This window comes from Pongo abelii, chromosome 2 (genome assembly GCF_028885655.2).
Source record: "Pongo abelii isolate AG06213 chromosome 2, NHGRI_mPonAbe1-v2.0_pri, whole genome shotgun sequence".
Taxonomy (NCBI): Eukaryota; Metazoa; Chordata; class Mammalia; order Primates; family Hominidae; genus Pongo; species Pongo abelii.
This window is the reverse complement of record NC_085928.1, coordinates 63,603,991-63,676,079: the sequence shown is the minus strand read 5'-3', so window position 1 is coordinate 63,676,079 and position 72,089 is coordinate 63,603,991. Positions and strand designations below refer to the sequence as shown.

General features: G+C 35.1%; 1 pseudogene; it reads left to right on the top strand.

Annotated features, from left to right (window-relative positions):
* Nucleotides 1-59,855: 59,855 nt before the first annotated feature.
* Nucleotides 59,856-61,158, top strand: LOC100437247 (26S proteasome regulatory subunit 4-like; annotated as a pseudogene).
* Nucleotides 61,159-72,089: the final 10,931 nt, after the last annotated feature.

Genomic DNA, 72,089 nt, shown 5'->3' with positions numbered 1-72,089 from the left:
AATTGCCCTGTTGACACTGTGTAGGCTGCCGGCACCCCAGAGAAAGAGAGAGAAAGCCAGAGATGTCCATCTTTGCAGACAGACAATGGAGAGCCAGGACAAGCTCGGCTTGCTCGTGCTCAGAGAGAAAAAGAGTTAAGCTGCTGACCCTGAAGGCAAGGGAGAGCCGACTGCACAGCTGTGTGTGGGGGCCACTAGACTAAGCAGCCGAGACAGGGCAGACAGTGTGAGAGAAAGCTGTTGATGAGAGCTGCTGCTGAATAAAATCATCTTTCACCTGTCTACATCCCTCGAGTGTTCTTTCTGCTCATTCACTCACTCCCTCTGGACCTCAGCTTGACCTTTGGTGTGGTCGTGAACCTGACAGTAGTTATTGTAGTTGCCCAACAGTGTGTAAGTTTCTAGGGAAAAAAAATACTATCAAATTCATTATAGTTTCCAAAATAGTATAATGGCTAGTATATTCAGAGTCAGTGGCTTTCAAGAGTAGTGCCTGGGGTAGTATCATTAGCACAGTCTGCATACTTGTTAGAAATTCACAGAATCAGAAGCTCTGGGATGGGGGGCCTAACAATTTGTGGTTGAACAAGCCCTCCTGGTACTTCTGATGCCAGCTAGAATTTGGCAACAACTCTGTAAACATTCAGCAAATTCTCATTAAATGGTTGAGTGAATAAACAAATGATAAATTTAATTGATTTTTAAATAAAACATGACAGTTACTGTAATTATTTTTGCTAAGAAAACAATATGGTTGTGATTTGGACACTAAATTATGAAATATCTTTGAATTTGGTTAGGACAAATCTGATATCTTTTACTTCCTAGCAATGCTTTCCGGAATGCTGCTTTTCTCAAACCCTCCTTCTTAGTTTGCATATTACTGAAAGTGTGTATGATATGTTTGTATATGTTTGCAAGTAGGTCACTAATTTTAATTCACTGGCAGGATACAGAAGCTCCATAAGGGTCATTTAAATTGCTTTCAATGAAATAGTGTTGTGCAGTACTTCTTTTTTTTGAGACAGGGTCTCACTCTGTCACCCAGACTGGAGTGCAGTCTGGTGACACCACAACCTCTGCCCCCCAGGCTCAAGCAATTCTCCTGCCTCAGCCTCCTGAGTAGCTGGGATTACAGGTACATGCCACTACCACCTGCCTAATTTTTGTATTTTTAGTAGAGACATGGTTTCACCACACTGGCCAGGCTGGTCTTGAACTCCTGACCTCAAATGATCCACCCACCTTGGCCTTCCAAAGTGCTGGGATTACAGGCACGAGCCACCACTCCAGCCTGCAGCACTTCTTTAGTGGCATGAGCATATGGCTCATGTGAGGATCTTGTTAAAGTGCAGATTTCGTCCATTTTACCTCTGGTGATACCTGAGTTTCTGCATTTCTAAAAGTTCTCAAATGATGCCATTGCTGCTGTTCTGAGGGAGCATCTTATGAGGAGGGGTTTACAGCATAATGTGGTTTCGAATCGACCAGGCCAATTCAAATCACTGTGTAGCTGGAAAGGTGGGCAGACTATTTATTTCTTGTGAGCTTCAGTTTCTTTATTTGTGAATCATAAATAATATATAAAAATCTGGGAAGATGCCTGACATATAATAAGTACTCAATTAAAGATAGCTATTATAATTCAAATAAAAATTAACGTCAAATATTAAAAGGAGTGTCAAAAAATTATGGCTCTCTATAAAGCAGCAGTGTCTACTACAGTCTGGGATGCAATTGGTTAACCCTATTCCTGATGTACTCGCTTGGAATGTGAGGACAATAAAATGGAGTTCTGCTGTCAACAGTGTTATAGCTTCTGTAATTTCAGCTTGAGTGTCTGCCATTGACCTGCAGCAGCTGAAATCACAGGTGCAACTTCTTGAAAATTGAACCCTTCTTCTGGCACTATCCTGATTATCAGTTATTCTTGACAGAAACAAGCTGCAAACCATTGAAATAACACATTTTGATTTCTTTATTGAATACTTAAGGGTATTTTTTCATACTGGTCTCTATCTTGTCAGCATGAATGTTAGTAACTGATATTTAAATAAGAAATTTATTGTTAAGTGATTTCTCATTAACATCACATATTAGCTGAAAGTTTTGTGCATCTATTACATACTATTAGCATTATGCAAATAACTGGCATTTGGAAAACTAGTTATTTAAATTGTATAGCTTATAGGACAGAGTTTGTTTTCAATTTACAAAATCAAACACAATAAATTCTGTAGGCTATTTTATTGTTAACTGAAGGAGAGTTACCACTCACAGAGATTAATTTCTGAGTGAATGTCAAATTAGATCATTTCCTAAGGAGCTCTTTGGAACTTATTTTGGGAATTATGGACATTTAACTGTAATAGCTAGATGCACAATTTAAACTATAATGATTCATCTGAAAAATATATGCTTAAAATGCAAAGGAGAATAGATTTACCCCCCAAAATTATTATATTATAATAAATTTTAGGAAAGATATACAGATAGTTATTACATTTTATTCCTTTATGAAAATTGAAGAAGAACAGAAAAACAAATGCAATTTTCTGGATTTGGGGTGGCAGTGGCGTTTGGAACAGAAAGGATAAATAAAAATTTAAAAATAATTTTAAGTGTAATACCCATAGTCAAAGATCTAATTATTATAGAATGCCTTGATTGCCTTGAATATTCCATAGGCTTTTATTATGATATTTTGAATTTATTTATTAAAATCTATTGGTAATTAATTACTAGTGCTAGGTTTAATTAACACAGTTCTGATAAGTATTTGGTTGAAGTTATGTAATAATTCTGTAAGTAGTCAGAACCCACCATATCTAGACTGAGTAATAAGGGCTAACTTATCACCTGGTGATAAATTGATTGATTATCACCTTCAGATATTAAGTGAGCAGATAATGGTTTTCTGATAAGAGGACATTTGATGTTGTTTTAAAAAAAAAGGCAGATTTTAATCTTTGCTTTAAGTTACTGAAATGAAAAAAGGTAAATCAAACAAGATGAGTTTTTTTTTTTTCATTTTTGATGGCCACACACAACTTTAAGAACATTAGACTTGAGTATTAAAATGGAAATTCAAAATTTTTCTTTTGTCATTGCCTTAAATTCTTTGGTCATCTCCTTAATTTTATGTCATTCATATGTAGGATTTTTCATCTTAGTCTTCACATATTTCTAATACGTTTTAAAATTAATTATTTAAGCTTTTCAGAAAGGGAATATCTTTTAAAAGACATTGGCAATCACATTTTAAAAGCCCATTGTGATTTCCCTAAGATGAACTTTATTTTCATACATCGATTGATTTCTCCCTATAAAAAGTCTTATTCAAAATTATTTTCTTAGGCTGGACACATTGGATCACACCTGTAATCTCAGCACTTTGGAAGGCAAAGGTGGGTGGATTGCCTGAGGCCAGCCTGGAAAACACAGGGAGACTGTCTCTAAAAAAAAAAACACAAAAATTTAGCTGGGTGTGGTGGTGCATGCCTGTGGTCCCAGTTACTCAGGAGGCTGAGGTGCGAGGATCACCTGACCCCAGGGAGATGAAGCCTGCAGTGCGCCCTAGTCATGCCACTGCACTCCAGCCTGGGTGACAAAGTGAGATCCTCTCTCTCTCAAGAAAAAAAAAATTATTTTCTAGTCTACTTTTATTCTCTCCTCTCCTGTCCCCCAATCCATTGTCTCCATCACTTTGATTTTTCTGACTTAACGCTTCCTGTATAGCAGGAGTCAAGATGGCAATATCAATGGCTAAATAACTGAGGAAAAGAGTACATGGTCTAGTATGAGATAACTGTCAATGGTGACATAGAAAGCACATTATCAGTTTCTGGGGCCATGCTGAAGTGGCCTTGTTGTCTGGGGTGACACCCAAGTTTCGTTGTCTCATGGCCACGGAGATCAAGGACATGGACACACACAGAGTGAAGTTAAGAGCAGAAATTTAATAGGTGAGAGAAAGAGAATAGCTCTTTGCTACAGAGAGGGGCCATGGAAAAATGTGTTGCCATTCTGTTGTGAAATGCAGGGGGTTTTATAGATGAGCTACTGGGGAGGCGGTGTCTGATCTACATATGGTGTGAAAAACAAGTTAGGACCAGGTGTGCCATCTGCATACGGCACGAATTTCTGGCAGCCCCCACCCCAATCTTTTATTTTGCAGGTGGTTTCTCTGCCTGAGTTTCTCCATGTTGCCCATTTCTTTCTTACTGTATATGTGCTAACAAAGAAAGGGAGCATGGAACTTCCATGGTGGACATGCCTGACCCCAGGTAGCCGTTTTCTATCAGTGCAGCTGCAGGCATCCCCCATTGCAAGCTTCTGGCTTCCTTATTTATGCTTTCAGCTCGATCTTTCAGGCTGCTTTTTGTTAGGAAAAAAAAAATGATTTATTGGGCTGCCTTTTATTAGAAGAGAAGTTCTGCTGAGGACTCTTTTGTCCTCACTATCTACCTAAATAATTACTTTCTATCTCCTGTATCAGTTCTTGAAAAATTGGCACTTCTAGCCTCTTTACCCATGAGTGAGCCCATCAGCTGTTAAATGGGGCCATAATTTAGCTAAGCCCAAGTTAGGTCCTGCACCTTCATTCTCCTGAAGATATAGGCAGAGAGCATCAAGTTCTCACATTTCTGAATGTTGCTGTTAGAGAGATGAGTGGATTCAGAAATTTGTTGAATTTCGAGCATCTTCTTTAAGAAAAAAGAATACATTTTTTCCCCAAAAGTATTACAAAAACCATTTCACCATGGGAACATATTGCTAGGGCCTCTCCTAAGGGGCTAATGCAAAAAAGGAGCACTGAATCACATGCCTTGTTAACTTCATTTAAATGGCTTTTTTTTTTTTTTTTCAGAAAGAGAGTAAAAAAGGATCAGAATTTCTGGTTCTGTCTCAGAGAAAAAACCCAAATATATTCTGATGGTCCATGATTGGCCAGCCTGAAACCATAAATATGTTATTTGATTTGATTTGATTTGATTTTTTGAGATGGGGTCTCACTCGGTCACCCAGGGTGGAGTGCAGTAGCACTACAACCTCCACCTCCTGGGCTCAAGCAATCCTCTCACCTCAGCTTCCCAAGTAGTTGGCACTACAGGCACGTGCCACCATGCCCAGTTAATTTTTTGGTGTGTATTTTTGGTAGAGATGGGGTTTCGCCATGTTGCCCAAGCTGGTCTTGAACTTCTGGGCTCAGGAGTTTCACCCGCCTCAGCCTCCCAAAGTGCTGGGATTATAGGAGTAAGCCACCGTGTCTGGCGTGATTCCACAAATATGTTTTATAGATAGATATTTATTTAGTCATCTGTTATTCACCTGTTAGTTCAATGTTCAGTCAATTAGTAGGCAAATACCTTTTCTAAGAGTAGGTTGAGTTATTGCATAAATTCCCCACAACCAGTTACAATTATTCTCTTTGAAAACGCTCATCAAAATCCTGTAGAAAGGCAATGTGCCTGTGAAATTTGCTTTTCCTTTTCTCTTGTTCCAGAATACACACTTACTAATTAGATCTCAAGAGTGTTTTCGGTGGCATTAAGGCAAGATGGGAGGTTGAAAGTGGGACAAAGGAATACCTAAATCCCAAATCTCTTAGTTTTATAGTTTCAAAGTTGTGACTCTACCATATTGTATTTATAAACTAACATTATAATCTATAGGAAGAGAAACTAGTCATCAGGAATTAATAGTCCCTGTTTTGAACCATTGAGAAACTTCATGCATAACTTCAAACTTCCATGGCATTCTCCCCGTGTCTTTTTCTGTGCCCAAATTTCTCCTGTTTATAAAGATGCCAGTCATACTAGATTAGAGGTCTACCCTACACCAATATGACCTCATCTTAGTTTAACTAATAACATCTGAAATTATCCTATTTTCAAATAAGATTACCTTCTCAGGTACTGAAGATTAAGACTTCTACAAATGAATTCTGGTGAGGAAGCAGTACGATTCAACCCATAACTGTGAAGCTAAGATGCTTTTCAGGAGCTTCACTTATTTAATATCTTTTATTTGAGCACCTTGACTAATTTGATATAGATCTGTTGGAAAGGTAACTTAGATGGCATATTAGTTTGCTGGGCCTGCCATAACAAAGTACCAGGGACTGGCTGGCTTCAACAATAGAAATTGTCTTCTCACATTTCTGGAAGCTAGAAATCCAAGATTAAAGTGCCAACAAGTTTGGTTTTCTCTGAGGCCTCTTTCCTTAGCTTGCAGACAGCTGCCCTCTTGCCTTCATGTGGTCCTGTCTTTGTATGCACACATCCCTGGGGTTTCTTTCTGTTCTTATGAGAATGCCAGCCATATTGGATTTAGGACCCACACATATGACCTCATTTAGCTTTAATTACCCCTATAAAGACACTTTATACAAATATGATTACATTCTGAGGTACTAGTGATTGAGATTTCAACATACAAAATTGGGACAATAGATAGCCCATGATAGATGACTTGACATATTTTATTCTTATTAAAACCTGCCCCTACCAGTGAAAACTTACTCCTGCTATTGTCATTTCCAGTTACTACTTCTCATGTTAATTGTGTTAATTCTACTAAGCATGTAACAGTCTTACTGAGCACTCTTAGTGTACAGGTTTTCTCCACTCATTAAGGTGGTATGAAGGTGGTATTCATATCTTGGCTATTGTGAATAATACTGCAATGAAACATGGGAGTGGAGATAGGTCTTTGAGGTCCCGATTACAATATCTTTGGATATATACAGAGAAATGGAATTGCTAGATTGTGTATTCCATACTGGCAGTATCAATTCACATTCCACAAATGGCGTACAAGGGTTACATTTTCTGTACATTCTTGCCAACACTTGCTATCTTTTGACTTTTTAATCATGGCCATTCTAACAGGTGTGAAGTGATATCTTATTGTGGTTTTGATTTACATTTCCATGATGACTAGTGATGTTCAGCTTTTTTTAATATACAAGTAGGCCATTTGTTTATCTTCTTTTGAGAAATATCTATTCAGGTCCTTTGCCCATTTTTGAATTAGATTTTTTTTTTTTTGCTACTCTGTTATCTGAGATTATTGTACATTTTGGATATTAGCCACTTGTTAGATCTATGGTTTATGAATATTTTCTCCCATTTCATAGGCTTCTTTTTCATTTTATTAATCATTTCCTTGCTATGCAGAAGCTTTTTAGTTTTATGGAATTTAATTTGTTTATATTTGCTTTTGTTGCCTGTACTTTTGGTGTCATATTCAAATAATATCTAATCATTGCCAAGTCAAGATGCTTTACCCCTATGTTTTCTTCTTGGAGTTTTACAATTTCAGGTTTCATGTTTGTCTTTAATTAATTTTTCGTTAATTTTTGAATATGGAATAAAAAAGAGTTTAGTATAGATACAGTTTTTCAGTACCATTAATTACCAGTACCATCATTACTTTCCATTCATTTAAGTGACTGTCCTTTCGCCATTGTGTTTTCTTGGAGCCTTGTAGAAAGTTGGTTGACCATACACACATGAATTCATATGTCAGCTCTTTATTCTGTCCAATTGCTCTATGTGTCTGTTTTTATATAAATACCATACTCTCTTGATTTGTAATATAAGTTGAAATCAAGAGGTGTGTTGCTCCAGCTTTGTTCTTTCTCAAGATTGCTTTGGCTATTTGAGATCATTTGTGGTTCCATATGAATTTTAGAATTGATTTTTCTGTATCTGTGAAAAAAGCCATTAAAGTTTTGCTGGTGATTGCATGTGGGTATTATGCACATTTTAATAATATTAATTATTCCAAAACATGAACATGAGATATATTTCCATTTATTTGTCTTCAATGTTTTTTCATCAATGTTTTATAGTTTTCAGTGCACAAATCTTTCATCTCCTTGGTTAAACTTATGCCTGAGTAATTTACTTTTTTGATGCTATTATAATGAGATTGTTTTCTTAATTTTTTTCAGACAGTTCATTTTTAGTGTATAGACAATGCAACTGATTTTAGTATATTGATTTTGTATTCTGCAACTTTACTGAATTTGTTAGCTCTTACATATTTTTGGTGGAATGTTTAGAATTTTCTCTATATAAGATAATGTTATCAGTAAACAGAGACAATTTTACTTCTTCCTTTTAGATTTGGATGCCTTTTTTTTAAATTGCTCTAAATAGGATGTCCAGTACTATGTTGAATGGAAATGGCAAGAATAAGCATCCTTACTGTGTTCCTGATCTTAGAGGCAGAGCTTTTAACTTTTCACCAGTGGGTATGATATCTGTAGGCTTGTTATAGATTATTAGGTTGAGGTACATTTCTTCTCCAGCTGTTTTTTATAATGAGAGGATGTTGAATTCTGTCCTATGCTTTTTCTGCTATTGAGATAATCATATACTTTTTATCCTTCACTCTGTTAAGGTAGTATATAATATTAACTGATTTGCTTATGTTAAGCTACCTATGCATCCTAGGGATAAATCCCATTGAACATGGTGTATAATGTGCCGTTAAATTCAGTTTGCTAGTATTGTGTTGAGGATTTTTCTTTTTATGGTCATCGGGAATATTGGCCTGTAATTTTCTTTCCTTGCCATTTCTTTGTCTGGCTTTGGTATCAGGGTAATGCTGGCCTATAAAATGAGTTTGGAAGTATTTCCTCTTTTTCAGTTTTCTAGAAGAATTTGAGAAGAATTGCTATTAGTTCTTCTTTAAATGTTTGGCAGAATTCTGCCATGAAGCTATCCGGACCTAGGCTTTTTCTGTTTTTGTTGAGAGAATTTTGATTACTGATTCATTCTCCTTACTCATTATTAAGTTGTTCAGATTTTATATTTTTTTGATGATTCAGTCTTGGTAGGTTGTATTTGTCTAGGAAGTTGTTCATTTCTTCTAGGTGATCCAATCTGTTAGTGTATGATTGTTCATAGTTGTCTTTTGTGATCTTTTGTATTTCTGTGGTACCAGTTGTAATGCTTTCTTTCATTTGTAATTTTATTTATTTGAGACTTCTTTTTTTCTTAGTCTAGCTAATGGTTTGTGTAGAGACTGTCTCCTAGATCATTATTCTGAAGCCCAAGCCAAGTTTGATCTATAAGAGTAGAAACTTACTAATCACGAGGTCAGGAGATCGAGACCACCCTGGCAAACACGGTGAAACCCCATCTCTACTAAAAATACAAAAAATTAGCCAGGCGTGGTGGTGGGCTCCTGTAGTCCCAGTTACTCCAGAGGCTGAGGCAGGAGAATGGCATGAACCCAAGAGGCAGAGCTTGCAGTGAGTCGAGATCACGCCACTGCACTCCAGCCTGGGTGACAGAGCGAGACTCCGTCTCAAACAAACAAACAAAAAAACACTTACTAAGCTTCATATTATAAATAAATATCAAAGTAAAGTGGATTTTCTAGTATCAAGTAGGTACATAAACAGATACCTTTGTCCTTGGTACAGTTCTAGAAAGGGGCAGACGACTTGGATACAAATTCTTGTCTTCAAGCAAGTTTTCTATTTGGGGAAGGAGATGGCCAGAGTTTCAGACAGCTTCAGGTTACAGTGTGTTGCTGTATTTCCTTTGAGATGCTCTAACCTTCCCTATAATAGCATGGGGGAATGTGTGCAGCCGAACTTTCTGCGCATTTATTGATAAGAACAGGGATGTGAAATATATTAGTGTACATCATTTTAGACATTTCAACCTATTTCAGGTTTTAACTCCAAAGGCATATGATGATATCACAGAGATGATTATAAAAAATGAACATCAAACACAATCAGTGAAAACATTCTGCTGTCATCCTGCAGTTATTCAAGGGAAGATTTATAAAGACTTTAATGAAATGATCTTATATTTAAGTGACTATAGCCAGTGTCTTCTCTTCACTTTGATTATTTCTAGTAAAGTATCCTATGATTAGATTCATGCAGAATGTGAAACAAAAGTAGTAGCAAAACTTACAGTGCTGGCACAAGAACCAACTATTAAATCCCATAAGAGAAAAATACCGCTCATTCCAGCAATCTAAAATACAACTTAAGGGCAAGTTGTTGGCATACTTCTGTCACTGCTGTCAGCTCACTAGTACTCAAGGTCCATGGAAATACTTCTATTAAAAATAATCATCTGTTCATGGGAAAGCAACATCCAGATTAGAGCCCCCTTTATGTCACGAGTGAACAAATTTTAGAATTACTTATTACCTTGACCCACTTATAGCCTCAAACAGTGGTGAGCTACTTGCATTATGACTGAGGTCATGTCTGGATATTTAGGACAAGACTGTTCTAAATTCATAAATACTAGGCATTTTTGAAACTCTTTTTGGTAATTACCTAAATCTATGAACAATCTTCTGAAAATGTTACAGCTAAATCCAAAAATTGTATCCTGTTTGAAGAGTTAATCCAAACATAAAGTGATTTTTTTGATGTAGAAAAGATAGATTATTTGATTGATATTCAATATTCCTAAGAGTGTTATTTTATTTATTTATGGCATTTCTTAAACATAATGTAAACGGCTTGTCATTATATTTTTTAATGTGTATGTATATAGCTTATATTTTCTGAGTTTACATGTTGTTATATGATGTCTGGACCTCTTTAAGTGTGACAGATAGGATGTCAATAGAAAATAAGTTATGTCACTGCAAGATAGTGTCTTGGTTCAAGCCATCAAATATTCAGTAGGCTTCATAACTGTAGAAAAACAAAAGACATAAAATACATGTTTTAGTCTTTTTCTTGAGGCCTATAGACAGGCATATGACTAACCACTAACCACCTAATATTACATTCAATCTGAGACTTTAATTTTACTGCAGACATTCACACTTGAGGCTTAACATCTCAGTTTTCTCAATCACACCCCACTGATCACCAAAACAATAAAAATAACTGAATACACATTACAACTTTTGGTGTCAACTAACAAGATAAAACAAACCTAGGGAAAATTGTGGGCACAGTGTCAGGAAGCAACAGAAATTTGCAGGATAAATTTCAAACTGCTTTTACCTTCTGCTGGAAATTGACAGCATTCCTTTTATACATGGTTCTTATCACTAGGAAGTAAGATCCTGTATTTATAAAAAAATTTTTTGTGCCATTTCAGTATATTTCTTGCCAATGTCATAAAAATGGTTATGTCTTATATCTAGGACAATTGATCTTTAAGTGCAGAGAAAGGATAGATTGTAGATTAATTTCAGGTACATAATTAAGATTTTTTTAATTCATAGAACAAAAAATGTAAATAATTTTTTTTTGGTCAAGCTATTTGAAATTTAGGTTAAAATTCTCCCAGTGCTAAGATTTGGTTGTTCTTTATCATTTGGTGGTAAAACAACCTTTGTTTTTTTGTTTTTTTTCAGATGGAGTTTCGCTCTTGTTGCCCAAGCTGGAGTGCAATGGCATGATCTCAGCTCACTGCAACCTCTGCCTCCCGGGTTTGAGCGACTCTCCTGCCACAGCCTCTGGAGTAGCTGGGATTACAGTCATGTGTCACCACGTCTGGCTAATTTTGTATGTTTAGTAGAGACGGGGTTTCTCCATGTTGGTCAGGCTGGTCTGGAACTTCTGACCTCAGGTGATCTGCTGGCCTCGGCCTCCCAAAGTGCTGGGATTACAGGGGTGAGCCACAGCGGGCCAGCCTAAAACGACCTTTTTAAAGCAATTGAAAGTATTCACTCAGTGAGACAAAGTAGTGAACATAGTAAGTCACGTTGTTTCTTTATTTTTCTTTGTCATTATAATTTTATAAGCCTCTGGCTCTGTGATGGCTGACACACAGCTCTCTGGAGAGACATTTTGAAGACAAAACAGAATAGAGCACATAGTGCACCCACCCCCTGTTAAATATTTTCCAAGTTCACATGACTTAAATAAATCTTTAATAAATAAGCAAGTTTTTAAAATTATTGATGAAATAAAAATAAACGTTTCTTCAAAATTCTCAACATATATTTTTGCCTGCACTTACTGGTCAGACAAATTTATATTTGTATCTGATATATAATTTACAGTGTCCAGGTTTGAAACAAAGATTATAAAACTATAAACCAAGCCAAAACCAAAATAATCTTTATAAAATTTTAAAATTAATGATTAATTTAATATTATTGGTTTAATAAAAACAGCTATATCTTTGGAGTTATCAACAAAATATTGATATATTTAACTTTAAGATTAAATGGTTAGCAGGAAAATGGTTAACAGGAAAATAACTTAAAATGATGACTAGCTTTGACTAATATCTCAGTGCCCATAAATAATCTAGATAAACTATTAAAGTTAGATAACAATGAATGAGATAAACACATAAGTAAACTTTTAATATAATTTTTAAAAAGTTATGTTAAATTAAATAATAAATACTCATTAAATGTCTAGGTCATTTCTAATTTTAAAAATTATTAAAAAAAACTATTTCTAAGACTCATAAGATAGTTTTTATGTGTAAAATACTATGTGATGGACAATTCAAAATTTCCTGCTTTCTAGGGTTTCACTAAAATTTAAGTTAACAAACTATTTAAAATGTTTAACATGTAACTCTATATATGCAATATACAAAATTCATAAATATATACAAATATCTCTTTAATAAAAATAATTTGGTCTGATTCAGAGGTTATTTAAAGGTTATTTATAAGAAAAAAACAGTAAATAAGAGATGAAAATATAAAAATTTGTGTATCTATAAATATATTTTAATTCAAAGTTTAAAATTTATATATAAAAAAGTTATATAATAATTTTTTTCCTAAAATAAAATGACTGTTTTTTTTAAAGACAAAGCAGAAAGCTCAAACATGTCATAAATGGACATAATAAAGTTTGTAAAAAAATTTATAAAATAAATTTTATATATAATTGTTAGCTATAATTTAAAAAACTATGTCTTTATAATTTTTAAAGGTTAACATTTAATATTAAAAATATACTAATACAAAACTAAAAATTTTTGTTTCCTATGTTAGAACAAGGTCTTCTTAAAATATTAATTTACTCCTAATGAAATCACAACAGATTTTAATTTTTAATTTTAAAACCAGTTTCTTTTAAAAGCTTCTTATATTTATATCTCAAAAGTTTAATTTCTGGTATACCTCACTACACATAATTTAGAGGACAAAAATCATTACCTTCTGTTCCTTTTCCTCTAGAAAAAGTGTACGTTTTTACTTCGCTGAGATAACAACTTTCTCCTTGAAACTTTTTTCTACTCCTATAAGTTTTTTTTTTTTCTCTATTTCTCACTACTGTTGTGGTCTGATGCTATAATGTTCATTTTGAAAGTCTAAAATATATATTTTTTCCATTATAAATTAATTCTGTACTTTTGGCTCCTTATGTCTAAATTGAAGAATATAACCAAAAACCTTTTCATGCTGTTACTAAGAACAATATATTCCCCTACTCAAGGTTTCCTCAATACTTATTTAATAAATTATATAAATATATTATCAAATAATAATACCATATATTCTTTCAGTTACATTTATAAATATGCAATTAATATAGTCTAAAAATTACATAAATTAATAAAATTCTAACATCATAGTTTTGATTGACATTAAATATTTCTAGTTATATGACTAGATCATTAATATAAATATTCTAAAAATTATATAAAGTTTATAAAAGTCTGATCCTCCTTATATGATACTGTCAGTCATAATTCTAATTATCTTAAAATACTGCATATAATAAAAATAACTAAATTTCCCTGTCAACTAAAAACTTCTGTTAAATTTTAACCGTAACTATTGTAAATTTTTGTCACCCATAGTTTCTAAAAGCATTTACTATCAACTCTATCCTAAAATTGCTTTTCATAAAAAAGACTTTAATACTATAGATACAAAAATATAATTAATAAAATTGATACAAATATATGTTCAAATTTTGTTAAATATTTATCATGTATTTTTCCAAACTATAACTCACTTTGATACTATTAAAGACATACTGCTATATATAATCTACAGTATTCTTATAATAGTTTGGTTAAGGTGTTAAATTAGGTAGAAAAATAAGAAGTCTAAAAAAACAGATTAATTAAAAAATAGATATAATCAAAAACATATTTTTCAATAAATAGAAGAATATACATGTTGGGCCTAGTACTCATTCCTTACAACTACAGTTAATGATTACTGACCTTGCTAAAAAAGAGTCTTCTTAGCTACCTGAGACAAATGTTGGTCTTATAAATACAACCAGAAGGTTAATTTATGACCAAAAAGAAAAACTTGTGAGACAAAGTAGTAAACATAAGAAGCCATGTTTGCTTCTTTCTGCTTGCCAGCATAATTTCACAAATCCCTGCCTCTGTGACTAGGTACAGCTCACCAGAAAGATACTTTAAAGACAAAACAGAATAGAGCACAAGGCCCCTGACCTCTCTTGCTTGAGTTACTATACTCCTTAAAAGATACATCACCCATGTTTTTGTTTCTTCCTACACATAAGATAACGTCTGTCTGATGGTGTTAGTGATTACAGTTCTGTAACCTAATGCCAAGTACACTTTTACATCCCAATTCCGATATAATTCAACTTTAATATAACTTCTAAACAAGTTTGATATGACTTTACGCTTTCTAAACTCCCACTATCTATACATAAACAGTGGGCTAAAATACTGTGTCAGAACAGTCTGACAAAACCTCTCTAAAAGACTCCTTCTCGGCTGTAGGCCTCAGTCTATAGTTCTAAATAAGACTTCTAAATAAAACTAATTTTAATTATTTAAAAGCTTATTTTTTTTCTTTAGCCAACAACTAAACCAATCATTTAACAACTGTTATTCTTAGTACTTACCCCATATAAATTATCTCCAAGATAAAAGACAAAAGAAATACAACAATGACACCATCAGCTTTGATTTATTATTTCATAGAGCTTATAATTCAAAGTCAGAAACATGATCCAATAATCCATCATGCACATGTATACACATACCACATTGTGCTAAATGCTATGAAGGAAAAGTAGTTTGTGCTATCAGAACATGTAACAGAGGCAGCCTGTCTAATCTGGAGAGGAATGGGGTGATGTCTAGGTAGAGATGATAATTGAGCTCAATAAAGAAGTGGTATCTAAACTGAACCCTGGAGAATGTGTAAGAGTTAACTAGGCAAAAAGAGAAAAGAATACCTTTATGTGTAGGGCTCTGTGTGTGCACAGATCAGACTTCCAGATAACAAGGTGCGATACGGATTGAGATGGCCTGGGTGGTCAGCTAGGGACCAGATCCTACAAGGCCTATGAAACCATGTTAAAAGAAGGGTCTTAAATAGGAGGGTTAAATGACACATTTACATTCTTCAAAAGAAAATATCTTACTTGGGAAAATAAAAAGTTGACAAAATCTATGCCTACTCTCCACATTTTCTCCTTCCAGCAATCTCATTTCCAGTCTGTGCAATCCAAACATCTTAACTCTATTCTAGTACCGTAAGTAATTTTCAGAAACTAAGAACCAGTCATCAAGGGTGACCCATATGATCAAGGATTCATTCACTATAGAAAAGTCCCTATAGGGGCCTGCTGCTCTCAGCAGATCACTTAGATCAGAAAGAGACAATGATAGCATAACATTCTCTAAAGTCAATTTTATAAACTGGGGGTGGTAGCAGAGATGGTGGAGTGGTTTCCAGTGTCACAATACTTGGGGTTACAAAAAATAAAAGACAGAGAGGGTCAGTTTGGCCCTTGTGCTTGACAACTCATCATCAGTGGATAGCAGATGAACAAGTTTGACAAAACTGGCAGCTGGGAATAAAGGAGTCTCAAGAAAGTTGTTAGAGTTGGGAACTGAAAGAATAGGGATGATGCTGGGTTCTGTGACAGGGAAATTAGATTTCTTTGATGGACCAGGGCAAGGAAATCACTAGCTCCTCTTGTATCTATAAACCTGCCCTGATTTGAGCACACGGGGACATTCTGTTATTTTCTGGCAGTAGTGTTCATTTTTCTCTTTTAGAATATGTTTCCTCCCCTGCCAAAGAACCTCTATTTCTATCTCTTTTCCCTTCCATTCTTCTGATTATTTCCCTTCTCTCATTTTCTTTACTCTCTTTTGCTTTTAATCACCAATACTTCGTTTTTTAATTTAATCTCCTCTTTCTCATTACCCCTTTCCTTTAATTTTTCTAACTGATTATAATATACAACAGAGGTATGTGCTTTAAAATATTTCCTATATTTTTCAAAATAAGTTGTATAATTTTCTACATCATTTATAATTTTTCTAAATATACAACCACCACGTAATTGGCATCAGTTATCCCTTGCTGTATTTTGGTAAAATGCACTTTTGTTATAAGTCAAAGTACTTGATAGAAAAGAATAGAAGATCCTTCTTTGCATCAAGTGATATTCTGTCAAAATCTAAGGAACAGGAGATGTACTGTTTTGCCATATCGCAATAACCAAAAACTCAGATTGACACTGTCTCCTATTTAGAGTGGATAATTTCAGCAGTTATCCAAGTAGTAGGTGGATAATAATACTGGTTGATGAATCTTTAGAAAAAAAATGGCAGAGAGTTATTGGGGAAATTACACTGATGATATTAATAGGAGCTCTTACCCAAAAAAGTGCTGGGGTTAGGGTTTTGCATGGTTTATCTTACTAAATCTTCACAACAATCTTACAAGGGAGGCACTGGTATGTTACAGTTTCATAAACTGTGAGGCCAAACTGTGAGGCTATTAAATAAATAGCCTAAGGTTTGGAGCAGGCAGGTGGAAAGTGGTCTTATTCCAGAGCTAGAGCCAAACCTGTATGCAACTCTGGTGCAGCTGCCTCTTATCACTGCTATCTGTGTAATGTTGAATCAGCTCTGTAAAATAATGAGTGTTAGTAATTTGCAGGTTCAAAAATATTCCTAATCTATCAATTATATTGCCTTTTTTGGGTAACTATAATATTTATTCCTAAATAATCTTTCTTTACTTCACTTAATTTTTAGCAATAACATAATGTATTTGTACATTGGGATGAAAATTACAAAACATAAAAGCAGCCCAAAACATCTTTTTTTAGTAAAAAATTAATTTGATAATAAATGATGAAAGCAAAGAAACATTCAAATTTGATTTCTCATTGTCATGTCTTTGGAACTTCCTAAAAGATACAAAGTGGTTCTAAATGTTTTTTGTACATATTTGTAGTAAGCATAACACATATTTGCTGTAAGCAGAACCTGTTCTGAGTAATGTATTTGCTCATTTATTATATATTGTCCTGCTGTTAGCATAAGATTGTGCTATAAGTTTACATGATTGATAAATCATCAGGCATGAGCCTGTTCTCATTGCCCAATCTTCTAAACTGGCAATGGAGTTTTCAGGTTTCTAAAAGCTTCAATAACTTGAGGATTGACTGCTGTCTAATGCCCCCGCAGAGTTTGAATTAGAATAACCAATATGCCTGAAAAGAAATATAAGGTTCTGTTGTGGAGAAATCTTATAATTGTCAGGCAAAAAAGATAGGGTGATCTTTGGTCTCTTTCTCCCAAGCAGCAAGTGGGCTGGATCATGCTGCTGGGTGAAAGTGAACTCTCAGTTTTCAATTCTGTTTTTTCACATCGTGGGTAGCATTTAATTTGTAGTTTTTCACACATCTACCACAATGTGGACGCATCAAGAGGTAAAGAGAAATCCTTAAATTTAAGGTAAGAGTATCTGGGTTTTAATTCTACTTCATGAGTTTACTAACAGCATCATTGAGCTAGTCCTGCAATCGCTTTAATTCTCAGTTTCCACATTTTAAAAATAGGGCTTGTAAGTGGAGCTTCAGGGGAAAAAATAAATAAAATATGCCTTATTACAAATCTCTCTTACCACCTAAAAATGATTGGAGAATTATACAGTTAAAACATAGTAGATCAGCATTTGAACCTAGAAGTTTGAGGCTGCAGTGAACTGTGATCACACCACTGCACTCCAACCCAGGTTGACAGAGAGACCCTGTCCCAAAAAAGAAAAAGAAAGTAGATCAAAATAGCAATTGACAAAATCATCTCACTAAAATAGACTATGGTTGCAAAAACCAACCCCAAACTCTTTATAGCAGTGGTTTTTCCTAAGGTGAGACAAGGTATTATATTTCAAGGTATTTTAGAATAATTTCAGAGTACAAGGCACTTTGTTAATAAGCTCAGAATATCAATACATTAAAACAATGGAAATGACAATTTCTGCCTAAATAACATATTTTAGTAATAGAAGGAAAAAATCACCATCTAATTACTAAAGTAATAAAATGATAAGTTGTTTATTATGTTTCTGTTATCTAATGAGGCATAGGAGTTAAATAAAACTGTTTTATTATTTATTGTGTTCTAACAAGAATAAGCAGATAAATGGTTGACACTCATAGTTTATGTGGCAGGCCAGAATTTTTATTTTACTTTTCATCTGGACACTAACCAAGTGAAGATAAAAGAAGGGAATTGTCTTAAATTGAACTCAAAGTGGAGGAATGAGAAGCCATTTTAGCATAATCATTTATAATAATCATATAAGAAAGAATCAACTTATACAAGTAATACAGACTCCATAGATCAACAATATTTTAAATTTTAATTAACAAATACTAACTGTACATATTCATGGGGTACATAGTAATGTTTCCATACATATAACGTACAGTGCTCAGATCAGGGTAATTCTGTTGATACTGACCCTGAACCCAGGCTGGTGAATATGGCCCATGATCCTTTTCCTCATCTCTTAGGCCACCAACGGGAAACTCATGGAGTGGAGGTGAGAAGTAAAGACGGAGGAACCCTTGGGAAGGAGACAAAGGGCAGGGACGTTCAACAGATGAACTTGGCTTTCTGAGAACCTGGATAGTGAAGACTGTACTGCTACATGCCTGGATTTTATTAGGGAAAAAAGCCGCTGTGCCTGTGAGGAGTGGATGACAATTCCCCACCTAAAACAGATCCAAGCAGATTGAAATAGGCCATTTGATCTTGAAGAACAGGATGTTCTGAATATAGCTCTGATCTCTTAAGTGTCACTGATGGACAAACAGCAGAATTTGTTTTCATAACAGGCAGATTCTCTCACATTTCAACTAATAAGGAAGTTGTAAAAATTATATTTTTGAATGTTATAATTTATTGGCATGTAGTAAATTTCCCTATATAAAGAAATGAAACTTTGGACTTGGGCAGGATCATCAAGATCTAGCGTAAGACACCCCTGTCCTTACTCTTGCAAATGAGGAAACTGAATTTCAAATATAGAGGCTGTGACTTGTTCCGTTCCACAGCAGGTAGTTTTAGAGTCTGGACTAGAATTAAAAATTTCTCAGTACCTATTTTTATACTACGTATTCATTATATCCTGATTTTTCTTTTTTGGTTTTTGTGAAACAAGATGATAATAAATTCTTTTTTTCACCTAAAATATTCTCTATATATTTGCTCCAATATGTATATAGACAAATCTATAATTAAGTTAAATGTTGAAGACTAAGCCTGTAAAATATATATTTTTTCCCCCAGGGAATAATATGATGTGAAGATGTACTCCCTACAGACCTGCCTACAGGTAAAAGAACCACAAAACTAAAAGTGTCTTTAATGTTTTATGGTCTTAAATTGGGCAATTTCTTATGGAATCTCAAACGTGGTGCCAATTTTTAAATATTTCTTATTTATTTTTGAGTCCTCAAGGAAAGAACAGACTTAGAGACATGTTCAGGGTATCAGGAGATTGGACTCTTTTTTTTTTTATTTTTTTTTGAGACAGAGTCTTACTCTGTCACCAGGCTGGAGTGCAGTGGCACGATCTTGGCCCACTGCAACCTCTGCCTCCCGGGTTCAAGCGATTCTCTTGCCTCAGCCTCCCGAGTAGCTGGAACTACATACAGGCAGGCATCACCATGCCCAGCTAACTTTTGTATTTTTTAGTAGAGATGAGGTTTACCATATTGGCCAGGATGGTGTTGATCTCTTGACCTCGTGATCCACCCACCTCGGCCTCCCAAAGTGCTGGGATTATAGGCATGAGCCATGGCATCCAGCCAAGATTAGACTCTTTATACCACTGAAGTCCTCAGGTATTGTTGAGTTTTAAAACTTCAGTTATGTAAAAATAACAGAAAGCCCGTCTACTATTTCCTCCATTTTACAGATAAGGAATAAGTCAAAATCATTTAAATTATCCAGACTAGCGGCTCTGGGAAGCAAACTCAGATATCCGGTTTCCAGAGATTGCACTGTTAGGTTCTACAATACTCTGATTCATATATGACTAAACCTAGAAAAAAGTCAAGATGATTTTTGCAGTGGCATTCTCCCTCTCTAGATTTTGTTCCAATCTTGGATTCCTTCCCTGAGACAATGCCTTATTCTGATTAACATTGCTGCTAAACCCAACATCTCCCTGATTACTCTGAAGGCCTGTTTTAGCAACCCTTCTCTGCTGAAACGAATTCCTGGGACCCAGCATATGTTTTGTGTAGCCCTGGTAGCTTGGCATTTGCTATTCATACACATTATTTCTATAATCAATTTTCTCTCTATTTGGAATTCCAGACACTATGCTGAATCTCCCAGCTTTTTATTCCATATTCTTGTGCTCTTTTGCTGCAAGATCTCATCCTGTTATCTTATATCCTTGCTACCAAACATCTACTTGGAGAATCTTGGATCTTACACTGTGGCCAAATTCCTTGAAATTGGCCCATGCTTGCCTGGTTGGACTCCCCACTGTATTCTAAACCAAACTCAAGGTATCATTCTGTGTCATCTGCCCTGCAGTGTTCATTATTGGCCCATAGCTTTCCTAACTGGTGGATTCAGAGATATTATAGTATCCTGTCTTACTAGTTTTGATTTCAGAAAAACACTAGAAAAGTATACTCAGGAAGTTGGATGGTAAAAGTATATGCTGAAAGTGGATCTTCTGTTTTTTAAAGGGGTAAAATGCAGTATTGTGTAGACAGTTGAAATATTTGGAAGACGAAAGCCAAGTTCACGTTAGAACAATTAAAAGAGCCCCAACTGGCAGCTCCAAGTCAAAGTTTACTTCTTTGAAAGGCAGAATGAGAAGGTAAAATTCTTCACATTTTCTAGGAGCCACTGTCAATTGTTGCACCTAAATCTCTCAAGGACAAATCTCTGAGAGCAATGTGACCAGAATTGAGCTCAAGAGTTCTTAAGCCAAACTGCAATTTACATTCACCAGAGGAGCTTTGAAAAATGCTTATGGCTGAGCTTCACTTCCAGAAGCTCGATTTAATTGGTCTGAGATGGAACAGAATTATTGGCACTTTTTACAAAGCTTTCCAGGTGATTTTATTATACAAGTAGGGTTGAGAAATGTTAAGCCCTCAGCAAAATGGTTGAAAGAGACCAGTATGGTTTTGAGCCATTGCCCTTCCCCACTAGTGCACCTTTTTAGGTGTGTGGCAATCTGCCCTCTGGGGTCTAGGAGTTCTGAGAGTTCCTGACATCCACATCCTTCCTACCTCTGGTCACTTTTGACTCTGAGCCTTTCTCATGTAATGAACCTGATTCTGCACTATAAAATAACAAAAAAATCACTTTTAAGTTAAGATGGCTATGATTTAAATTAATTATGATTTAACATGACTGATAGTTTTATAGGATATTTTTCTCTCTGCTCCAAAAGAAAGAACACTTTCTTTTTGGAATTGAATAGATTTAGAGGAAGAAGTGGTTATCTCATGTTTCTCTATTCTTATGAGTATGTCAAAGCTGCTTCTCTGTCTTTTCAAAATATGATACCATATACTGGAAATAGATTGGCTTGTTCACTCTAAAGGGCACAATTATTTCTCCTTATATTAATAATTGTGAAAAATAGACATATTGCCAGTGTGGTTGAATTATCTGTGATTACCTATACTAGGAAGAAACATAAAAACAACAGTGAAACAATTCAACTATGATTTGAAAAAATGCTGACTGGAAATATACTTATTCTCCTTATAAAATTTTTCTCCTTTATTAAGGAAAGCAAGATAATACTTGCAATTTCTAGGATATTAGATTATTTTTAAGGTATGTGTCATTAGATAAAAGGCTTAATTTTTTGTGACCCTAAAAAGTTAGACAGTATTTATCCTTTTATTCTGACCATACTTAGGAACCTGTGAAAACTAATTATCTGGGGATTTAGTAGAGGATTTTTGTTAACACTCATAACTATTGAAATATCCATGAGAAAATAACATCCGAGGGAAGGGTTCTTTGATTGTTTGTTTATTTTAAGCAAATAGGTTTACTTTTGGTAAAGCCTTAGTGGTCTTGGGATGAATCTGCCATGATTGAGTGTGGGCGTGTGTCTATCATTGTGCAGGAAATATCTTTTTAAAAGTATCAACTGTTTCAAAATCGATCTCCTGAGAGACAATTGTAATATCGATATTTGGGAAATAGTATTCATAAAACAGGCATTTAACTAAGAAAATTAAAAGCAGACATAGTATAGCTATTAAGAATAGGTGCTGTAAGAAACAGAAAAATACAGTGCAGTTAGGTGGAAAATAAAAAAACCCCAAATTCAAAGGTTTGGCAGGAGCTAGCTGCATGACATTTAGCAAACTGACTTCTCTGGACTCTATTCCTTTTAAAGTGCTATTGGAAGAAATCATGTGTTAAAATATTTAAATCTAAGATAATCAAAGATATCTAAATGATTTGAAGAATTATAAAAACTTTCATAACTTTTTGCCAAACACAAACTCAAAACTGAAAATACGATATATATAGAAATCTGCAGTATTTATCCTAAGCAATAATCTGAGACCACAGGCTCAATCACTTCCTATAATTAAACAAAAAATTAAAACATAAATCAAATGATTTCAATTCAAGATTAGAAAAAAGAAAACTGTAAAATCAACTAGAGACATAAGAAATTAATCTAAAAACAAAACTAATGGAATATAATTGTTAACAGCACAAAACAACACAAAACAACAAAATATTCACACACCCTACCTACTTCAACAAAGTTTTCTTCTGTGACAACTTTGATCACAGAGAAGAGGAAATATAAATGTTAAGAAGAAGGAAGGGGATATTTTCCTAGCTATAGAGGAGAGCAAAGCAACAAAAGAATGAAATACAATTAAATTAAGTAAAAATATGTTTTGGAAATGAAAAAATATATTTGGAAATGAATGACAAGGGCAATAATGCATATCAAAATTTATAGGATGGGGCCAAAATAATATTAAGAATGAAATCAATAACTTTAATACCTGTGGTAAATCTCATCCTAAAACAAAGAAGAGAAACAGGCAAATAATTTTAAGAGCAAGAAAGAAAATATGCCCACAGACAGAAAGTATACCAGACTAACAAGAATGTATCATGCATAGCTATTCACACACATGCAAATTTAAATATCTAGGAAGAATGAGAGTTTTTCTAAGAAAATGTAATATTAAAGTGAGTGAAAAGCATGATGGAAAATTGATTAAATGGAACTGAAAGAACTGAAGTTATATTCTTCATGCCTCATTTTAACTGGGACTATGAGGGGGTACCCCATGGTAACACCATTACTATGAGAAAGAACATGTGAATGAAGCTAAACTGAAATTGGAAGATGAACTAGCTTTAGTCTAATTAACTCCACTTTTCGGGAGAAATTATGACGAATTTTGGGAGGTGTTTATAATTCTGATCAAGGAAAAGAATGTCAACCATACAGTAGAGGGTTAGCTTAAATCTATTTAATATCACCTCATAGATACTGGGCTCTGCAGTTCTGTTTCTCTAACAGGGTCTCTGATCGGCTATTGGGCTACGCAGTTCTGTTTCTCTGATAGGGTCTCTGATCGGGTGGGTTTTGGAAATACATTGTGTAGTTGCATGGGCATAATGTTTTACTCACTGCATTATCAGAAGTGCTACTTTCAAGAAAACCTCAGAAACCATGATTGTAGAACTTGGAAATAGAAGTTTTCATTTATGGTATCCTGTATAGGAAGGGTTTCAGAGAATTCTAAACTATTTGAGATAGGAATTGCTCTCTGTGTTTTACCATCATTCCAGATGGTGACACGAGTAACTGAAATCTCTCAAAATATGTGGTGTTGCTATTGGTTTAGTATTTGTTAGGTAGAAGCAGTTCCGGGTGCTTCATTTGATCTTTCATGGTCAGGAAGCCAACATGGGGATTCTATCAGAAGCTGAGTCTGTCTATTCCAACTCTGCATTCTGAAGTAGAGGAAGTAATCACACAATGGTATCAAAGATATATTGGGCTTATTAAACCAAAACTCTGCTCATTAGCTGACCTCCATACTGCCCTTTTCTGACTATTGAACCACAGAAGCGTTTTGAGTCTCCAGGAAGTTAGTGTTAGTCTAGAGTGAGTGGCCAACAAACTGAAAATTTTGGTTATTCCATCTCTCTGATGCATGGATATCTTAGTGACCTTGGGAGACCAAAAGAGGAATAACTTAAGTATTTATTTATTTATTATTATTTTTTTTTAGCATTAGAGCAGTATATACTTAAGAGAATGTTGGCTCCTTTTTATTTAAAGGCTCTGGGCTGTAAACTCCTAAGTGAGTTAGTGAAAGAACTGTTACTTTCTAGTGGGGTGACAGAAGTCAGACTTATGTTCACCAGACCTAGCACTTTTCTAGTAATATAAACTGAATAAGACTTTATTAGATTTTCTATCTAGTTCAGCTCTAGAAACATTAAGATTAATTGGCCTAAATTGGCCAAAATATAGGCAGGCCAAAATATTACAATGCTGGCTTCAGTTTTGTTGGCCATGATGGTAACCATCTTTCTTTGGCAATTAAGTGTTGCTGTTTGTGTGTGGTCACTGCCACTCTGGATTCTCATCATCCCCACTGAATTCAGGGAGCCTATTCTAATAACAGCGGTTCCCTTTGTCATTCCTACTATACAGAAAATAAATAGCTACCACATAGCTTTTCAAGGATACTGGAGTTCCTCTCACAAACTTATTTCTCATAGCTGTAGTAAAGAGAGTTTTCTCTGAACCATTCTAGGACATAGAGTCAGTGAATCGGTGAACACGTCTTCCTTGATAAATGTATTTTGAGATTCTGACCTTTTTAATCCTTAGGATAACTTCCACTGTGGAAGAAGTTCTCAATTTCAACACTATTGGCATTTGGGCCCAGCCATTCGTTTTTTGGGGAAATTTATCCGCAAGAAGACTCATAAGTTCTTTCCTATGGAAGCTGTGCTTTTGGGAAACAATATTGAGAAAGAATAAAGTGGAACAGTTTCCTATGTGAAACTAGTTCCTAAACTTAAAATGTTAGTCTGACTTATATTTCCAAAGTGCTGGTCTAGTAGAATGAATTTTTAAAAATTTTAGTTTTTAATTGTATGTAAATAGAATAACATTACTCAATTCACATTTCACTATTACTACTTAATGTGCATACAGAGCTTCAAAGGAAAGTTATTGGGCAATGTTTGAATATCAGAATTCTACAAGTATCTATGGGATAGTTCTAGGTATTTTACAGGTATTTGAATCTGTTTTTCATGACTTCTTATGGGACTGTGATGGTTAATTTTGTGTATCAACTTAACTGGACTAAAGGATGCCCAGATAGATGCTAAAATATTATTTTTGAGTGCATCTGTGAGGGTGTTTCTAGAAGAGATTGGCACTTGGATCTGCTGACTGAGTAAAGAAGACTACTGTCACCAAAATGGGCAGGCATCACTCAATCCATTGAAGGATTGAATAGAAGAGTGAATTAACTCTCTCTTCGTGAGCTGGGATACTCATTATCTCTTGCCCTAAGACATTGGCTCTCCCGGTTCCTAGGTGTTTGTGGTTTAACTCAACTACATGAAGAGCTTTCCTGGACCTCCAGCTTACAGACAGCAGATTTTGGGGTGTCTCAGCCTGCATAATTGCATGAGTCAATACCTCATGTATATATCACTATTTATCCTATTTGTTCTGTTTCACTGGAGAACCCAGTATTAGTAAGGGTTGTCTCCCACTGTAAACAACAACCAAAAAGATTGGGAACATCATCTGAAACAACTGTCTTCAGACATTGGATTACATGAACACAAATTCAATGATAAAATTATTTAAGGATTTCAAGATAGTGATAGTAGAGCCAAGTGCAGAGCCTCTCTTAGTTCAGGCCCTTATGCAACTAAACAGTTTGTACAATATGAAGCTGGCTCGGGGTATTAGTCATGGGGCCAAACTAGCTCTAGAATAGAGGTTAATCTAGATCCACCCTTAAAAAGCATAGAAACCAACCTTAAAATAGTCAGGTGGTTCTGTAAGTGACTTAAAACAACATCCAACACAATTCAAAGGAAGAAAATAAATCTAACAGTAATAATATAAAATTAATAATATTTCACATGCAAACCCCACAATATCTAGATTTTTAAAGAAGGAAAATGTGGTCTATAATCAGGAGAAATATTAGTTAATAGAACAGATACAAAAATGACAGATAAATGGAAGTAGCAAACAAGGACATTAAAACAACTGTTTAACATATAAATATGCTCAAGGATTTAAAGCAGATATATGGAAGACATAAAAAGGAATCCATAGATATAGAAAAAGAAAAGACAACAGAGAAAATTGACATAACCAAATGTTGATTTTTTTGAAAAGTTATATAAAACTGATAAGCTTCCAGTAAGACTGTTAAGAAAAAATAAAGAGAAGATATAAATTTTCAATATCAGAAATTTTAAAAAATATACTTAAAAAAATTATACACATGTTAAAATCATATAAGGCAATATTATGAATAAGAAAAATATATTATGAATAACAAAAATTCCTTGATAGATAAAACATTAAAATACCAATACCTTTATATCTATCAAATGAATTGAATTAAAAAATATCAACCTTTTTATTGTGAAAACTCTAGGCACAGATGTATATACCAATACATTCTCTTAAGCATTTCAGTAATCAATACAGTAGTCCTCCCTTAGCCACAGTTTAACTTTCCTGAGTTTCAGTTATCCACTGTCAATCCCATAAGTTTGCACATTGTTCTGAGCAGTGGGATGAAATCTTATGCTGTCCATTTCCCTTCCACCTGGGATGTGAATCATCCCTTTTTTCAGTGTCTTTGCTGTCTGTTACTTGCCTGTTAGTCACTTAGCCTTCTTGTTATCAGATCTACTGTCATTGTATCACAGTGCTTGTGTTCAAGTAACGTTTATTTCACTTAATAATGGTGCCAAAGAGCAAGAGTATTGATGCTGATAATCCACATTGCCAAAATCACTTCCTTTAAGTGAAAAGGTGACCCTTCTTGACTTAAGGAAAGAAAAAATAGTGGTATAATGAATTTGCTAATATCTATAGTAAGAACAAATCTTCTATTCGTGGAATTGTGTAGAAAGAAAAATAAATTCATGCTAGTTCTGCTGTCCTACCTGAAACTGCAAAACTCTGGCTACAATGCTTGATAAGTACTTAGTTAAGATAGGAAAGATTACATTTGTGAGTGGAAGACATGAACAGAAATGTGTTCCAATGGATGGCAATTGGGTTCGGTACTATCCATGGTTTCTGGCATTTGTTGGGTGTTGAAATGTATCCCCTGATGATAAGGGGGAACTACTGTAACAATTTTGCAATTTAATGCTAAATCTGACTGAAAATAGAGGAGAGATGTTTTCCAATTCATTTTATTAGGCCAGCATTATCCTGATAGCAAAAGCTGACAAAAACATTATAAGAGAAGAAAATTATGTACAGAATCTCTCATGAATATAGATTATAAATTCCTAAGCAAAATACTCTTAAGCAAATAATCCAGGAATATATAAAAAGAGATGAAACACTGTGACCAAGTGGAATTCATTCCAGAATATAAGGATGTTTTCTATTCCAAAATCATTCAATGCAATTCACCACATTGACAAAATAAACTAGAAAAACCATATGAGTACTCAATAAATGCAGAAAAAGCATTTGACATAATTCAGCACCCTCATTAAAACTTTCAGCTAAATGAGAAAAAACTTTCTAAAACCAAGAAACATTACTTCCAAGTATTATCATACTTCAGTGATGATGACTGAATGTGGTCACTATAAGATCAGAAGCAAGTCAACGATGTCTCCTCTGACCATTTCTATTGAATGTGCTACCGGATAACCAATCCAGGTAAACAAGGAATAGTGAAAAATAAAAATAAATAGGACACATACAAATTTAAAAGAAATAAAATTATCTCTATTACATATGATAAGATTGATACATGGGAATTATATAGAATCAGCTACAATTTTTAGAATTAATAAATTAATTTAGCAAGGTCTCAAGATACAAAGTGAATGTATAAAATAATTGTATTTCTATATACTGGAGGTAAACAACTGGAACGTGAAAAAAATGTAATAACATTAAGTTCACAACTTACTAAGCAACAAATGTTACGTAAGATGTGCAAAACCTTTAAACCAAAACCTATAAAACATTGCTAAGAGACATTAAAAAAAGAAATCTGAATATAGAGAAAAATACGCCATTTTCATGGTGGGCAAGACCCAATATATTTAAGATATAAGTTCTTTCCAAATTAATTCACTGATTCAAGTAATCTCTACCATAAACAAATAACATAAATGTAGAAATTGATAAATTGATTAAAAAAATTTTTTTTGAAATGATAAGGGGTTAGAATAGCAAAATTGATCTTGAAAAAGAACAAAGCTGGAGGACTCACATTTCTTGAGTTAAGACTCAATAATTGAGTAATCAAGACAATATGGTATTGTCTTGATTATATATATAATTATATATATTGATTATATAGCATATATATTTTATATATATTGATTATATAGAATATATATTTTATATATATTGATTATATATATAATATATAATATATTATATAACTGCAAGTTTGTACCCCTTGACCTACATCTCCCCATTTCTTCCCTCTCCCTGCTCCTGGTAACCACCATTCTACTCTTTTTCTTTGCAGTTGACATTTTTTACATTCCATATATAGGTGAGATCACGTGGCATTTTTCTTTCTGTTTGGCTTATTTCTCTTAGCATAATGTTCTTCAGATTTATTCATGTTGTCACAAATGGCAATCACTGTTTTTTAAAGACTAAATAACATTCCACTAGATATTACCTATAATAATCCTATTTATACTCTACATTCCCCCCTACACATCACAATTTATTTACTGTACATTCCTTGATGAACACTTAGGTTATTTCAAAAACTTGGCTATTGTGATTATGGGAGCACAGAAATCTCTATGAATTGCTGATTTATTTTATTTTTTCTATTTCTTAACTTTTTTTTAGGTTCAAGGGTACATTACAGGTTTGTTATGTAGGTAAACTCATGTCACAGGGGTTTTTTATACAGATTATTTTGTCACCCAGGTACTAAGCCTAATACTCAATGGTTAATGTTTTTCTGCTCCCCTCCCTCCTCTCACCCTCTACTCTCAAGTAGGCCCCAGTGTCTGTTATTCTCCTTTTGTGTGTCCATAAGTTCTCATCATTGAGCTCCCAATTATAAGTGAGAACATGTGATATTTGGTTTTCTATTCCTGCGTTAGTTTGCTAAAGGTAATGGCCTCTAGCTCCATCCATGTTCCTGCAAAAGACATGATCTATCATTCCTTTTCATGGCTGCATAGTATTCTATGGTATATATGTACCACATTTTCTTTATTCAGCCTGTCATTGATGGGCGTTTAGGTTGATTCCATGTCTTGGCTATTGTGAATAGTGCTGCAATGAACATTCACATGAATGTGTCTTTGTGGTAGAATGTTTTATATCCTTCTGGATATATGCCCAGTAATGGGATTCCTGGGTCAAATGGTGGTTCTGTTTTTAGTTTTCTGAGGAATTGCCACAATGCTTTCCACAATGGTTGAACTAATTTACACTCCCACCAACAGTGCATAAGCTTTCCCTCTTCTCTGCACAAGGTGCTGATTGAAATTTTTTTGGATATATACCCAGCAGAGGTAATGCTGTGTCATATGGTAGTTCTATTTTTAATTTTTTGAGGAACCTCCATAGTGTTTTCCAGAAAGTCTGTACTAACAATTTACATTTTCACCAACAGCGTATAAGGGTTTTCTTTTCTCCGTACACTCACCAATGTGTTATTTTGTTCTCTTTTTGATAATAGCCATCCTAACAGGAGTGAGATAAGATCTCATTATGGGCTTGATTTGCATGCACCTGATGATTGGTGATGGTGAGCACCTTTGCATATATACTTTTTTGCCATTTTTATGTCTTCTTTGGAAAAATATCTATTTAGGTCCTTTGCCCATTTTTGTGCTATTTGATCTTTTGCTATGGTTTTGTGGGTTTTGTTAGTTTGCTATTTTGGCTATTAACCCCTTATCAGATATATGATTTGGAAATATTTTCTCCCATTCTGAGTTGCCTTTCCATTTTGTTAATTGTTTCCTTTGCTGTGCATAAACTTTTTGGCTTAATATAGGTCCCACTAGTTTATTTTTGCATTTGTTGCCTGAACTTCTGGTGTGATGTTCAAAAATTCATTGCCAAAGCTAATATCAAGGAGGTTATTCCCTATGTTTTCTTCTAGGAGTTTTATGGTTTCAGGTCTTACATTTAGGTCTTTAACCTATTTTGAATTTATGTTTGTGTATAATGTAAGACATTTATTCTTTTGCATGTGAATATCCAGTTTTCCCAACATTGTTTATTAGTCTACCCTTTTTTCACTGTGTTTTCTTGGTGGTCTTGTTGAAATGTAAGTCAAAAAGGTTATAAATTTAAAATTGTGTAGGATGAATCTAGAGATCTGATAAGGACTATAGTTAATAATAGTATATCATTATATAACATATATAGTTAACTATAATGTTGCATAGTTAATAATATTATATTATGTACTGAAAACTTTTAAGAGAGTAGATTCTAGGTGCTCCTGCCACACAAAAAGTAACTATGTAAGATGATGGATATGTTAATTTGCTTGACTGTACTAATAATCTTTATATATATGTATGTCAAAACATCATGTTATATACCTTAAATATATACAGTAAAGACAGTATGGTTATTGACATAATTATAGCATTATCAATGTCAGAATAAAGATTACAGAAGTAACACCACAATTATATGGTCAGTTGGTTGCTGATAAAAGCTCCAAAGCAATGCAAGGGGAAAAAGACAAGTTATTTAAATAAATAGAACTTCAACACTGGATATCCATTATGAATAAAATGAACATTCTCTTCTACTATATGCAAAAATTAGTTTGAAATAAATGATACATATTTTTAAAAACTAAGATTATAAAGCTCTTCAAAGGAAATGTGGAATTTTTTTGTAATTTAGTGAAGATTTCTTAAACAGGACACAGAAACATAAAAAGTAAAATAAATTAGATTTTTAAAAGTTAAAATGTCCAGTCATCAGAAACCACCTTTAAGAGAAAAGTGAATAATTTAGGTAAAAACTGAAAGAATATGTTTGCAAAACATCCTACAAAAGACTTGTATCCAGGATATATATTAGAAATTCCTTTAATCAATGATAGTACAATAAAAGTAAATAAAAAGAAATGAACATTTCCTATAGGAAGATAAAAATGGCCAAAAAGCACAAGAAAAAGTTAAGAAAATGCAAATTACAATCACAGTGAAATACCACTCATTATAAATTTTATTAGAATGGCTAAAAGTACAAAGACTAACAACAATAAATGCTAATGAAAATTTGTAGAAACTAGCATCTCACATATTAAAAATAAAATAGCATAATCATTTCAAAAAAGGGTTTGGCAGTTTCATAGTAAGTTAAATACACATCTATTTTTTGACCCAACAATTCCACTTGTGAGTATCTACAAAGAGAAATAAAAACATATTTCCATAAAAAGACTTTTCCAAGAATGTTTATAACAGTTTTATATATAGCCCTAAACTGGAAACATCCCAAATTCCAACAAAGGAAGAAAAAAATACATTTTGTGTATTTATAGAATGAAATATCTCTCATTCATAACAAGGAATTAACCACTGATACACATATAAGCATAGATTAATCTCGTAAACAAAATGCTGAGAGAAAAAAGACAGACATTAAAGAACACATACCATATAGTTCCATTTATGTGACATCCCATAACAGGAAATAGTAATTTGATTTGAAACAATTAGAAGGGTGGTTGCTGCGGAAGACTAAATTTTCTGGGAAGGGATAGAAGGGAAATTTCTGGGAAGATAGACAATAGAAGTATGCCTTTCATGGGGAAGATAATTCATTTTGCAAAATTGTACATTTAATATTAGTACATTTCAATGTGTGTAAATGCTGCCTCAAAAAATTGCTTCGATTATCATTGTAAGCATCATCATCCTTATCATTGCCATGTTAGGGAGTGGGATTGTATTAGTCTGTTCTCACACTGCTAATAAAGATAAACCCAAGACTGGGTAATTTTATAAAGGAAAGAGGTTTAATTGACTCACAGTTTCACATGGCTCGGGAGGCCTCACAATCATGGCTGAAAGCAAATGAGGAGCAAAGGCATGTCTTACATGGAAGCAGGCAACAGAGAGAGCATTTGGAGGGGATCTCCCCTTTATAAAACCATCAGATCTTGTGAGACTTATTCACTATCATGACAACAGCACAGGAAAGACCTGCCCTCATGATTCAATTACCTCCAACCCTCCCACTACACGTGGGAATTATGGGAGCTAAAATTTGAGATTTGGGTGGAGACACAGCCAAACCATATCAGGGATGAATGGTAGAGTGTAGATAAAATTTTCAATTGAGGGCAGAATACACTGGAATTTGTTATCTTATTTAATTTACTCCACACGTTTAAATTTTCTTCATAAGAAAATATTTCTTTCACAATAAAATATGAAGCTCAAAAGTTTAAAATCCTTAAAAGGGGACAAAGGAAATGAAGCCAGTCTCAATTGTGAAAAAAAATATGCCTGAAGAAATGATAGAAAAATGCCAGTGTAAGACATTAATGTGAAAAATAATTTTGAACGTCTTCTTTCATTCTCCCTTTGTCTTTTGGAAAGTCAAAGAATAATTCATTTCTCCACATCCTCTCCAGCACCTGTTGTTTCCTGACTTTTTAATGAATGCCATTCTAACTGGTGTGAGATGGTATCTCATTGTGGTTTTGATTTGCATTTCTCTGATGGCCAGTGATGGTGAGCATTTTTTCATGTGTTTTTTGGCTGCATAAATGTCTTCTTTTGAGAAGTGTCTGTTCATGTCCTTCGCCCACTTTTTGATGGGGTTGTTTGTTTTTTTCTTGTAAATTTGTTGGAGTTCATTGTAGATTCTGGATATTAGCCCTTTGTCAGATGAGTAGGTTGCGAAAATTTTCTCCCATTTTGTAGGTTGCCTGTTCACTCTGGAGAGGATGTGGAGAAATAGGAACACTTTTACACTGTTGGTGGGACTGTAAACTAGTTCAACCATTGTGGAAGTCAGTGTGGCGATTCCTCAGGGATCTAGAACTAGAAATTCCATTTGACCCAGCCATCCCATTACTGGGTATATACCCAAAGGACTATAAATCATGCTGCTATAAAGACACATACACACGTATGTTTATTGTGGCATTATTCACAATAGCAAAGACTTGGAACCAACCCAAGTGTCCAACAATGATAGACTGGATTAAGAAAATGTGGCACATATACACCATGGAATACTATGCAGCCATAAAAAATGATGAGTTCATGTCCTTTGTAGGGACATGGATGAAATTGGAAATCATCATTCTCAGTAAACTATCGCAAGAACAAAAAACCAAACACCGCATATTCTCACTCATAGGTGGGAATTGAACAATGAGAACACATGGACACAGGAAGGGGAACATCACACTTCGGGGACTGTTGTGGGGTGGGGGGAGGGGGGAGGGATAGCATTGGGAGATACACCTAATGCTAGATGACGAGTTGGTGGGTGCAGCGCACCAGCATGGCACATGTATACATATGTAACTTACCTGCACGTTGCGCACATGTACCATAGAGCCTAAAGTATAATAATAATAATAATAATAATAATAATAAAAAGAAAAAAAAAGAATAATTCATTCATATAATCAAGAACTTGTCCCTGAGGCATATGTTGTTAGTACAGGTATTTATTGCAAAATGAAGTTTCTTTCCTAACTACTGAGTCAAAAAGCTACCATGTATTGTCTAAAATATAGTGGAATTTCCCCAAAGCTTGCATTCATGCTTCACAGAAAATATTGGGGTTGATGCTAAAAACAAATTGCCAATAATCTCTTATAAGATTAATAAAGTTGAAAAATGAGGCAAACAGATCAATTGAATTGTGTTTTGAAAAAAATTTAATGATCAATAGATCTTGTCTTTTTAATTTGTAGGGCATCTAGATCTTACCTAGTGTTTAAGTTTTGGTAGTCAATGCTTTCTTTAAAGAAGATCAAGACATTTTACACATTTTTTGTAGCCTTCACACAAGCTAAAATCAAACTGTGAGAATCAATGATCTTGGGATTCAAATTTACATAATGAGTGTCATATAATAAAATACATTGACAATACTCTTTGAAGAAATTGTCCTGAACATTATCACAACTTACCTAGGTAATATTAATTGCCAAAGTAAGATACAGAAGTATGTTCATTTTATGATATTATACAGGGAAGTAATCACTTCAATATAAAAATCAATACAATAAAATTAGTTAAATCACATCTCATATCTTTTTGAAAAATTCATCCCCAAAAGACAACAATAAAATCATGTTATGTACTCTACATGTTGATAGAAATATTTTATTTTTGGCTGTCTTACACAGTTGTGCTATATAGATATTTTAATAATTTATATAATTTTAAATTTTTAATTATAATTTCATACATTTTATAAATAGAAGTTTGGGGGACTATGCTTTTCCTGCTGTATTTATACCATGGTTCATTTCTCCCTACAAATATTATATGTTATTTAAGTGCTAATTTCTTTAGAATAACTAATGCCATGAAAGCACTTCAGCAAGAAAGCATGGCCCTTTCTATCAATGTATTTATCATATTTATCTATATAAATAAAACTAATTTTTAATTTAATGGAGAGATGGAAAATTACAAGGTAAAATACGTACTAAGAGCATGTCCCTGGGCTACTGACATGCCTGGTTTTTAGTTCTGCCTCTTCTGTGAGACAAACCTATTTATTGCTTAATCTATTTAATATGTGAATTTATTATCTATAAAATTACTATCTGCTTCAAAGAATCATGGCACAGAGTAAAGAAATAATAAAAGTAGAATATTTTATGTGCCCTATATATACAAATATTCAATAAATAACAGCTAAAATTTTTATATGCCATGCAAATTAATACCTATGTATAATATACAATATAAATCTGTATAGGTCCATTTACCCATGAGTAAATCTACTCTTTCATTGGTTAACTGAAATAAATTTTCATACTTAAAGGTCCAAATAGTTAATATTTCTCGGTAAATTTTTGTTAATCTAGTATGATTTTGGAGTTAACATTCTATTGTTGGTGTTAATGCTTTTTATGTATGTGTATATATGTATATATAGTGTTTATACTATATATAGAGAGAGTGTATTTTGCATTTGTTTGTACATTCCTTCAAGAAGTATTTCTTGAGCACCATATAGCATGAGCTATACTGAATAATCCATACATTTAAGTATGTATAACAAGTACGTATGTGAAAAAACATACATATATGTTTCTTGAGGTTTTGTGAATTATTTGTGTTTGAGTCTATTGCATGAACCATTTTGGAAGCTTGCATTTTTTATTATTGATGAAGAAGGAATATTGAGAAATGATACTTGTTCTGCACTTTCCTTAGAACAGTGTTTTTAGAAATAATTGCTTGATAATCCCTTGATTGAAGTTTTTCCACCTAAATTCAAAAAATCATTTGATGGCATTAGAATACTGTAAAAATATAATGAGGGAAGTTTTTGTAGTTTGTCATTTCTCTTTAGGAGACATCTTGCATCTATTATGTTTGTGAGGGCAATTCTGCTCATGATCAACTAGTTTATCTGCTTTCTGTGTCAGTTCCCAGGACATGGGCACGGGAATGTAAATACAGTTTTTAAAAGGTCAGGGTTAAATATAAAGGTCTTATATAGTTCTCCATACAGCTTAAAATAATTTTCAATCCTGCAACCTGTCCAATAACTCAATTCAAACTAAAGGTATTTCATATCATCAAAGCATAAATAAATCAGAGATCAGAAACACACTGAAATAGTGAATTTAGTGTTTAACTTATATTTTGAACACTTATTAAAACTTTTTCCTGTGTAATGTAACTCTATTTTAGATTAGATTTAAATTATACAAATCTAATAGCATTAGTAAGGCTTTTAATTTTAATACTTGCTGAAGAATTGGTATTTATTACATTTTTTACAAGGTTTTGATTTGAGGTAGCCTACCAGTATATCAGCGGGATAGTGTTATTGTAAATTTAAATTTTGTAAAAGCAATATAGATGCTTTAATGACCACTTTAAAACATTTTAAAATATGACAAATGAGTGTTAAAGAGAGAATGACTAGAATATCAGATATAATTCCTTTAATAAGAAGATAAACTGCAGCAACAATAAACATAACTTGTTACCACATTCCATTTCTACAGAGAGATTTTAATTCATTTCTTTATATGTCAGCCTCATAAGAGCAAATTAACTTACATTTCTAAGTCAAGGGAAGTGTTCTCATTAGGGAATGTGCTAAATTAGAAACATTTATTTTTAGGTAATAAATATGAAGTAGATAATTTATTTTCTTAGCAACTCAATCTTGCAGAAACTTTTCTCATGTCTTTCTAAAGCTCAAGCCTTTGTTTAAATGCTAAGACACAGAATAAATTAGAGTGATTAAATAATGAAAAATACAATGTACAAATTTCTGACACATTTTATTTTTATCTTTCAATGCAGTCATTTTTGAGTCCAAACATTCATTATTTAAATTACTGAAAACCTGTTACAATGACAGATTTAAAAGTATTCCTCATAAAGGTAGTCCCACAGCATTTGCAAATTTAAAATAAAGCTAAGATGCTCGAATGACATTTACTGGAATGGAGATCTGATTTTATTGGTACAGGCATATGGACTGTAGCATTGGGGTTTTCCTCTTAGCAACATTTTTTTCTTGAATTATGTTTCTATTTCTTATTTTATTATTGTTCATTATAGCTTTTCATATTTTACTGAAATCATGGAATTAACTTCCAGAGAAATTATTCTACTCTTGGCCCTACTCTCAGGTACTTTTCATTCAAATCAATTTAATTCAATTTAATACACACATATATATCATAAAGTAGACATTGCACTGTGTACAGAAAACTGTGATGAATATTTTAGATATCATACCTTACTTTAGAAGCTTACAGTCTTGTAGAGAAGACAGATATCAAAATAGTAATTAAATATTTGTTGCAAAAATAAAATAATAGCATGCTGCAAAAGAAGTGAACAAATTGAATGGAGTAGGGATGGTCTTTGTAAAAAGTATAACTCAAAGTGATTTGGAATTAGCAATTAAGAATGACTAGTACAGCTTGTTCTAATCAAAGGGTACAATAATTTTGAAGAGTCTCAGACTAGATGAGGGCCTCAATATTAAAGAACCGGGATAGAGCAAATCGATTATTAGCAGTGTGATTTTCTATGATAGAGAACATGGGGAAGGAGGGGCATAGATTGAGCAAGGTATAGAAAGTGAGCAATGAGTTAAATGTAAGACCAGTTCGCTCCTAATTTTTGTAGCAGTTGTGAAGAGTACAAATCGGGGCTCACTTATTATGGGTCTAACTAAATATTATAAGTCAAGCTAGTAATATTACATCATATATGATCTACCACCTTACTTCGACAAACACGATATTTTTAATAATAAAAATATCAAATAATGTAAAAATATGGTTTTGATATTAATGAAATTTTGCAAAATATCAAAGGCAAAAGAATTTAATTATTGCACATATCTTGGTATTCTATGGGTAAACAACAATGTTTGAATACATAGTAAAATAGAAACATGTAATTACTAATTATATTTCTATTACTTAAAATTATTTTTCTTGCTTTTAATTCAGCAAATCCACCAAATACATTGTAACAATCATGGTTTTCTCACAATCAGGTTATATTAACATTAATACCAGTTGACATTAATGCCAGTCAAGACCTTCCTTGAATCATCATAATTTCAAGATAACTTCTTAAAATTGATTTCTTATCAAAATTTCTCTCTTGAATGATTAGAAAGTAACTGTCAAAAATCTCTTAAAACAACACTCAGACTTCAGATAAACCAAGTTGAAACATTGCAAGGGAAATTTGTAAGATAAATTATTATTATCACAGAAAAATTTTGTAAAATTGTTTAATTTATTTACATAAATTACTATCACTTATAATCTTAACCATCTCTTGAGGTGATGTCTAGTTCCATAAGGAAATATAAAGAACATGATTCTTATATATTATATTTAGACATATTTATAAGCAATCAAATTTTCAAGATATAAATAACACTGTAAAATTGTTTTTTATTTCCCATGTGCATCACTTGTGAATACCATGCTAAACCTTGAAAATCTCCAAAACTACAAGTTAGAAGATGAAGAGAAACAAATAATGCATAGTCGGCAATATAGGCAAACCGTAATTTGCTAAAAAAGAACACATTTCCTTGAGTCCAGAAGATGGCCGAATAGGATCAGCTCTGGTCTTCAGCTCCCAGCAAGACCAATGCAGAAGGCAGGTGATTTCTGCATTTCCAACTGAGGTACCCAGTTCATCTCATTGGGATGGTTAGATAGTGGGTGCAGCCCACAGAGGGCAAGCAGAAGCAGGGCGGGGTGTCACCTCACCCATGAAGTGCAAGGGGTTGGGGAACTCCCTCCCTCAGCCAAGGGAAGCCTTGAGGGACAGTGCTATCCAACCCAAATACTATACTTTTCCCCACAGTCTTCACAACCCACAGACCAGGAGATTCCTTCGGGTGCCTATACCACAAGGGTCCTGGGTTTCTAGCATAAAAGTGGGCGGCCTTTTGGGCAGACACTGAGCTAGCTGCAGGAGGTGTTTTTCTTTTTTCTGTACCCCAGTGGTGTCTGGAACATCAGCGAGACGGAACCGTTCACCTGCCTGAAAGGTGGCTGAAGCCAGGGGGCCGAGTGGTCTTGCTCAGCGGATGCCACCTCCGTGGAGCCCAGCAAGCTAAGTTCCCTTGGCATGCAATTCTCGCGGTCAGCACAGCAGTCTGAAGTTGACCTGGGACACTCGAGCTTGGCGTGGGGAGGGGCATCCACCATTACTGAGGCTTCAGGAGACAGTTTTCCCCTCACAGTGTAAGCAAAGCCACCAGGAAGGTCAAACTGGAAGGAGCCCAGCACAGTGCCACAAAGCCGCTATAGCCAGACTGCCTCTCTAGCTTCCTCCTCTCTGGGCAGGGCATCTCTGAAAGAAAGGCAGCGAGCCCGTGTCAGGCGATTATAGATAAAACTTCCATCTCCCTGGGACAGAACACCTGGGGGAAGGAGTGGCTGTGGGCACAGCTTCAGCAGACTTAAATGTTCCTGCCTGCCAGCTCTGAAGAGAGGAGCAGATCTCCAAGCACAGCAATCAGGCTCTGCTAAGGCACAGACTGTCTCTTCAAGTGGGTCCCTGACCCCCGTGCCTCCTGACTGGGAGACACCTCCCTGCAGGTGTTGACAGACACCTCATACAGGGAAGCTCCACCTGGCATCTGGCGGGTGCCCCTCTGGGATGAAGCTTCCAGAGGAAGGAGCAGGCAGCAATCTTTGCTGTTCTGCAGCCTCTGCTGGTGATACCCAAGCAAACAGGATCTGGAGTGGACACCCAGCAAACTCCAGCAGACATGCAAAAGAGGGGCCTGACCGTTAGAAGGAAAACTAACAAACAAAAAGGAATAGCAAAAACATCAACAAAAAGGATGACCATGCAAAAACTCCACCTGAAGGTCACTAACAGCAAAGACCAAAGGTAGATAAATCTACGAAGATGAGGTAAAACCAGTGCAAAAGGCTGAAAATTCCATAAACCAGAGTGCCACTTCTCCTCCAAAGGAACACAACTCCTCACCAGCAAGGGAAGAAAACTGGATTGAGAATGAGTTTGACAAATTGACAGAAGAAAGCTTCAGAAGGTGGGTAATAACAAACTCCTCTGAGCTTAAGGAGCATGTTCTAACCCAATGCAAGGAAGATAAGAACCTGGATAAAAGGTTAGAGGAATTGCTAACTAGAATAACCAGTTTAGAGAAGAACATAAATGACCCGATGGAACTGAAAAACACAGCATGAGAACTTTGTGAAGCATATGCAAATATCAACAGCTGCATCGATCAAGCAGAAGAAAGGATATCAGAGATTGAAGATCGACTTCATGAAATAAAGCGTGAAGACAAGATTAGAGAAAAAAGAATGAAAAGGAATGAACGAAGCCTCCATGAAACATGGGACTATGTGAAAAGACCAAACCTACATTTGATTGGTGTACCTGAAAGTGACAAGCAGAATGGAACCAAGTTGGAAAACACACTTCAGGATATTATCCTGGAGAACTTCCCCAAACTAGCAGACAGGCCAACATTCATATTCTGGAAATACAGAGAACATCACAAAGATACTCCTCGAGAAGAACAACACCATGACACATAATCACCAGATTCACCAAGGTTGAAATGAAGGAGAAAATGTTAAGGGCAGCCACAGAGGGAGGTCATATTACACACAAAAGGAAGCCCATCAGACTAAGAGCAGATCACTCTGCAGAAACCCTACAAGCCAGAAGAGAGTGGGGGCCAATATTCAACATTCTTAAAGAATTTTCAACCCAGAATTTCATATCCAGCCAAACTTAGCTTCATAAGCAAAGGAGAAATAAAATCCTTTACAGACAAGCAAATGCTGAGGGACTTTGTCACCACCAGACCTGCCTTACAAGAGCTCCTGAAGGAAGCACTAAATATGGAAAGGAAAAACTGGGACCAGCCACGACAAAAACAAACCAAAATATAATGACCATCGACACTATGAAGAAATTGCATCAACTAATGGGCAAAATAACCAGCTAGCATCATAATGACAGGATCAAATTCACACATAAAAATATTAACTTTAAACGTAAACAGGCTAAATGCCCCAGTTAAAAGGCACAGACTGGCAAATTGGATAAAGAGTCAAGACACATCGGTGTGCTATATTCAGGAGACCCATCTCATGTGCAAAGACACACATAGGCTCAAAATAAAGGGATGGAGGAAGATTCACCAAGTAAATGGAAAGCAAAAAAAAAAAAAAAAAAAAAAAAAAAAGAAGTTGCAATTGTAGTCTCTGATAAAACAGACTTTAAGCCAACAAAAATAAAAAAAAGACAAAGAATGGCATTACATAATGGTAAAGGGATCAATGCAACAAGAAGAGCTAACTATCCTAAATATATATGCACCCAATACAGGAGCACCCAGATTCATAAAGCAAGTTCTTAGAGACCTACAAAGAGACTCAGACTCCCACACAATAATGGTGGGAGACTTTAACACCCCACTGTCAATATTAGACAGGTCAATGAGACAGAAAATTAACAAGGATATTCAGTACTCAGACTCAGTTCTGTACCAAGCAGACCTAATAGACATCTACGGAAATCTCCATCCCAAAATAACAGAATAGACTTTCTTCTCAGCACCACATAGCACTTAGTCTAAAATCAACCACATAATTGAAAGTAAAACACTCCTCAGCAGATGCAAAAGAATGGAAATCAAAACAAATAGTCTCTTAGATCACAGTGCAATCAAATTAGAACTCAGGATTAAGAAACTCACTCAAAACCGCACAACTACTTGGAAACTGAACAACTTGCTCCTGAATGACTACTGGTTAAATAACGAAATTCAGGCAGAAATAAATAAGTTGTTTGAAACCAATGAGAACAAAGACACCACACACCAGAATTTCTGGGACACAGCTAAAGCAGTGTTTAGAGGGAGATTTATAACACTAAATGCCCACAGGAGAAAGGGAGAAAGATCTAAAAATCGACACTGTAACATCACACTTAAACTACAGAAGAAAGAGCAAACAAATTCAAAAGCTGTTAGAAAACAAGAAATAACTAAGATCAGAGCAGAACTGAAGGAGATAGAGACACAAGAAACACTTCAAAAAATCAATGAATCCAGGAGCTGGTTTTTTGAAACCATTAACAAAATAGACTGCTAGCCAGATTACTAAAGAAGAAAAGAGAGAAGAATTAAATAGACACAATAAAAAATGATAAAGGGGAGATCACCACTGATCCCACAGAAATACACACTACCATCAGAGAATATTATAAACACTTATATGCAAATAAAGTAGAAAATCTAGAAAAAATGGATAAATTATGTACACATACACACTCTCCCAAGACTAAACCAGGCCAATCCCTGAACAGACCAATAACAGGTTATGAAATTGAGGCGGTAATTAATGGACTACCAACAAAAAACAGCCCAGGACCAGATAGATTCACAGCTGAATTCTACCAGAGGTACAAAGAGCAGCTGGTATCATTCCTTCTGAAACTATTCCAAACAATAGAGAAAGAGAGAATCCTCTCTATCTCATTTTATGAGGCCAGCATCATCCTGATACCAAAACCTGGCAGAGACAGAGGAAAAAAAGAAAATTTCAGGCCAATATCCCTGATGAACATCGATGCAAAAATCCTCAAGAAAATACTGGGAAACTGAATCCAGTAGAACATTAAAAAGCTTATCCACCATAATCAACTGGGTTTCATTCCTGGGATGCAAGGCTGGTTCAACATACACAAATCAATAAACGTAATCCATCACATAAACAGAACCAATGACAAAAACCACATGATTATCTCAATAGAGGCAGAAAAGGCCTTCAATGAAATTCAACACCCCTTTATGCTAAAAACACTCTATAAACTAGGTATGGATGGAACATATTTCAAAATAATAAGAGCTATTTATGACAAACCCACAGGCAATATAATACTTAATGGTCAAAAACTGGAACCATTCCCTTTGAAAACGGGCAAAAGACAAGGATGCCTTCTCTCACCACTCCTGTTCAACACAGTATTGGAAATTCTGGCCAGGGCAATCAGGCAAGAGAAAGAAATAAAGCGTATTCAAATAGGAAGAGAGGAAGTCAAAATGTCTCTGTTTGCAGATGACATGATTGTATATGTAGAAAACCCCATCTCTTAGCTCAAAAACTCCTTAAACTGATAAGCAACTTCAGCAAAGTCTCAGAATACAAAATCAATGTGAAGAATCACAAGGATTTCTATACACCAATAATAGAGAGCCAAATGATAAGCAAACTCCCATTCACAATTGCTACAAAGAGAATGAAATACCTAGGAATACAACTTACAAGGGATGTGAAGGACCTCTTCAAGGAGAACTACAAACCGCTGCTCAAGGAAAAAGAGAGGACACAAACAAATGGAAAAACATTCCATGCACATGGATAGGAAGAATCAATATTGTGAAAATGTCCATACTCCCCAAAGTAATTTATAGATTCAATGCCATCCCCATCAAGCTACCACTGACTTTCTTCTCCAAATTAGAAAAAAAACTATTATAAATTTCATATGGAACCAGAAAAGAGCTCACATATTGAAGACAATCACAAGCAAAAAGAACAAACCTTGAGTCATCACGCTACCTGGCTTCAAACTATGCAAGGCTGCAGTAACCAAAACAGCATGGTACTGATACCAAAAGAGATATATAGAGCAATGGAACAGAACAGAGGCCTCAGAAATAACACCACACATCTACAATCATCTGATCTGTGACAAACCTGACAAAAACAAGCAGTAGGGAAAGGATTCCCTATTTAATAAAGGGTGTTGGGAAAACTGGCTAGCCATATGCAGAAAACTGAAACTGGACCCCATCCTTACACCTTGTACAAAAATTAACTCAAGATGGTTTAAAGATTTAAATGTAAGACCTAAAACCATAAAAACCCTAGAAGAAAACATAGGCAATGCCATTCAGGACATAGGCATGGGCAGAGACTTCATGACTAAATTACCAAAAGCAATGGCAACAAAAGCCAAAATAGACGAATGGGATCTAATTAAACTAAAGAGCTTCCACACATCAAAAGAAACTATCATCAGAGTGAACGGGCAACCTACAGAATGGGAGAAAATTTTTGCAATCTATCCATTTGACAAAGGGCTAATATCCAGAATCTACAAGGAACTTAAACAAATTTACAAGAAAAAACAACCCCATCAAAAAGTGGGCAAAGGATATGAACAGATGCTTTTCAAAAGAAGACATTTATGCGCGGCCAAAAAACATATGAAAATAAGCTCATCATCACTGATCATTAGAGAAATGCAAATCAAAAACACAATGAGATACCATCTCACACCAGTTAGAATGGCGATCATTAAAAAGTCAGGAAACAACAGATGCTGGAGAGGATGTGGAGAAATAGGAATGCTTTTACGCTGTTAGTGGGAGTGTAAATTAGTTCAACCATTATGGAAGACAGTGTGGCGACTCCTCAAGGATCTAGAACTAGAAATACCATTTGACCCAGCAATCCCATTACTGGGTATATACCCAAAGGATTATATATCATGCTACTATAAAGACACATGCACACATGTGTTTATTGTGGCACTATTCACAATAGCAAAGATTTGGAGCCAACCCAAATGCCCATCAGTGTGAGACTGGATAAAGAAAATGTGGCACATATACACCATGGAATACTGTGCAGCCATGAAAAAGAATGAGTTCACACCCTTTGCAGGGACATGGATGAAGCTGGAAACCATCATTCTCAGCAAACACAGGAACAGAAAACCAAACACCTCATGTTCCCACTCATAAGTGGGAGTTGAACAATGAGAAGAACATATGGGCGCAGGGAGAGGAACATCACACACTGGAGCCTGTCGGGGGTGGCGGACTAGGGGAGAGATAGCATTAAGAGAAATACCTAATGTAGATGATGGGTTGATGGGTGCAGCAATCCACCATGGCACAAGTATACACATGTACACATGTAACAAACCTGCATGTTTTGCACATGTATCCCAGAACTTAAAGTATAATAAAAAAAGAAAGAGAAAGAAAGAAAGAAAGAAAGAAAGACTTTTCCATCCTACTGAGAGAAAGGATTGGACAAATCAATTTATTTGCCATTTCTCTTACCAAAGATCTACCACTGTTCAAAATTGGACCCATCCTGTGAAGTAGTGTCAATTTCAGATTTTGGCAGCAGCAAAATCCTCAAGCTGTCATTGCATTTCGCCACAGTCACATTTTGTTTCAAGGACATCGGTAAAAAGATGCGGAGTGCCTACTATCATGCTCCTATACCTAGCAGATCAATACATACTCTTCTGATTAAATATGTTTCACTTTTATTCACAATACACACAAAATAATCCCCAAATATTACACTCTGGCTTCACTTACAAATATATTTAATAGTTGAACCTAACAATTTCTACTTATTTTACTACTTTTTCCTTCTGATTAGCCCTAGCCATTATAGACAGTATTAGAAAAACTACCAAAATCGTTAAAAGACCTAGGAGAGTTAAAAGTCATTAATTTCAGTTTTTAAGAAAATTAATGCTACTTAATATTTTATTTACTTGAAAAAAAGGATTAAAATGATACTCTGCTTAGAATGATGAAATAATAAGTTACTCATTCATTAAACAATTAGGTGACAGATTTAGCACTCACAATGTAATGATTTGCTGAATGACTTTTTCTAATATGTTTAAGTCTCTTAGAAAATGCTTTTCACTATTTTTCTATGTCACAGAAGGTAGTCATTTTGTGTCTAATAGAGAGGGAGAAATTATATTGTTGTAAGACTCAGTGCTGTTATTACCTATTTTTAAGTTCCAGCCAAGCCAGCTGAAAGATATTAAAAATAAATTACCAACATGCAGTTATCATAGGTAGATATTGTGCTATCACCAAAAAATAATGGACAAATGGCAGATGAAATGCATAGTAGATGAGGTGCTATTTGTAACACTGAACATGCTTCCTGATAAATCATATACTGTCTAATTAAGACAACCGAAATGTGCACACCGAGACACAAGCTTGTCTAGTATCTGTCATGTGAGGATAGGTATTATTTAATTTATTATGCCTTTACTAAATAATTAAGCTATTTTAGTTTTAAATAACTTGTATATTTTAATCAAGACAATGGGATACATTGTTATAATTCTGGTTGTGAAAGCAGCCATGGATTGTGTGCAGTAGATATTCATTAAGGCTTTATGGTTTATCAGCCCCATTTCTCTGATATGTCAGCCACCTCTGTCTTTACCTTTCTAGTCATGTGCGTCATATTCCTTTTTCAGACATCGTTTCTGTACCTCTGTAAGAGTCACCCTGGAAGTTGTTCTTATTTTTCTACCCAATTTCTGATATTAAAATGTTATATTTTAGTAAAAGAAAATGCTCACACTTTTTAGTAAGCGTTTAAAATGTTTGTATGGTTTGCATTGTTATTAATTCAATAAACATTGATAAAGCACACACCAGGTAGCATTCCTACTGCTAGGGATTCATTGACAAAAGAGGAAGACCCCCATGTAAATAATCTTCACCAGGGTGCAGGTGGTAACTGATGTGAATTCAAGGATCAGTTTTTAAAGATCAGGCTGATCTTTTTAACTGATCAGAATTTAAAGTGACAGTGAGAGGAGTTTTAGTAGGGGAGGGACTTTATAGATAGAGGCAGTTCAATGATGCAGAGGTGCAAGAATGTGGTACAGGTGAGTTTTGCAGGTAGTTCAATAGGCCTGCCTGGCCAAGAGTGGGCAAGTGACACAGGATGGGGCTAGAGAGGCCACTGTGTAATAAATTATGAGAGGACTGTTGGTAACTCCACACTTCTTGTATACAGACTACAGAAAGGTAAACATTGCATATGCTCCTTGAACATCAAGTTAAATTAAAGTATTAAAAGAGAAATATTTAAATGAGCTTTGAAGAAGTTTGGCCACATACACTAAAAATCAAAAGAAGAGACTCATTTTCCATGTTAGTCAATCTGTGTCTGCTTATGTATCTTTTTGTGATTGTGTGTATATGAAGGTACTTGCTGAGAATAGAAAATCTAATGAAATATCTACCTACATGTTGATGTGATTTGGGGTTTTTACTATATTGTGACAAATGTAACACTTAAGTTATGATTATATATATATATCAGGCACTGCTCTAAGTCTTTTGCAAATATTAACTGTTTAATCTTCATAACAACCCTCCAAAGTAGGGACTATTATTATCTGATTTTATTCTTTAGGAAACATAGCCTCAGGGGAGTTAGTAACTTGCCTACGTGACCACACACTGTAAGTTTACATAAGAATTATCCAGCATGCACATTTAAATGGCAGTTCCTTGGATCCCACCAGCAGGGATTCTTACTCATGAAGTCGGATATAGAGCTCAGGAAATGTCATACTTAAGAACCCAAAACGATTGTGATGGATGTAATCCAAGAATATTATTTTGACAAATAGTGTTGTGAAAGTTTTAACAATATCAGATGGGGGTTGGTCCCCAACATTTCTGGCACCAGGAAGACAATTTTTCCTTGGATGATGGGGATGGGAGATGGTTTCAGGATGATTCAAGCACAGTACTTTTTTTGTGCACTTTATTTCTATTATTATTACATTGTAATTTATAGTGAAATAATTATACAACGCACCATCATGCGGACTCAGTGGGAGCCCTGAGCTTGTTTTCTTGCAACTAGTTGCTCCCGTCTAGGGGTGACGGGAGACAGTGACAGATCATCAGTTATTAGATTCTCGTAAGGAGCGTGCAACCTAGATCCCTCACATGCACAGGTCACAATAGGGCTCCCACTCCTATGAGAATCTAATGCCAGGGGTGATCTGACAGGAGGTGGAGCTCAGACGGTAATGGGTAGTGCCACTGATGGGGAGTGACTGTAAATAGGGATGAAGCTCCAGTTGCCTGTCTGCTGCTCACCTCCTGCTGTGTGGCCCAGTTCCTAACAGGCCATAGGTTTGTACTAGTCCACAGCCCAGGTGTTGGAAACCCCTGCTCTATATGATATCAGGCTGTCTAATCATAACTAACAGAATTTCTACAAAGAGAAAACCTATAGAGAATTTGCAATGTATTTAATAAAAACTCAGGACATCTTCCAGTATGGGAGGGATAAAAAAGTTTTCTAATTAAAAGGGTCCAACAAGTATTGTGTAAGGAGACTGTAAAAAGACATAGATTTGTGAAATTCTCACTTTTATTATGCTCACAGATACCAGGTTGGCTCAGGCTTATCTTTATTTCTATGTTTTCTTCTAGGATGTGATACCAATAAACCAGGGCACCTGTTGGTTCTCAATACATACTTGAGAACCTAACAATTTGGAAGAAGAAACAAAAATGTCTTCAAAGGAACAAGAATTTGGCATTTCATTGACAACTCTGGAACGTGGAATACAACAAGACATGTCTTCAGAATTCTTAGGAGATGTATTTTCAACTTTGAATTCTATACCGAAAGTATCAACCCTGAGGGCAGAAAAAGCATGCAAGAACTCAGAAAGTATCTCCAAAAACCCACACAGAATATTACTCAAAGATCTGCTGGTGGCAGATGATGGCATAAACCAAGAAAGAAGAAGCACTGAGTCCAAAATGGTAGTGACAGAAATGAGTGCAGCTGATCTTGAGTGTAATTAGCCAAGTTAAAGTAGGCAAAAGCAAAATCCTGGAAGGAGATATCTAAGAGAGACGTGTCCAGGAAAAAGAGAACTTGACGTATAAATAATTTTAAAAACTGAAAAAAATGAGGAAAACAAATGCAAGTTATGGGACAGATAAAAGACTGGCAATAAGTAATTCCAGGAAGAGTATAACCCAGTGTACCAATTGGTAAATAATATTAAATTATATAATACAAACACTGCTTACAGATGTTTCACTTTTAAAATCAATCCATTGGCAGATTTAATAATGGATGCAGAAGAATTAAATGGCTTCACATTTATTTTAACAAAGTGAAAGTAAGACTTTTGGAGGTAGAAGGAGAGCTGATGGGGAAAGATATTTTCTCATTTCACAGAAAAAATCTTCAGAACATGCCCATGTGATGGACAATATATAAAGGTAAATGTTTATTATTTAAATAATAATGCTATATTCGGCAGTGTGAACTAAATACTTACTATAATAATAATGTGAGTTACTAGTGTTAAAATGAAGAATAAATAAAAAGTGATAAAACATAATTTAGAAATGTGAATATAATCATCAGATATAAATCATAAATAATTAAAATAATTAAATAGATTATCTTTAGGTTGCAGGACTGCAAATTGGGAATGGTGAGGGTTTTTTTTCCCCTACAAATCCTTTATTAATTGCATTTTATATGTGTGAGTATATTAAAAATTTAAAAACTAAAACAACATCAGTAGTAAAATAATATATAGCTTATAGAAATAAAAATAAAAATTTAATGCCAATTTAATGTAAAAGAATTTCCAGGCATTTTGAAGATGCTTATAGCTTGCTTTTTCTGTATTCTTTTATTATCAAGTCTCCCTAGATATAATATAGTTAAACAGTTTTCATCTCTTTTCTCAAAGCTGGATTCTTAGGAGCAATTTGTACAAAAGGATCCTGAGTATCCCAGTCTTCTTATGTATGTTGTCTTTTTAAAGATACAATGCAGGTCAATTCAGGCTTTTGATTTACAACGCCCACTTCTCTGCTAGTTTGAGTTTCCACCTTAGTAGTACAGGACAACTGTCAGTTCCTAGAAAATATAAGCCTTATATTTTGTTCTAAGGCCTGAATATTTCTCTTAACTATTAAAATTTATTTTAAACATAATGGCTTAGAGTAACTTAAATTCATGCTAACTGTTAAACATACACACACAGTCAAAATCCGATAAGGCACATGTATTTAATTTCTGTGACTCTGACATCTACTCTGTTCTTCATGAAGATAATGAATGGTACATTATAGCTCTTTTGTACAAATATTTGGTTTTGGTCACCTTGAAAATGACCTTAAAATCACCTGGGGCTATTGTTAAAAATGCACACATGCCCACTGCATCCTCAGTCTTACTAAATCGAGAATAGCAAACTCGATTAGTAATTCGATTAGTGATCTCGATTAGTAATTCCTGCAGAGCACGGGAATCAATTTCAATGAAAAATTTTCTCTGTGATTCTTCAATATTTTTAAATGTTTCCAAATCTTTAGTGCCCCCTCTGCAAAGTCCAGACTTGTCTCTTAGTTTGAACTTTAGTAAAATGTAAAGCTTAAGAACAGCATTAGAATTGTTCCCATTCGTTCAATTGATCCACTCAACACATATAATATGCGTCTTCTAACTGTGGGCACTGTACTAAGTCCTGGACACATGAACCAACAAAAGAGCTAGCCTTAGGAGTGAGGCACGGTCTTAGGCATATCAAAGAGGACATTCATGACTTACGTTGGCAAGTTTAATATGACATTTAAGTGAATATTAATTTCTCCATTGCACCCTTTGTGAGTTTCTGAGAAAATAAATAACATACATATGTGTGAATTACAAATACAAATACATATCCCTTGAATGGCCTAGGGTAAACAGATAAAAGTTGTTTGTTAGAGTAAAATCCTAACTGAACAAATGGGGTAATTTTATATGCATTGTACAATTCCAGATCAACTCTGGTAAGCCTCACCAGGAGTAAGGATTTTTGTTGTTTATGTGTAAGATTACTGATACATTTTATTTTATTTTGATGACAAAGCAACTTGGTTTTGACTACTGAATTGTTAAGTTTGCCTCTGCTGTTTTCAATTCCTCTGTAATTTAGGGATTGTGAATATCAGTCAGAGAAAAACTGCAATGGGACTTGAAGCCCTGATGTGCCGTTCGGTCAGATTTTTTTTTTTTCCTGAATTTTAAAGGTACAGTTTCTTTATTGTAGGAAAACATATCTTAGTTATTTTTTATTTTAAATACATTCCTTTGGAGGAAGAATAAAAAGCAAAGCAAAGAAAAACAAAACGTAGCTTTTTCTATGTTGTTTTAAACTTAATATCTAAAGCTCTTCATGAAAGCAAGAAATTTTGACCTTAAGACTATTCCTGAATATATGTATTCTTGAATATAATATCATATATATTACACATATCTGTTATGAAAGCCCAAATAAACTGCACATCTATATCTATTCATACTGCCACTTGAATGAAAGCACATTCAAGGTAAAATGTTTCTTTGAATAAAAAAGCTTGGCAAATTCCATTGACTTTCAAATTCTTTTTTCTTTTCTTTCTCACCTTAACTCTTAAATAGCCATTTGCTTTGGTGATCATTTTACATTTAGCTCAGTATTGTCCATTTACTACCAGCCAATCAGCCATCCCATGACTATCAAGGGAAGTAAATGCCTTCTGATCTTCCACAAAGTTGACAAAAATAAGCAATGGAGAAAGGACTCCCTACTCAATAAATGGTACTGGGAAAGCTGGCTAGCCCATATGTAGAAGAATGAAACTGGACCCCTACATTTCACCATATACAAAAATTAACTCAAGATAGATTAAAAGTTTAAATATAGGACCTCGAACTATAAGAATCCTAGGAGAAAACCTAGGAAACACCATTCTGGACATCAATCTTGGCAAAGAATTTATGATTAAGTCCTCAAAAGCAGCTGTAACAAAAACAAAAATTAACAAGTGGGACCTAATCAAAAAGCTGCATAGCAAAAGAAACTGTCAAAAGAGTAAATGGACAACCTATAGAATCAGAGGAAATATTTGCAAACTATGCATTCCAGGGAGGTCTAATAGCTAGAATCTATAAGGAACTTAATGAACTAGGAAAAAACAAATAACCTCATTAAAAAATGGGCAGAAGACATGAAGTGACATTTTTGAAAATAAGATGTGCAATTGGCCAACAAACCCATGAAAAATGCTGCACATCACTAATCAGGGAAATGTAAATCAAAGTCTCAATGAGATACTATCTCACACTAGTCAGAACGACTATGATTAAAAAGTCAGAAAACAACAGATGTTGGCAAGGCTGCAGATAAAAGGGAGCATTATATACTGTTGGTGGAAATGTAAATTCAGCCATTGTGGACAGCAGTTTGAGGACTTCTCAAAGAACTTAAAACAGGACAACCATTTAATCTAGCAATCCCATTACTGGCTATATAGCCAAAAGAAAGCAGAACATTCTACCAAAAAGACATGTGCACTTGCACGTTCATCGCAGCACTATTCACAATGGCAAAGAAATAGAATCATCCCAGGCACCCATCAGTGGTGGACTGCATAAAGAAAATATGGTATCTGTACACCACGGAATACTATAGATTCACAGAAAAGAACCAAGTCATGTCCTTTCCAGCAACATGGATGCAGCTAGAAGCCACTATCCTAAGTAAATTAATGCAGGAACAGAAAACTAAATACTGCATGTTCTCACTAATAAGTGAGAACTAAACATCGGGTACTCACGGACATAAAGATGGCTATAATAGACACTGGGAACCACTAGATGGGGAAAGGGGTCGGGGCAAAGGTTGAAAAACAAAATGTTGGATACTATGCTCAGTACCTGTGTGATGGGATCATTTGTATCCCAAACCTCAGCATCATGTCATATACACAGGTAACAACGTGCATATATACCCCCAAATCTAAAATAAAAGTTGAAAAAATAAAAGCAAAATATTGGTGGGGGGGTATGAAGACTTCACTCCTGGTCACATATTTAATGCTGTAACATTTGATAGCATCAACAAGGAACTGACAACTTGCTTTTTCAAATGATCTGCTTTTATCATGACACCTCCTACAAGGAGAGCTGCATATTTTGTAAATGTTAAGAGTTTGAACATTGTAGATTTCATGAAAATAAGTTTCTAAAGCAAATTCAGTAATTTGGTCTCATTAGAACATTTTAGCTTATATAAACCAATCATTGTTTTTATAAATCATCAAATGTATATATGTATATAAATATATGTATATTTGTGTCATATATATGTATGTCTTGTGTAATTATATAAATGTAATTAGACATATAATACACATTGTTATGTTTAACCCAAAGGTAAATTTTTCTTTTATTTTTAAATGTGCCAGGCTAGTCTTTTGAGATTCCACAAAATAATGTAGGGGTAATTCAATCATAACATTGAACACAGCCGACTGGCTTTAGAATATATGAGCATATCTTTCTCATTATTCTAATTTCATTATTTCTTAATTGACCACATAAGAAAAAAGAACTGGCTTTGTTTCTTTTAAGTGATGAAATGTTAAATTTAAAGTTTTCTAGGACCTTACTGAGTTTAATTGCCTTTAGTGTCTTGTTCAAACTCCAACTCAAAAAATAAAATATTTTCATAAAAAATATTTGTTCAGTGTGCCAACTTGGTATGCTTTTGAAGTACTCTCCATGTCTACAGGCTGGTACAAATTATTCAGTAGCAGTCCCCACTTGCCTTAACAGGTAGCAGCAATTTGGCAAGAACTTTGAGGCAAAGGGGAAAAAAATTTATATTGAAAATAGTCTTGAATGAAACAACAAAATTCACCAAGTAATTCTGTATAGATCTTGACGTCAAAAGATACCTCCTTCTCCCGTTTTCATCTAGTAAGTGTTATTAGTGGAGAAGGGGACAATGAAGTTAATTTTAATCTTCCTTTTTCATCCATAAAACTCCCCCTCAAATCTTTTTTGTGGAATCATATATTCTTTTAAATGAAGTCCACTGGCGTGCATTAAAGAAACAGCCCAATTTGTGGCATAGATAATACGGAAGGATATTTTTATTTTCAAATGTTTCTTGCAGAGATGCCTTATTTGATCACTGGAGGCTTATTTAGCACATTCTTTGCATTCAGGTTTTGAAGAGTTGTTCCCTTTGGGAAACAAACAATTGCAAAGCACAGTAATTGTGTGTTGTTTAGAACAGTTAAAGAGAAAGCCACTGAACAATTTTTTAGTAATCAGGAAACATCTACATCTACACTTACAAATTTAGTTTCTGTCTTTGAAAATCAACATCAGTGGAAAAAACTCAAACTTTTTCTGTAAAAATTAAAATAAAAAAATTACACTCTAATACTAAAGTTAATAAAAAATAAACACTTCTCAAATTTTGAAAATTCTTCCATGTCTTAAGGATTAAAAATAATTTTCCCCACAAAAACAGTTTCTATCATATTATTCCCATGCTTAAATATCTTCAATGCCTCTGTTAAATAATATTCTTATGAAGCATAACATTTATAAAATCCTATTAAATGGTGGATATAGTTTTCTATATAAGCTTTCTTATATAGTTTTCTATATAAGCTTTCAAAATTCTTCAAATAAGTTACAGGTACTGTTTTTGATTAAAAGAAGGGAGAGGGTGAGAAACAGAGCTAGAGAGAGTGCACTGACTCGGACTTGCTTTTATAAGTTAGTCTGTCTTAGTGGTTTCTGTCAATAAATATGGATCTACCCCATTTATAAAAAATTCCATCATATGAATGTATCATAACTGTTTTAACCATTGCTTTATTAACAATTACCTGCTCTTTTTTTCCCCACAATTAAATAATATTGCCAAAAAAACCCCCTTCCCATTGAACAAATGCCCACTCCTTAGTCTTCCTTGTCATGCTTCTCATCATATATTTATTGGCTTAATTTTTCCTGTTTACTTATGTACATCAAATGTTTGGGTCAAACTGATTTAACCACTATCATTGTGCACATACTATTGATGCAGGATTTTTTTCTTCTTAGTTCAGCTAAAATCCAGATTCTTGCCTCATGACCAGGAAAAGTGTGGGACGCAGACACACTGAAAGGCGAGGAGGGCGGAATTTATTATGCAAAAGGAAAGCTCTCAACAAAAAGAGGAGTCCTGGACGCAGGTTTTCTACCTCACAAAAATTGAATACCAGGCCACCCATCATGTGCTGAAGAGGCTCGGCTCCTCCCCTGCATAAGGCACCAATTCCTCGTGGCTCCACCCCATTCTTCCAGTGCACATGTGGGCCCCTAGTCTGAGCCACTCCACATTGATTTATTTCCCTTACTGCGCAAGTGTTAAGGGATGGGATTTTTCACCATGGGCACGTTTAGGCAAACCCCCTGTGCACAATGACCTGGACAGCATTTGTCTGTCTCTTGCCTCTATCACTATTATCTTAGTTATCCCTTGCACCAAATATTCAGCTCGTCTGGGAATTGCCTTCCTGATGTACCTTTCTACCTTTACTAAAATTGTGTGCATTGTCAGGTTTCATTTCTATTTCATCCGGCCAGCAGTGATTGCTTCCTCTTCTGTAACACATAGTTCTTTGTACTATGCGTGACTCAGTTATATGCTATGAGATATATTAGTTTATGTACATAAATATATTATTTTTCTTGCTAACTATAGATCCTTTAAGGGCGTATGATTAACTCTTGAGATTCTAGCATAATTGAATAGTTTCTACTCATGGAAGATGCTCTAAATTATAAAATTCAGAGAGTATTAATTCTCTGATTTCCTTCTTAGTCAGAGGTAATATTGAAAAATCTTAAAAATTATAACAACATACAGGCATTGACAAATCAGAATCATTGTTAGCCAAGGTATTGCAACAAGTTCCTGCAGCCTCCTTGGAGAATCAAGTATTTCTCTTTTAGTATTTGATGATGGGGAGATTTGAGGTTCCAGAGGAGGACCTGGCAGCCATGATCATTGGGAAGATAATTTAGGACTCTACCTAATAATAAAGGCAGAATGAAACTATTTCAACATTTTAACAATAGGCCTTACAGGTGAGTAATATATAAATGTTAATCCTTTTTTTTTGAGAGGGAGTCTCGCTCTGTCACCTAGGCTGGAGTGCAGTGGCACCATCTGGGCTCACTGCAAGCTCTGCCTCCCGGGTTCACGCCATTCTCCTTGCCTCAGCCTCCCGAGTAGCTGGGACTACAGGCGCCCACCACCACGCCCGGCTAAGTTTTTGGGTTTTTAGTAGAGACGAGGTTTCACTGTGTTGGCCAGGATGGTCTCGATCTCCTGACCTCGTGATCCGCCCTCCTGGCCTCCCAAAGTGTTGGGATGACAGGCGTGAGCCACCACACCCAGCCAATCCTATTTTTTATATATAAAAATATCACCGTGATCAATAAGAACTTTTGGAGGCAGATGTCACAGAATGGGAGATATTTGAATTGTTTATTGAAAGATAAATAGGAATGTGTCATTGAACAAGGATAAAGAGTAGTTAGTACTGAGCTTTCCAAATAAAAAACTCAAGAGCAAAATAATTAGAAGATTCTTCAAGAATAGTGTAAACTTCAATTTAGCTGGAATGTGGGGGGAGTTGGAGGTCATTGGAAGAGATTCTAGATAGGTTTGTATGTCATAAAGCATAATTCAGACTTTAGCATGTGAACATGGAACTCTGGGAGTTTTCTAAGTCAGAGAATGAAGTGAGTGGGTTTGTGTTTTGGAAAGGGACCAGTAATGAAAGGCAGTGTGTGGGAAGTCATCGGAGGGGCCTTATGGGAACTAGGAATATTACATTACTATTTACATTGATCAAATAAGAGTTGATAAGTGTCTGAACCAAGACAACGGGGGAAATAGGGAAGACAGGTGGAGAGAATTAATGCATTAAAAGATATTTAGAAGGTAAGATCCATGGGACTTTACCAGTGACTGGCTATGGAACAGGTGAAAGAAGGAGAAGAATGCAATGGCACATTTCCAGCTTTTAATGGATGATGATGTCATTAACAGAGATAAGGCATATGAAAAGAGAAGGTTTGAACCGAGCAGCATTCACTACTATTTGAAGAAGGAATGGAAGAAACTGATATGATCTAACTATAGAATAAAGTGACCCAATATAAATTAAAAGAAAAATTATTCTGTTAATATAAATGGAAATGTGTGAATAATTTCATCTATATGTTCCTTTGTAGATTTTTGTACTTTGAGAGTGTGTTAATTTTAGTTGCTCAAGACTTTCTGTATAAAATAACATTCAGAGTGTGATTGCAATGCTGAAGATTTTATGCAGTCTCAATTATTTATTTGACTGATATTTGTTATATGTGTCTCTTTTCTAATTAGAGTTGAAAAATAAAACAATTTGTATTAGTCTGTTCTCATACTGCTAATAAAGACATACCTGAGACTGGGTAGTTTACAAAGGAAAGAGGTTTAATTGACTCACAGTTCCACATGGCTGGGGAGGCCTCACAATCATGGCAGAAGGGAGAAGGGAGCAAAGGCACATCTTACATGCTGGCAGGCAAGAGAGAGAGCGAGAGAGAGCGAGCATGTGTAGGGGAACTCCCCTTTATAAAACCATCTGATCTCGTGAGACTTATTCAGAGAACAGCACGGGAAAACCCACCCCTGTGATTTGATTGCCTCCCACTGGGTGTCTCCCATGACACATAGGGATTGTGGGAGCTACAATCTGGGTGGGGACACAGCCAAACCACATCACAATTCTTGCGATTGAGTATGCCACAAATGATACAGGTACAAAGTATTTTCATCCAGCATTAACATCCTAAAGATGAATAAAGAGGTATCATGTCTGATTGGTAAAATAAAGAGGAACTCATGAGTAAAACTTAATCAAAGTCTAGCGGGCTGAATGGTGGCCTTGCCGAAAATATGTCCACGTCCTAACTTCTGGAATGTGTAAATGAAGGGTGTTTGCAGTTGTAATTTAGTTAAAGATTTTGAAATGAAGATGTGAGGAGATGCTAGATTATCCAGATAGATTCTAAATCCAGTGACAAGGGTCCTTACAAAAGAAACACACAAGGGAAGGAAGCAGTGTGACTCTGAGGCAGAAACTGGAGTGATGTGAACACAAATCAAGGAATATGGCAAACCACCAGAAGCTGAAAGAGGCAGGGAATGGATTCTCCCATACATCCTCCAGAGGTAGTGCAGCTCTGCCAACACCTTAATTTCAGACTTCTGGCCTCAAAACAGTGAGACAATAAATTTCTGTTGTTTTAAGTGATCAAGTTTGTAGTAATTTGTTATAGCAATCAGTAGAAAATAAATACACTAAGCTTTTTGGGTAAAAGTCTAAATATCTAGGGCCAAGATAGGTGTTAAATAATTATTCTGTGGGCAGTAGAAAAAAACAGAGTTATTTGAACCAAGTAGGACTAATTTGCATGTAATCTAAAGAATTAATATTACAATGTATAATTGTCTTGTTATCTCACTTCGCTTAGGAAGGGGTTGAATGAAAACTCACTTCTATTACTTGAGGTTATCCTTTTGTGCCCTAAGAACATGGTTTTTTTAATGCTCAGGGATGAGGCTGAGGGGTGATAAGCGATTTTCATGAGCAGGATTTCTCTAGAAACAAACAAAAGATTATGCTGAAATATTCATGAAAGGTTGGCATGAAAAAGCACAAAAGCAAGCAGAAAATAGAAATAGATCTACAATTCAAAGCAAATAAAAATACATTTTGCATGTGATGCCATTTTTTATGAAATCATATTTGTGAATATTATAACACAGAGGATAGAGCCTAATGAGTTACACGCCACTGGACTTGATCTTTTTAGTTCCAAGATTTAGCTCCATTTCTTTTTTTAGTATTAATTTTTGAATTTGTAACTGACACATAATAATTATACATATTTATGGGATACATGTAATGTTTCAGTGCATGAATACATTATATAATGATCACATTAGGGTAATTATCATATCCATCACTTTATCATTTCCATTTATCATATCCATCACTTTATCATTTCTTTGTGGTGATAACATTGGAACTCTTCTCTTCTGGCTATCTTAAAATATGTACCACATTGTTATTTGCTATAGTCACTCTACTGGGTAACAGAACACCAGAACGAATTCTTCCTAATTGTAACTTTGTACCTTTTGACTAATCTCTCCTTGTTCCTTTTCCCCACTACCTTCCCCAGCCTCTGGTAACAACTATTGTACTATTTCTATGAAATCAGCATTTTTTAGATTCCACACACAAGCAAGATTATGTGGTGTTTCGTGTTTGTTTTTCTGTGTTTAGATTATATAACACAATGTCCTCTGGGTTCATTCATGTTATTGCAAATGACAGGATTTCATTTGTTTTATGGCTGAATAGTATTCCATTGTGTGTACATATATATCATATACACATATATATCATATATAAAACATTTTCTTCTTTTAAATTTTACTTTAAGTTCTGGGATATATGTGCTGAATGGACAGGTTTGTTACATAGGTATACATGTGCCATGGTGGTTTGCTGCACCCATCAACTCGTCATCTAGGTTTTAAGCCCCGCATGCATTAGGTATTTGTCCTAATGCTCTCCCTCCCCCTTTCCCCCAACCCCCGATATATCACATTTTCTTTATCTATCCATCTATTGATGGACACTTAGGTTGCTTTCACATCTTGACTATTGCGAATAGCATGGCCATAAGCATGGGAGTGAAGACATCTCTTTGGCATACTGATTTCCTTTTTTTGGATATATACCCAATAATGGGATTATTGAATCATATGGTAACTCTATATTTAATTTTTTGGGGAGCATCCACACTGCTTTCATAATGACTGTACTAATTTACATTGCCACCAACAGTGTATAAGAATTCTCCTTTTGGGTGGAAGTACTTCTGGCAGCAGAAACTCGAGTTGCCAAGGCAAGATGGGTCAAAGTCAGAGTGGTGGTTATGGTCCTAAAGGTGGCAAGAAGGATGACAAGAACAAGAAAAAGAAATATGAACCTCTTGTACCAATTACAGTGGGGGAAAAGAAGGAGAAACCAAAGAGACCAGATGCTGCCAGCAAACTGCCACTGGTGATACCTCACACTCAATGCCAGTTAAAATTATTGAAATTGGTGAGAATGAAAGACTCTATTCTCATGGAGGAAGAAGCCATTAGAAATCAGGAACAGACAAAACCATTAGAAGAAAAGCATTAGGAGGAATGACCTGAAGGGGACCACTATGACACTAGAAACCTTGGAAGAGATCATTGATGGCAGTCACACCATTGTGTCTAGATATGTGGGGTCAGAACACTACATCAGCTTTCTTTTATTTGTAGACGAGGATCTGCTGGAACTGGCTTCTTAGTCCTGCTCAACCGCAAGTTGAATGCCATGATAAAGGTGCTGATGAATGACACAGATTTCCTAGTCACAGTGATGAAGGTGGAAATGGTCCCCAGGAGACCTATGCCAGTATTGTGAGTGGACAACCAAATCCAGGAAATTAAGTAAGAGATCTGTGGAGCTTCCTCTCACTCATCCTGAATATTATGAAGAGATGGGTTTAAAGCCAGATAAGGGGGTCATTCTCTATGGTCCATATGCCACAGTAAAACCTAGTTAGCCAAAGCAGTAGCATGTCAAACCTCAGCCACTTTCTTGAGGGTGGTTGGTTCTGAACTTATTCAGAAGTACCTTGGTGATGGGCCCAAACTCACATGGGAATTGTTTTGAGCTGCTGAAGAATATGCACCTTTCATCATGTTTATTGATGAAATTGATGCCATTGGAAAAAAATATGACTCAAATTTTGGTGGTGAGAGAGAAATTTAGTGAACAATGTTGGAACTGTTGAACCAGTTGTATGGATCTGATTCAAGGGGAGATATTAAAGTTATCACAGCTACAAACCAAATAGAAACTTCGGATCCAACACTTACCACGCCAGGCTGCATTGACAGGAAGATTGAATTCCCCCTGCCTGATAAAATGATGAAAAGTACATTTTTCAGATTCACACGAACAACATGACTTTGGCCAGTGATGTAACCCTGGACAACTTGATTACTGCTAAAGATGACCTCTCTGGTGCTGACATCAAGGCAATCTGTACCGAAGGTGATCTGATGACCTTAAGAAAATGTAGAATGAAAGTAACAAATGAAGACTTCAAAAAATCATAAGAAAATATTCCTTATAAAAAATAGGGGCACCCCTGAGGGGCTATATCTCTAGTAAACCACAGTTGCCATCAGAAAAATAGTTGGGAGATATCCTGACCCCTAAAAGGGATGAGGTTGGAGAAGTTGCTCAAAGGAATCCATTTTCCAATTGATTTTTATTAGCAAAACACCCTGTGTGTCTTTCGGAGTATGATATATAAAATGCCCACTGGGCAGCCTTCATCTGTTGCTCACTGTATAGCCCCCTGCTTCCCAATAAAGTGTGCTCTTACACACACACACACACACACACACACACAGTTTCCCTTTGTCCAAATCCTAGTTAGCATTTGTTATTTTTTGTCTTTTTGATAGTAGACATTCTGACTAAGGTGAGATGATGTTTTGTTGTGGCTTTGATTTGCATTTCCCTGACCATTAGTACTGTTGAGCATTTGTTTATATACCTGTTGGTCATTTGTATGTCTTCTTTTAGGAAATATCTATTCAGATCTTTTGTGTATTTTTATATCAGAGTATTTGATTTTTTGCTATTGAGTTTTTTAGTTTCTTATATATTCTGAATTTTAAATCCTTGTCAGATGCCTAGTTTGCAAATATTATCTCCCATTCTATAGGTTGTCTCCTCACTCTACTGATTGTTTTCTTTGTTGCGTAGAAGATTGTTAGTTTGATTTAATCCCATTAGTCTATTTTTGCTTTTGTTATGTGGTCTTTTGAGATCTGAGTAAAAAAATTTTTGCTCAAACTTCAAGGAGCATTTCCCCTATGTTTTCTTCTTGTAGTTTCATAGTTTTACTTCTGACATTTAAGTCATTAATCTACCTTGAGTTGATTTTTGTATACAGTGAGAGGTAGAGGTCTCGTTTCTTTCTTCTGCAAATAATTATTCAGTTTTCCCAACATCATTTATTGAAGAGACTGTTCTTTCCTCAATGTGTGTTCTTGGCACCTTTTTTGAAAATCAATTGGCTATAAATGCATGGAATTATTTTTGGATTCTCTATTCTATTCCATTGGTCTATGCATCTGTTTTTGTGCCAGTAGCATGCTGTTTTGGTTACTATAGCTTTGTAGTATATTTTAAAGTCAGGTAGTATGATGTCTCTAACTTTATTTTTTTGCTCAAGATTATTTTTGCTATCTGGGGTATTTTGCATTTTATATACATTTTAAGATTGTTTTTTCTATTTCTGTAAAGAATGTCATTGGTATTTTGATAGGGATTGTATTGACTCTGTAGATTGTTTCGGGTAATGTGGACATTTTAGCAATATTAATTATTTCAGTCCATGAACATGGGATATCTTACCATTTATTTGTATTCTCTTCAATTTGTTTTATCAATGTCTCATAGTTTTTGTTGTAGAGCTCTTTCACTTCCTTGGTTATGTTTATTTCTAGGTATTTTATCTTATTTTTTTATACTATTTTAAATGAATTTTAATTTTTTTCAAATAGTACTATTATTGGTGTATTGAAATACTACTGATTTTTGTGTATTGATTTCATATCCTGCAACTTAATTCATGTATTAGTTCTCACAGCTTTTTGGTGGAGTCTTCAGGGTGTTTTATATATATGATTATGCCATCTGCAAACAGAGACAATTTTACTTGCATAAATTCAGTGATGTGCTGATGGTTTAAAATAAGATAATAACAATAGAAATATTTGGTCATATTAAGTTGATTAAAATGTAGAGGAAAGAACTCAGATTCAGGGAGGTAAAAGCAAGTCTCTTTCCACAATGAACTCTCTATAAAATTAATTACACATCAACTATAAATCTTTTTGGACTACTAATTACAGACTATGCTTAACCTATTGAAAGGATAAAAGTGTGCCTAATGTAGGAAGTAATCATTTGCATATCAATGTATAATTATTAAATGCCATTTACTAAATATTTAAAATATAGGTTTAATTGAAAATGTAGTTAGAGCTAATTTTATACAGAAAAAATGTAATAAAATTTGTAATTTATCCTAAAGGACATGGTTAGAGTAATGATTTTATCTTCCCAAGTGTCAATTTGAACAATAATTATTTAAGCCCAGATGTAGCCCAGTAGTGAAACAGAAAAGGCTCCCTTGTCCCCCTCGCAGGGTGTGTGATGGGGTGTGGCTTACTTTTTTAGTGCCCTGCTGCTTAAACCTCTAGAAGAGCATACAGATGGGCAGGCTGTGGGGCTCTGACCCAATGGCAGTGACTAGGGGTGAATGTTTACAACTGAAGCCCCAGGAGGCATGTGCTACAGGGTACTCTTTTAGTTTACAGCGTATAGGCAGCTTGTGTTAACCAGCTCAATTAGACCCTCTACCTTGTCTCAACAACAGAGGGCTTTCTGTATCCTGGGTTTTTGCCTTGGCGTACGGGAAGAATAGGATGACATGTGCACTTGGAGAATGAGTGCAAAGTTTAACTGAGTGGAAGTAGCTCTCTGCTGATTGGGGAGCCAGAAGGGAGATAATTTCCCCTGGAGTTGGGCCGCTCAGTGGCCCCAGGTCTCCTCCAACTGCTCTCGCCAAACGGCCTCGTTCCATGGATTATGGCCTGCCAGCCTGCTGGTGCCTGTTGGCATGCTCTTTTGCCAGCATGCTCTTGATGACCAGCAGTTGTGTCTTCTTCTGCCAATGTGTTTTTCACGACATTCAGCTGCTTGTGTGTTTGCCCGCTAGGGTCTCAGGATTTTATAGGCACAGGATGGGGGTGTGGCAGGCCAGAGTGGTCTTGGGAAAGGCAACATTTGGGCATGAAGGCAGGAGTGACTGTCCTTATCTCGGTCTGCGGGGGTGGAGCCCTAGCCAGGGACTACACCCTTCCTCTACCCAGCACTTCCCTTCCCCCTTTCTGTGTCATTTTAAGGGACTACAGTCTTCCATTCCCAGCACTCCTTTTATCAGCAGGTTGGATACAAACTGCTTGAAATGTAAAGGTGTTAGTTTAGAACATTTTTACCTTTCCCAAATGTCCTTTCCGCTGCTGTGGATTTTAACTCATTTTCTCTTGAGAGAAACTGACATAATTATAAGTTTCTTAAAATATAAAATTGGGTGTAGGGTATTCTTTTCATGAATGTTTTTGGATAGGTAAATATTCCATTTTCCCCAATCCTATTCGGGGGGGAATGTTCCGTGAATGCAATGGAAGCATTTGCAGTAACTATGCATATTAGAGATCATTAGTTTATATAGTTTTTACTTTACTAGTTAATAGAAACCATTAAGAAGCATTCTTTGCTGATGATTTAGTAGGATTAATAATGCATTTAAGTGAAAAAAAGTTTTAGAACTTTAAAAAGTCATCATTTGTTTTCCAGTTAGTATTGCTGCCTAACACATTGCTCTAAAATGTAGCCTCTTAAAACAGCAACTTTATTTTGCTCACAGACTCAGTGGTCAGTAGTTCGAACAGAGTACAACAGGAAAGGCTTGACTTTGCCTTACATTGTTGGGTCTGGGGAGACTCAAAGTCTAAGAATGAATGTATGAGCACAAATGGAATCGTCTAAAGACTTGCTTATTTTCTTGTCTGGCACCTGGTCTGGGATGACTGGAAGTCTAGTACTACTTTGCGGAGCACATGGATATATTCTTTTTTCATAGCTTGTTTTTCTGACAGCTGGGTGGTGTTGTAAATGCAAAAACTGGTATGAGCCAGCCTTGGGAAGGAACACAGTATCACTTCTACCCAATTCTATTTGTCAAAGCATCACAAATCTTTCCAGATTGTTATTAGTCATTGTCATTATAAGAGAAAAGAGAGAGGAAATAGATTATAGAGACATCTCATTATGCTGTGTGTTTCAGCCTTGTTCTTCTAAAACAGAGCTTCTCAAAGAGTAACCCACAGACTGTTAGCTGATTGATAAAGTTTTTTATCAGTCCACAATGTGATAAGGAACTTATACAAGAATGTAAGTCAACTATGAAACTGAGCACCCTATTTATTTCAGTAGATTTTTTTTATGGTAAGAATTTCTCAATGAAAGAAGCAGTGTATTGATTTCCATTGTGAAACTGATTGTGAAGCAACACTTGGAATAGCAGAAAAGGAAACCAGAATTTGAAGCAAGGATAAAATTTTTATTCTTTATTTGGGAAGAATACCCCCACTGCAGTAAGGATAAGGATAAAAGGAAAGTGAGGCAAAAAAAAAAAAAAAAAAAGTATTAAAAAGCAACGTAATGTGATGCATTACCACATTTGTCATGGTTTCACAAGGATCCCCAGAGGGACCCAGCAAGTGACTCAGCAAGCATGCTTACTTGGCCCACAGTACTTTCCAGGGGGTACAAGGAAGTAATGTCCATTAATATGGCCCACTAAAATAAGAGTGAAAAGATTTACGTTCCTAGGCTGTTCCCATCTTGCATTGAACAAAGGTTAGCCCACAGAGCCTGAACTTTGATCAATGCAAGATGGGAAGAGCCTAGGAACATAAATTCTCCCTGACCCTTCCATCTTGCTTTACTGACTCTCTTGATGGCCATGCAGGAAACCCCAAAATGTTTGTGTCCAAACCAGCTTGTGTGTACATGTGCTTGTTTGGACATCTGTATATGCATGCATCTGCGTCTGCATTTGAGTACATTAAATAATTGTTACCTGCTAAAAATCAGAATTCAGAGAGTAAATTATTCTATCACATCTAAAATATCATTAAAATTATTTATGGTTGTAGTTGATAATTGTATGCATATTATAACAGTGAAAATATATTTTATAAATATTTATTGAAATGTAATTTGTGAATATACTAGGAAGAATATTTGGAGAAATGGCCTTTAACATCATTACTAATCCTCTCAGAATTTCTCCATATCAGTAAAAGGCAAAATTTTGAGTAAAATATATTATAGTTTAACTCAAATTTGACTTGAGTACACTGTTGGTGTTCCATCGAGATCCACCTTAGAGGACTGGAATACTCATCCTCCAGCTCTTGAGAGTGTTGGCACAAAAGACTCATAGCTGCTGCCTTTTATAGATGATTGCTCTTGAAAAAATGGGAGCTTCTTTGCCCAGGAGGTTACATGCCTTTCCACAGAACCAATGACTGATGTAGAAATAGAGAAGGCAGGCCCCTTGCCGCAGGATGGGGCCAACTCTGCCACAATTTATGCTCCAGAGGCCCCCATGGGATCTTCCCCTACTGTATCTGCTTCCTTCACTCCCTATCTCATGACAACACTGCCACCATGAATGACATGTGCTCAAATTGTTGTCTCATATTCCATTTCTAGGAAAATCAACCTAAGACAGGTACTTGGAAGAAGTGATTGATGACCTTTTGAAAGAGGAATCATCAGAAATCATTTATTGACTAGCTACTGAGAAGTGAATTGATATCAGCATAACGCTGAAGTTTAAAGTTTTGGCATCAAGAGATTGTTTATGAGACTTCTATGGATAGACACATTAGGAGAGGAAGTAGACGACAATTTTAAGCATGTTTCATTGGAGGTAATAATGAGGCACCAAATGAAAAAGATTGAACAAAATAATTAGCATTTAGATTTCTAGAACCACAGTTTAAATAGGCCTGAGAGCCATAAGTAAGGAAATAATGTTGTAGAGATAATAATGCACAATTGCTAAGAAGAAAAATCTTAAAGAAAGAATAAAGGACAAATGAATGTTTTTATTGGAGGAATTCTTGTGACATCCATTCTGTCCTCCTTGAGTATTATTTGAACTATTGTATTGAAAATCAATGGACTTATATAAACTTCTCTTTCTATTTTTTTTTCTTTTTATTATTATTATTATTATTATTATACTTTAGGCTCTATGGTACATGTGCGCAACGTGCAGGTAAGTTACATATGTATACATGTGCCATGCTGGTGCGCTGCACCCAACTTCTCTTTCTATTGTAAAATACATTTGAGTTTATTTTAAGTTTGAGTCTACTTTCTCTTTGTAAACTAAACTTGAATTTAGCATTTAAATCTATGTAACACCACGGGGCTGGGCCCTCTATTGTTCATTGAGCCTTAAAATATCTAAAACAGAAGATTTAAGTTTTAAAATATTTATGATAAGTTGTTCAATTTCAGCTTACCACTTAATATGGTATTCGAGTGGTGAGTACAACTGCTGGTAAGAAAACACTATTGTATTTATATGAAATCCTTATTTGATTTTATAATAAATACACGAAAGCCAATGAGTAATTAGATATTCATTGATAATTACTGTCAGATAACTAAGAAGAAGAGAAATCTGAATTCAGAAAAATTCAAATCTAAAACCTTCATATTTTCCTTATATTTTGTTGACTCTTACTGTTTGTTAGTCAGCCAGGAAAAGCTTCCCAGTAGAATAAAAAGTCTTTAAGTAAACAATTTACATAAAATTCCTCTCTCTGTCTCTCTAGTATTTAAAGAAAATCAGGCACAAGTTGTTACAGTTGTTTTTTTCTGAGGACTAAGAAGGCAGAGCAGCAGTTAGATGAGAGGATATATAATGATCTCTTGGACCAGAAAAAATTCTTAAAAGGAAATGTGATATAGTGAAGGTATATAGGTTCTATTTTTCCAGAATCATCATGTCTGATCACATAACAAATAAAATAACAAGCAAAAATTTTAACTTTAGAATAAAATATATTCTGGAATCATAATATATATGCCATCAAAAATCTCATCTTCTCTCAGAGAAATAGACCTGGAAGGAGAAAAATGTTCAATATAAGTCCTGCAAACTAACCTGAGCATTGGCTTCTTTACCTTAGCTTACTGGGAAAAAGATATCAACAAGTTGGCACCACTGTGTCTTTTCCCTTGAGAGGCATTTTGCCTTTTATTATGCTTCCCTACTTTCCTCAACCAAAAAGAATTTTTGGATTACATGTACATGAAGGAAGACTTCTAACAAAGAAGAATTCACATGCCAAAAGAAACTAATATCTCACTATCAGTAAATAATAACAAATAGATTGTCAATTTATTATAGTCCAAATCATGAGTAAACATTCGCTTGGGTTGTGAATACAACTTTTGTTATGCATTGTTTCTCTGTATATTAAAAAATTTACTTGTTCATGGTTAAAATAAGAAATCTAGTAAATAGTTTGAATAGCATCTTTTAAATACTCTTTTAGACTAAATGTAATTGTGTGCTTAGCACATTCTGAACTTAGTTAAATATTGCGTATATGAATACATATATACATTTCATTTTTCTTTTCTTTTTGAGACAAGGTCTCACTCTGTCTCCTGGGCTGGAGTGCAGTGGCATAATCTTGACTCACTGCAGCCTCTACTCCCCAGGCTCAGGTTATTCTCTCACTTCAGCCTCCCCAACAACTGGGACTACAAGTACGTGCCACCATGCCTGGCTAATTTTTGTATTTTTAGTAGAGACAGGGTTTCGTCACATTGCCCAGGCTAGTCTCGAACTCCTGATGTCAAGTGATCCGCTCACCTCGGCCTCGCAGAGTGCTGGGATTACAGGCATGAGACACTGCCCTGACCCCATTTCAGTTTTTTTTTTTAATACACATGAATTACTGTATTTTATTTAAAATGACATTTAGCATTGACTTTCAAATGCGCTCTCTGAAGAACCAATTATTCTTATTTATCGCTTTCCCTAATTTGATTGCTATCCCTATATTGCTATCCCTAATTTGATTGATAAATATGAAAAATATTTCACATATGACATAAAAATCAAATTATTGTATATCAACATTCATGATAGTTCTACTTTTTAAGAATGTTTTAAAAACCTAATTTTTGAGGCATGTGTAATATAGCAATGATTAGGCAGAAATAAATACTGAAACAGACTTTTTATTGCTAAATGCAGTAAAGTAAATAGAACGGAAATCAAAGGCTTTCTACATATTAGAAACTGCTTTACAGTGTTCAAACTGGTGTTTATTAGGTTTACTAAAATACAAAACAAAAAAGCAAAACTGTCATCTGAGAAATAGCGTAGGAATAATAGGAAGTTTTCTGAACTAAATGCGAGGAATCACTTTTCTATTTGCAATCTGTTTGTTTGTTTGTTTTTGAGACAGATTGTCACTCTGTCACCCAGGCTAGAGTGCAGTGGCTCAATCTTGGCTCACTGCAACCTCCACATCCCGGGTTCAAGCAATTCTCGTGCCTCAGCCTCCTGAGTAGCTGAGATTAAAGGCACATGCCACCTTGCCTGGCTAATTTTTGTATTTTTAGTAGAGACAGGGTTTCACCATGTTGGCCAGGCGGGTCTCAAACTCCTGACCTCAAGTGATCTGCCCAACTCAGCCTTCCAAAGTGCTGGGATTACAGATGCGAGCCACCGAACCTGGCCTCTATTTGCAATTTTAACTAGCCATGTATCCCGAGGTAAGTCACAGTGCCTCTGAATTTAATTATTTATAAAAATCAAGGGGTTGGACAAGATAAGATCCCACAGACACTTTCGGCTCTTAAACGTAATGAATTTACCTTGTGGGCAAGTAGTTTTTAAGAAGTTCTTTCTAAATTCCCTCTGGTTTTCTTTCTTTATGACTTGATAAAGCCAAATCAAAAGTACTCCATAAACTAACCTACAGCAACCACAGCAAAGAAAAACAAAACAAGAACTGAGACTGACCCTTGATAACCACAATGGGGCATTTCAGAGATACAGGAAGTCTGTCTGCACGTAATTAGCCATTCACAAATGAAAAGTCAGTTCAAGTCAATACAAGTATTTGAAGAAGTTTTAGATATTTTAAAGGTGAGAGAAGTAGAAACATATACAGCCTTTCCCCTTAAGAAGATAATAGAATCAGGTTTTAACTCTTTTTTTTTTTTTTTTTTGGAGACTGAATCTTGCTGTATAGTCCAGGCTGGAGTGCAGTGGCACAATCTCGGCTCACTGCAACCACTGCCTTCTGGGTTCAAGCGATTCTTGTGCCTCAGCCTCCTGAGTAGCTGGGATTACAGGTGCCCAACATGACGCCTGGCTAATTTTTGTATTTTTAGTAGAGATGGGGTTTCACCATGTTGGCCAGGCTGGTCTCAGACTCCTGACCTCATATTATCTGCCAGCCTCGGCCTCCCAAAGTGCTGGGATTACAGGCATGAGCCACTGCACCCAACTATTTCTAGAGACAGACATACACATTAGGTGATTTCAGTATACTTCTTTCTTACAAGTTAAATTTTGTTTATCAGTATTGCTGGAGATTAAGGTGCTGTTTCTCCCAGTGTTAAATATCTAAACATATTGAAGCATGCAGCTTTCAACATATATCTTTGGGGTAAGACGTTTTTAATCAAAATTTCATTGTCCTTGAATAAGAAATGGTGCTTCAATAAAACATTCTGTGTATTTCAGAAATAAATCTTTTTGAACTCCATTAGTAAATATAATGAATGTAATCAATGGTTTCAATATCTGATTTTGCCTTAATGTTAAAAGTTTGTTAGTTTTTACTTAGAAGAAAAGAAATGAGGAATGAAAAATTTGTTAGCAAAATTAATAATTTTATTAACTTGTGCTTTTGATATATTAAAATTCTTAAGAAAAATGAAATCAAACTACTGAATTATCAAGTCATACAAGAAAACAATAATCATAGGATAAAGACTAAGTTTTAATCAAAGTTGAAGTCAGGAATGACAAACATTTTGGAAAGGAAAACCCTGGGACTGAGTCAGAGAGATAGGAGGAATGGGAACTTGAAGGCTGATGAAAATGAAGTTTCTCCATTTGATTCTAATTCCTAGCTCACTTGATTGTTCAGTTTGCCTTCCTTGGCCATTGGCAAGAAAAGCAAATATTACAAAAAGGAAAAACCAGGAGCTAGTCCCGAGATGCATCTTTTGACTGAACCTCCTCATTGCTTTCAAGTCTACTCTGGCCCAACCAGAAACTGCACATGAGAGGTTTTTCTAAGTGGTTTTTTTTTGAGATGGATTCTCGCTCTGTCACCCAGGTTGGAGTGCAGTGGCTCAATCTCGGCTCACAGCAACCTCCGCCTCTCAGGTTCAAGCGATTCTCTTGCCTCAGCCTCCCTAGTAGCTGGGATCACAGGCATGTGCCACCACACCAGGCTAATTTTTGTATTTTTAGTAGAGACGAGGTTTTGCCATGTTGGCCAGGGTGGTCTTGAACTCCTGACCTCAGGTGATCCTCCCCCTTTGGCTTCCCAAAGTGCTGGGATTACAGGCTGTGCCCAGCCTTTTCCTATGTGCTTTTGATGAGGTCAAGATCAGCTGGCTATCATCTTGATGTCTGACAGGATTGCACACTTCAGGAGAAATTTTTCATCATGTACATTTTTGACTTTTGATATAGACAGAAACTCATCACGGACCATAGAATCAACATAAATTATTTGCTTGCCTAAAAAAATGTGGTTTACTAAAGCATTGAAAAAAAAGGGTTAAAAGCTGTTTTTATTGTCTTGGGTGAGATAACCTACAGTTAGGAGTTCCCTAACTAGACAGTGAAGTAGAATCTGAGTAGAAAGGATTTATATGAGTCATTGAATAATTTTTAGGATGGAATTACAAGTTAACTAAGGTCATAGTATGTGTGGTATAATTTTTTGTTGTTGTTTAAATGAAATACCTAAAATTCTGAAACTCAAGAATTTTGTAAAACTTAAAAATTAACGTCTTGCAATCAGGAAAGCTGAATTTTAATGTCATAAAATATGAAGCCAAATTTCACTCAGCATGCATTTTACATGCCCCTACAATGTTTGTAATGAATCAGTGGTGCAGTATAACATATGAGATTATAAAAGTTTTTTTCTGTAAATGAAGAGCAATATATGCACCAGTAAAATGATTTATTATGCTCATTTTACAGACAATGTTACTAAGCATGTGACTGATAAGACTGCAGTTATTCTAGCTTCAGATTCAAAAATGCCAAGAGCATGTTGGATGAATGTCTTTCACCTTAAATTCTATTTCCATATTTGATTAGAAAATGTTATCTAGAAGGCCACTCTCCAAGTTTTCTCTGATACTTTTTAAAGTGAATA